Source organism: Ascidiella aspersa, chromosome 3 (genome assembly GCF_963924565.1).
Source record: "Ascidiella aspersa chromosome 3, kaAscAspe10.2, whole genome shotgun sequence".
NCBI lineage: Eukaryota > Metazoa > Chordata > Ascidiacea > Phlebobranchia > Ascidiidae > Ascidiella > Ascidiella aspersa.
Genome location: NC_139449.1, coordinates 25,448,523 through 25,505,326, shown reverse-complemented (window position 1 = coordinate 25,505,326; position 56,804 = coordinate 25,448,523). Strand labels below are relative to the sequence as shown.

Here is a 56,804-nt window from a genome sequence, read left to right as displayed (position 1 = left end):
TTTCTCTGCAAGAGTTGCGCGTTACGAAATTCAAAGACCCCTTCGTTTCCTCACTGTGTTACCCGTCAATCGAAAAAAAAACATTGAATATTAAGTTAAGTCTGCACCAAGTCTTCGAGACAAAGCAAACGCCTTATCGCTGTGCCGATGAACATAAAATGACCTTTAACACATGTTATTGCTTTAACTGAAAAGCGGCTGCTTGGGTTTCATTAAACAATTGACCGAAAAAGGGTAAGGTAAACCTTGCACCTGAATACGTTTAATTTCAAAAACCAAAACGATTTGAAAAAAAAGTTCTCTATTATTGCAGTGTGGCATATTTTTAAGAGGATGTAACATAACATGGTGATTTAAAGCCCTATCTAAAACCGAGCTGCATAATTGCTATCAGCGAGGATCTGGCGTTGTAACACGTTTTTCCTTGTCATATTGTTTACTGTTCTACCGTTGGGCCTTTCGGCTTTCCCATGTGCCAAGAGAGAAACCACCGATCAAGATTATTATTTAATAGTTATAGCTAGTGCTCGTATTAAAGGAATAATCACGTCAATAGCGGCAGGAAATGATGGCACTGCAATGCCAAAACCGCATGTTGCTGTCGTCAAATGTACGACTTTCAAAATGTCGACCTAACTATTTCCGCCAGTTGTTGAAATTTGACTGGCTGGCTGAATCCGGTGCATTTTGTGCTGCAAAGTCAGCTGATCAACGCGTGCCTTTGCCAACGTTTTGCAAAGTTGCCGAGAAGCACATTTTTGCGGGCAACAGTTCTGCGTTGAGTATCTTCACATTGCTTAGTTTATTACCGTGCTTTCAACTAATCTAAAGGAGGTACAATTGAAACCAAGAAGCATTAATTTGAAACGCAATAGCCTTAATCAATTATTCAGGGCTATCAGCAACACTAGCTCTTTTTCGTCGCACCTACTATCTGATAACGTTTTTAGAGGAACGGTAAACAACGTAAAATTAAGGCCCGAGTAGAGCAAACCCTGACTTTTTGACGTATATTTTGCGACTTTTTTGGGGAGTAGTAATAGCCTAGTAATGTTTGGCATAAGGTTTTGATGTTGATTTTGCGTTCTGCTTGGGATTCTAGTTTATCGCAAGTTTTTGTAAATTAAACTGTTCCTTTTGTCAGATTACAAATAATATTTTCTCAAATCATAGGTAGCCCTGCCGAACATTTGTACAAGTACACATTATTACGTCGATATAAGTAAAGAAACTTACCGTGTTAACGCGACGAACTCAATATATAAAGCCAAGCGAAACAAGCGGTCAAAACCTAATTTGTTTTCACACGAATTGATTAGTGTTGGTCTTTATTATTTTTTGTTTTATTATTTGAAGTTTTTTTGTTTTTTCACAGTATTTTTGGTCATTTAAATATGTTTATTAGTTACTTAAAGATTTTTAATGCTAGTATTTCGATTCCAAGATGGCTATTTTGCGGAAAGCTGTGTTGTGAACCCACTACAGATGTAAGACTTTCTTCTGTACCAAGTAGGCTACCAAAGAAATTGGTTCGAAATTCGACCTGTCCTTTAGATATTGCTGAAAACTTGGCTGGCGGAAACCAATTCAGCTCTGCAAAATCAGCCGACCACCGCGTGACTTTCCAAATGCGTTGTAAAGTTGCGGTGAAGCACTTCTCTGCAAAAGTTGCTGCGCGTTCCAAAATGTAAAGACCCCTTTGTTTCCTCACTGTGTTACCCGTTGATCGAAAAAACATTAAATATTAAGTTAAGACTGCACCAAGTTTCCGAGACAAAGCAAACGCCTTATCGCTGTGCCTTGAACAACGACGAACATAAAATTACATTTAACACAAAATATTGCCTCAACTGAAAAGCGGTAGCTTGTCCCCTGTGCGTTTTATTAAACATTTGGTCTTTAAAAGAGTAAGAAAAAACCTTGTATCTGATTACGCTTAGTTTCACCAACGACAACGATTCGAAAAAAACGTTCCATATATGGTGATTAAAATATAATTATTATTGCTTTTTTATATCATCGACAGTCACGGCTAAAACATTTTCTACTGTGGCATATTTTTAAGGGGATGTGACACAGCATGGTGATCCAAAGGCATATCTTAAACCGAGCAGCATAATTGCTATCAGCGAGGATCTGGCGTTGTAGCATGTTTTTCCTTGTCATATTGTTTACTGTTCTATCGTTGAGCACTTCGGCTTTCCCTAGTGCCAAGAGAGAAACCACCTTCAAGGTTATTATTTAATATTTATAGAAAGGAAATGGTGGCACTGCAATGCCAAAACCGCATGTTGCTGTCGTCAAAAGTACGACATTCAAAATATCGACCTAACTATTTCCGCCAGTTGTTAAACACTTGACTGGCCGGCTGAATCCGGTGCATTTTGTGCTGCAAAGTCAGCTGATCAACGCGTGCCTTTGCCAACGTTTTGCAAAGTTGCAGAGAAGCACATTTTTGCGGGCAACAGTTCTGCGTTGAGTATTTCACATTGCTTAGTTTATCACCGTGCTTCCAACTAATCTAAAGGAGTTACAATTGAAACCAAGAAACAAGAATTTAAAACGCAATAGCCTCAATCAACTATACAGCGCTATCAGCAACCGAAAAAAAACATACTTATCGGTTAACGTTTTTCCAGGAACGTTGGTAACCAACGTAAAATAAAGACATGAGTAGAGCAAACTCTAACTTGTTGACGTATATCTGGTGAATATTTTATCTAAGTAGGAATATTATGTTTAGCGCATTGCTTTTGATGCTCATTTTGCGTCCACTTTTATCGCAAGTGATTCTTCGTTGAACAAGCTTGCCCACCCTTGAATTAGACCTGAAAATTTGGAAAATAAACTGTTTCTTTTGTCAGATTTTTAAAAAATCATAGGTTGGGCTGGCGGACATTTGTACAGGTACACATTATTACATCGATATAAAGTAAAGTAACCTAACCTAACCTAACCTAACCGACGGTAAACGTGTTAACGCGACAAACTCAAGATCTAAATCCAATCAAAACAAGCAGTCAATACTTTATTTGTTTTCACACGAATTGATCAGTGTTGGTCTTTATTATTTTTTGTTGTATTATTTAAAGTTTGTTGTTTTTACACTTTATTTTTTGTCATTTTAATATATGTTTATTGGGCTAGTTACCTAATGATTTTTTGACTGATTCACTAAACTGACAGTTATTTTACCGACAGTGTTTTACCTAATAAAAAGAGTTATTTAGAGAAAAGCAAAATGTCACAAGCTGCAACGTTGGTTTCCACGTTTTGAATTTTAAATTTTCGGTAAAAGTTTTACAACTGGCTTATTTTTTACCCAGCGTTACTTGCTTACCAAGGAGTGACCTATTTTCACAAGAACAACATGTTATGCTGACCGCTTGCCCCACTTTGGGACGTTATAGCACTACACAGCTGTTCTCCCATTTATTACCAGGTGTCTCGATGTGCAAAGTGACTCAGTTTCTGTCACGTGACAAATGGCTTACTATCTTTTAAATTAAATGCGTGGGCGTGTTTGTGAATGTAACACTGGTTAAATTTACTTAATTGACTCGACATAAGTCTTTGTGCAAACTAAGTGGATTTTACTGAGATCATTTATGTAGGACACGTAGGTTTAAATGCTCATTTTTTTCGTTTAATAGTGTTTTTGGTTATTTTAAAATATTTCCTCTTAAAGTTCTGCATAAACAGTTATCCTGATATTGTATGTTTAGTTTAGTATGTTTGCTAAAACATTATGTGAAAACTAATGATTGCCAATTTGGATAGCTTAACATCTAAAAAATTTATGCTAATCGATTTTTTGTTTAAAATAGTTTAGTGCTATACAAAAATGTAATATTGAATACCATTCGATAATCCGAAAAACACATTTGGGGTACACTTCGTTGGAGCGCTGCACACGTCACATGCTTTATTTCTAACGAAGCAAAACAAGCCTTTAGATGTAGGACACCTGTTCGCAGACAGGGAGAAACAGTCGGTTTCAGGCGAAACGCTGTTTTCGCTGAGTCGGCAGCGGCAACAAAACTGTGTGACTTTTGTAAGTATGGAGAAGAGTTCTTGTTTGCGTGCTGGTTGCCGCTGCAGCACTCGGTCAACGACCCGAAAACCGACCGCAAAAACACTGTCGGTGCCCGTTCTCATTTTAGGCATATCTGCTTAAGGAAAACAACTTAGGCTATAAAACTGGCGAGTCAGGCACGAAAATTAGGCAGAAGTCAAAAAATTGTCAGCTGAATGACAAACTTTGTTATTTGCGAATGAAAACTTTCTATATGATCAGATAAACGCAGCGTTTGTAGAACAACTATACCAGTTAACAGGCGAATTCTTAAATGAGATATTTTTGGAAATCTTTTAAAAATGTCTAAACCATTGCGACATGTCGTCAAGGTTGTATTTGAAATCTTGTAGTGTTAACCGCAAAAACGTAAACAAGAAGGCGTTTTTACATCCACAGGTGAATTCCCTGAAAAACTCGATAAGCTAACTTGTGTTAAAAATGCGTGTGGCCCTGATCATCCTCCTGGCACTTTGCGTCTTCGTAATCGCCTGCGAATGCGGCTGGGCGCGTAAGCGACACAGGGGTAGGAACCAGCAGCTGGGATGGAAGCCAAAAGGAAGGCGCACCATGGACCGCCAAAGACGCCCAGGTGCCCGTCGGCCTGGCAGGCACCACCGGCGACGCCCGTTTAATCGGTGCTATGAGACGTGCGGTTCGAATTGCAGCGAAGTCGAAACCTGCAAAAACTCTACTTGCCCCGCGATGTGCGACCAAGGTAATGGTAAACTTTAGTTTTTGAGTAAATGCCCGCCTGACAGTTTGCGCATTGGCATTGCAATCGAATCGTCGAAAACAAGCCTAATAAATGGTCGAAATGTATACGAAAACTATATAGGGAAGGACGATAAAAATGATACTGCAACAATCCAAAAACATTAGGTGTGATGCGCGAAAAAATAGAACGCCTTGTTGGTATCATGAAATTGCGCACGAAGCTAATTATATCAAACCATTTCCTTGTAACTAAATGGACACATTTCAGGTCTATTGGCCACCCTTTTGGCTCGAAGGCTATTTTTTCAGGCGCTGCTTGTTTAACGAATCGTACATATTTCCGTCTGTTTAACAATGCTGTTTATCTACAGTGCGCGCACCCGGGATATGCTACACGCATTGCTTCGTGAACGTCTGTGTCACCAGCTCATGCGTGACCTGCTTGAGGGATTGTGTGAGGGGAGACTCACCACCCCGATGCAACATCGACGCATGCGCCAAAGTGTGCCAGGGACCGGCAGCGATCTGGAACCGTTGGAACCCGCGCTGCCGTTCCTGCTTGATAAAGAACTGCCAGACTCCTTCCACCAACGACGAAGATGACGAGGAAAATGGAGAAGAGGACGAGGAAGATTGGCTTCCAGGCCAAGATGGAGAGGATGAGGAAGAAGATGATGAAGACGACGGTTTCGAAAGCGTTTTAGAAAAACTTGTGGAATCCATTCCGTAACTTTTTGAGGTCGCGCTGTTCATATGTCGTACTTTTCGCTGACATTTCCTGATAGGCATAATTTGCTTCCAAGTTTATTTGATTATTAAAGAACGGTTTTAACTAGTTTTTGTTCTCCTATCTTTTTTCACAAAATTGTGAAACGTTTTTCGTTGCATGGACTCTCTTTGTATTCTTAATCGACTCTGTGTACCACTTAATAATGTTTAATTCCTGTAATGCTATACGTTAATAAAACCATTTTCGGCGAAACGCATTGTTGAAGAACATGTTCAGGGCAACATAGGCATGCTATAAACTGTACACAATTGAGCATGAGTGTGTAGCTTTAGAAGTTTTAATAGGGCCATAAAATATTTTAATTTTTTATTCGATTTTATTTTCATTACTGATACACAACAACGTACATTTAGCACATGACAATTATGGAATTCTGTAATTTGTAAAATAAAAAATTAAGAAAATATTTTGCATAGTTACCCACAAGAAAAATGTTATCAGTTCTCATCAATAAAAAAGTAAGCAACAAATCGTAGAATTGTACAATATATGCTAATAATAAAATAACATAAAACAGCCTTGCGATGACTTTATTCCGTTTGGTCGGCAAACTGTGGGCCGCAGAGCCATTTTAGTGGGCCGCGAGTTATTTTGGAATAGTTTAGTGTTGTCATGTAGTTGTGGGCCGCGTGATAGCCGTACAATCATTGCACTTTATTTTAAAGTTGGTGTAACATAGAATTTTTTAATTGGCTCAGCTCGGAAAGGCCCACGTGCCAAAAGTGGTCCTGACAGCCTGTCAAACTATATTTTTTGCCAACTTTAACTATATGTAATTGAAAAATCTTTCGCGCTTCGCGTATATTCTTCGTTCTATACTATATGCTTTACAATTACGTTATGCTATAGCAATGTTTTGGCCATTGAGGCGCAGTGTATTATTTCACTATGAAATCAAATATCCTGAATCCACTACTGGTTTCGTTGTGGTTTTACGTAATAGGTTTTAATAGCTCTGAAACAAAAAAAAAGCGACAAAAAAGTTTACCGACCAATGCTTTAGTCAATGACTAAACTTTGAACAGACTTACTTTTTGGCAAATACTTAACATGGACTTACGTAAGTTTATAAATGACATCAGTGAGACCATTCCAATATGGCTTATTTACAGCACTGATGAATAATATAATACGAAAACAATATTTTTATTTTACACTTTTCTGAAATGATAAACTTTTTTTTCTATATTATAGAAAAAACAATCTGATAACAAGCAGTTTTGCAACATGTGAAGACTTACGTTTTGCAACATGTGAAGACAAACAACCATTAATAACATAACTGTTTCGTCAGTAAACAGGTTTGGGTTATATTAAATTAACATTAGGCCTACATGAGTCTGATGTAAGGACCTTAAGCGGGAGGATCCCGCGAGATTTAAACAATAAAGAAATGGTCTAACTCTACTAAATATAGGTTTAAATTTATGAAAAAGAGTGTGCTAATCGCTGGTCACGAATTTCAACTTTATGAGATGTGAAAAAACAGTCGTACACTACAAAATTTCGAGATGTTTATGACTTATTAGCAAATCTGCTAAAAGAATAATACAATGCTCATAAGAAAAGCATGTTATTGAGAATGTATGCTATGTTGCGAACGGCCAAAACATTCACAAATAAAATTTTTCAACTTTATTTTTTCGCCGAAAATGCATTTCTGGCTTTCATTGCCGAAATAAAGTTTTCTCTGAGATGGTTCTTTTTCCGGGTTAATGACCGACAAACCAAAAGATAGCAAAAAAGCATGGCGTGACTTTCTTCTGGATTGGAAATTTCCGTGCGGCTTCCCTTGCCGCCTTGCTGAACGCAGAGCTCTCTGCTGTATAAAACTAACATGCGTATTCGACATTCTGTCAGTCGCCGAAAATCATCGGTCCATACGACTCGTTGGCAATGAATCGCTGTTCAGGACTAGCACAAGAAGAACGATTTTGCCAGTGGTATTGTTTGTTGTGCGAATTTATGATCAACGATTTTAGGATTTCGTTGCTAAACTTATTGTAACGCACAAAGCTTGACTAATTTTACTACCCGTTTATTCACGTAACGGATTTTTGTTTAAATTGTTGGAAAACTCAGAAAAAAATTAAAACGAGAATTTTACGTTGTTTTTTTGAATTAAACAACTCTAGCATGAACTATTTATCCATATATAAAAGTGTAATCAGATTTATATTTTAACAGAATTAAAAACCACTGCATTTCGCAAAATGAAGTTGTTCATTGCGCTTAGTATCGCACTTCTGTGGTTTGTCGCGACTATAAATGCTACAAACAGACACAATATAATATTTGACAAAATAAAAAAGAAGATTACCCATTGTAAGAAAACCAGTTGCGCAACTGAATGTGGAAATCGAGAGCCTGGACGTGATGAAAACCCGATAGGGTGCATTAAGAGAATATGTCGACATTGCAGATCGGGTAAATATTTGTAAAATGTGTATTTTTGCAATCTTTAAATGTTTTTCGAAGATCATGATCGATTCAGATGTCGTCTGGCTGTATAATCCAATAGCCGTTTTTATTTTGGCACCCAAACTGTAAGCAGGCACATTTTCCGACTGATTATCATTGTATTATAATAACTTATTCAAAGAAGTATTCTTGATGTACATTCTTTCTGTAAGTTTGACGATCTCGTAAATTTGTCATTTATGTAACGAAAAATGCTTGTTTTTTTTTCAGTGGAACGCAGCCGGAAAAGTGAATGCAGGGCAGCATGCAGAGAGGAAGTGGAATTAGAGTGTATAACACCGACTTGTAGGCTATGCTTCTCTCAAAGATGCGGGGCAGGCGTCCGCACATGTGTTGAAAACAATTGCCTGTCTGAATGCCCGAAACAACATTACAAAAGACTTAAAGTACCTAACTGTAAAACTTGCATACTAACTAATTGTAGAGCACAAATTCGACTATTTCTCAAACAAACTTAAATTCAACACACTTGTGTTCACATTACGAACAATATAACTTGTTATAACTTGTTGTATTTGTACAAATGAAAACGTAATCGCGTATCTTTGTTAAAAAATACACCTTGCCGACAATATGTTTCTGTTTGTGGGCCGTTGATGAAATCCGCACTACACCAAAAATTAAAAACAAAGTCAAGTGCAGCGCAAGTGTAGAATGCTTTTTTTAATTAAATCAAATATTGATTTTATGTTCACATGTTTGAGAGACCTGGAAACGAAACTCGGTCACACAAAATTAACAAATTAATAACCCTATACTACGTCTAACGGTGCTTGGTTCATACACAAAAGTAGAACTCTCAAAAAATGTAATTTAACACAATCAGAAATATTTTGCGATGTGATTATTTGGTACAATTCGGGAAACTTGAGTCACATGATGCTTTGTATGCTAAAACGCATAAATATAAAAATATACGGACCTTCTGACAAGCCCATGGGGCCAGCCATGGGGAGACCAACGGTCGTTACTTAGCTTACTTAGTTGACCGCAAAGAGCAGTGGTTACAAAATAATAATATACTAGATAAAATATGAGCGTTGCCCTGGTTAAATAGATTTTTTAACTGATAAACGACTACTGTATAGTTGACCTGCTACCTAAATAAGTAACACCTACAATACCGTACGCTTTACCTAAAATTTGTTTGAATGCTGTTTTACGACATGCAATAGAACTCGTAAGCAGACTGCAGCCTTATTTGAATTCTCACTGACAGTGTGTATAAACTTCGGGGGCTCCGCTCGGTTTAATTGACATGTTGATATTGATATGCATAGTGATTTTTCATATCGCTTTTCACCTCAGTTCATCTTTTAAGGAAACAGGGTACATGAGTTTGTCACAACAACTTTAAGGATTCACCAAACCAAAAAAGGTTGAAGAGCACTGTTCCAGAGTAAGTTTTTTAAAGCGGTAAGCTAGAAAAGCCACCACTAACAAACTAAAACGCAAATTAAATGATAACGGTTTGTAATTCTGCTCTGTTTTAAAAACACTGACCATAAAATTAATTACTCCGCTAAAGTAATGACTTTAATTTGATTTTTACGGTTACCTAAAAGATGCGTCCAACGTCAGGCAAACCCGTAAACCGTTTGAAATATGAATTGCTTACTGTTCAAACTTCGACAATAAACACGGTATTTGCGAATTCTGTCCAAATTTTGCGATTTTAAAAATGCAAAAAAGGTTGGAACTTGGAACGTTGCACTACATGGAGCTCAACGTTCAGTAACACTAACTTTTATAACATGTGATGTTTTTTTTGCGTTTACGTGTAGCCCAGTGGTACTCAAACTTTTTAAAAAAATTACGCAACGGTCTCATAGCAATTTGCTGACGGTCCCCTTCAAAATATACATCCAAGGAAAATGTGAAACTCTAACGAGTTACTTTATTTTGAGTGAAGCAATCACGAACAGTTTCAACACGATGGCCGTACAGGCAGTGGTGGGATTCAAATTTTTTGTCAGCCGGTTCTATCACGAAAGTTATATTTTTTAGCCGGTTGTGCTACAAAAGTCATATTTTTTGCCAATAAACTGAGCATCGAGCATACATTAACACTGTGTCTGTGTCATACAAGGAAATGATAGGAACAACAAAAATAAAAAAGTCAAGTAAATAAAATTAGTATCATCTTCAGTTAGTCCCACCTTTTATAAGTGATGTTTAAAATTGCTTCTCAGTCACATTAACTAAAGATGATACAAGCTCAAATCGAAACGTCTTAATTAATAATCAAGATGATGTCGATCTACTCGACCTTTTTGGCTTTGCAATTCATTATCAAGCTACATCCAGACGGTTGTCTAGAATCCTACCACAGCGTTGAAACAATGATTAAACAACGGACAATATTTTGGTTGGGTTGTCGGTTAGTGTTAGGGTGAGGGTTAGTCAAGTCTTATTATTTACTATATTGCTTAATTTAAGCCAGGGTTTCCCAAACTTTTTTGGACCACGGACCACTATTTGTAAATCTGTTTTTTCGCGGACCGCAATACAAAGCAAAAAATAAATAAAACCAAATTTTATATATTTACAAAACTGACAACATCAATGGGACTAATGGAATTGCTTCCCTCTGCTTAAATCATCAATTCATCATAAATTCAAAGCGCAACAAGTAAGATTTACGATTCTGGATAGCAAAAGTTCGAAATCAATAAGTTGTGAATAACTGCGGCAATTTAATTATCTTTGAAAGAGTACACATACTGTACGACAGGGGTCGGCAACCTTTTTCTAGTCGGGAGGGCTGAAACCAAACTCAGAAAGGTCTCTGCGGGCCGCACAAAATGTTAACTAAGAATTATGTTATTAAAATGTTAGAACAACTGTAAATCAGGCGGGCTTCGGATATGTTTTTGCACTTAAAAACGCGTTTAGTTACTTTTAAGGAGGCAGTAAAGTGTAAAAGTGGGACAAAAAGCGTTTGTTTGGTTTAAAATTCGAGACCACACGTCGTTATTCATATTGAAAAGTGTAATAAAACCACTTTGAGAAAACGCGATAACCCTAATGGTTAATTTAGTTCAGTGTTTGTTAACCTATTTAATTTAGGGCGCACCTGGCGAGCGAGCGAAGCGAGCGCGATTTTTTTGGGGGGAATACCGTCATTTCTTTCACATTTCTTGCAAGTTTTTACTACATTTCAAAAATAAAAATTAAAAATGTATGTCCAATATTTTTGAATACGTTTTCCGTTTGTACGCGACGCACTTTGCAGTCAGGATTCCGCAGCGCAAGAAGCGCTAATCTAGTTCATATGACAGCATAGTAAATAAACCTGATGTATAAAGATCGTTAACGCAAAGCGCGAAAGTTTTTCGCACTTACATAGTTAAAATAGTCAAAAAGTATGAGAAATGGATTCGTGTCTAGTTTGTCGAAGAGGCTGCGGGTGGTCGGATAAATTACATTCTGTAGGTTGTCGACCCCTGCTGTACAACGTATTTGTGTCAATTTTTAATTTCTTGCCATATCGCCACGGACCACCTGTGCAGTCGTCGCGGACCACCAATGGTCCGCGGACCACAGTTTGGGAAACCTTAACCTAACCAAAGCCAAACGCTAACCCGCATCCTAACACAAATGTTGTTTGTTGTGGTAGGATTCTAGACCAGCGCCAATGGTGCGAACCGGCTGAATCCCACCACTGCTAACAGTCACTCTAAAAAGCATCAGTCGTCTCATGACTTGCATTTATGACGCAACAATTAAACTTTCAGACAAACAATCACAAAAGGAAAATTGGACTCCAGCCAAGAGACCGAGATAAGAACAACACCAACGTCAGAATAAAACACAATTCGAAATAAGGCCAAAATCGGACTATAACCTAATGGTATTAGTACCGTCTAAGTCGGAATAAGTCAAAAATCTGTCGGAATTTAACCTAAAAGGTCAGAATCAGGCCTAAACAACACTTTAATTAACCCCAAACCCCTCACTTAAGTACATCACTAACTCCCCTAATAATTTCAACACCAACCCATTTTTCTAACCCCACCAATAACCCCAAACAGGACCAAAAATCCGGTGCCCAAACAGCGGCGCCCTGACGGCGCCGGTCAGATTAGGGCGTCCAAACGTAGTCACCAAAACGGCCGATGTCAGACCGACGATGGCCGCCGATCGTCCCATACCCTTTACCCACAGATTCGAGCGTTATTTTGGCCATTTGGGCCTTATTCCAAAGAATTTTACGATTTATTCTGATGAATTTAGGCTTTATTCCGATGAATTTAGGACTTATTCCGATGAATTTAGGCCTCATTCTGTTGAATTTTGAACTAATTCTGATGAATTTAGGCATTATTCGGATGAATTTAGGTATCGTAATATGACGTCACGTATCGTAATATGACGTCAGGTATCGTAATATGACGTCAGGTATCGGGATCCCCCTGGTTTTGTGGCTTGAGTTTCGTTCCGGTCTAACGATTCACTTCCGCAACTTACTTCCGTGTTTCCTCAAGCAGCGACAGATTTTGATCATATGCTGTACTGGATATTACTGCGTATTTGGCTGTATTATGTGGCAGCGCAGCAGTCTGTAAAGACGTAACCACCGGTCTAACATTTGTCTTTGTGTGGATTTTCCGGCAGTGAACGTGTCCCGTTTGTGACGTCACCATTACACTTTTCAATTATTGAATAAAGTCAAACCATGTCTAATAAAAATAAATGGACGCTCAAACCAGGGTTGCCAGATGGCCTAAAATTCGGCCAAAAACGATAAATTGTCCTAATTTTAACTGCTGTGTACGACGGTTTGTAAATCATTAGGACAGTAAGCTTTCTGGCCAAAATTGGCCGGGCTCACGAGGCCTCCAAAATTGTTCATACCAACTTTACCAACGTAAATTTAAATTGTTTTCGTGCTTTGCGCGATTTTGACGCGTATATTTTTACAATAAAACTGTGCAGCACAAAAGCGTCAGGTGTAGTATAGGGGGCTTTAGTTCCAAATTGAAATTTAGGCCAATTTACTTTAAAATTTATGCTAAGTTTACAATAGGTTACAGGCAAAGTATTTCTTTTTTAGCGGTATCATAACTTTTTACATAGCCTTTTCTAAAAACATCCACAAAATTCCGGTAATAAAATTTTGGTGTTGCAGTTTTGGCAAAAGGAAATATAATGTACAGAAAGCTTTATTATTTTACCACTGTTAACGACTAACCGTTTTGTAAATTTGTAATGAATTTTGGCTGCTCGACAAGAACAGTTACCTCCATTGATTACCTTTATTCTCGCAATAAGTACATGCTAAATATTATTTGACCTAAAATGTCCAAATTTCACATCAACAATGTCATGTTTTAGCCAAATTTTGATACAATCCTAGTCTAGATTTTTCCCTATTTGAATTTTGCAAATTTTAAAATGTGTTTTTTATTTACTCGGGTTTGTGTGTAACACACTATAATTGTGGGGTCGCGCAAGTTATCGAAATCTTAAAAGGGGTCGCGAGAACAAAAAGGATGAGAACCACTGTACTAATCTAATGCGAAACCAAAATCGAACGCAAAACGCCGTTTTTCGTCTTTTGTTTGGTCGACCGTAATCTTAAAATGAGGTATAATAATGACTGTCGTGTGCGTTTCAAAGTCTCCATTTTTATGCATAGATACTATTAGATGTTAAATTATGCCCTTTAAGCATATTCTAAGGTTCTACATAATGATATAGAACTGACCAACGATTAAGGCAGTGGTGAAAGTAAGCCGGGCGGTCCAAAACGGCGTTCCTCTAAAACAACTTTTGCAGCTCAGTCGTACCGAAAACAGGCCATGTTCCTTTGTCACAATGTATTTAACCTAAGATTTCAGTTCCATATTTGTGCACTATATCAAACGATACCCTTAGTTTTCCCAATATTTAAATATTTAATATACCGGCTGTCTGCAGTTAGCCACAGAGGATTGTACTGCAAGATCTAAAAGCTAAAAAAATCTAGCATGCAGTAAGGTTTGAACTTATGCCATTTCGAGACTGTCGCTCTTCCGACTGAGATATCCCAAATGGGACCTCAATAGACCAACGGATTTGGGCTAAAGCCTTTCCGGCAGCACCTCGTATATTGTTTTGTGTATAGGTACTTTAACTTAATCGTTGGTCGGTGCTACTTTAGCACATCTAAATCACATGTGATTTCATTTAAAAACCTTATATGTTTTTTGCAAATAAAGGTTTAGTCGGAAACACCTTATCAAGTTGCATAAGCAGGGTGTATGGACGAAGGGTACGTACTTTGTGTGTCAAGTCAAGGAAACTTCCAATTTATCAAACTTGGTGTCGCTAAAATAGTCATGATGTTACTAACATTCTACAAAAGTAGATCAGGTTTATCAAGCAAATGGTATAAAATTTATAAACGGACAATTTAGATTGCTCCTAAACGTCCAAAATCTGTAGCTTAAATAAGCTTTTTTCGAATCACTAGTAAAGCTTACAATGTTTTTAATCTTTTTTTTCTATTTTTCCCACTTGCTCGGCGACTTGCTTAAGAGGGAGCAAAATGAGCCACGGTTGCTCTGTCTCTCTCCCTAAAATGAGCCACGTTGCTCCGTCTGTGTCTCCCTAAAATGCGAACATGCAGCCGACTGCCGACTGCCGACTGACTCGCAAACTTTCCATTTTATTATGTTTAGATATACAACTTAGCGACAAGTTATAAAACAATAAGAGGATGGCTTTTCTAAAGCGGCATTAAACCCCATATTAAACTATACACCGTATAACAATTTGTCGGAAAACAAATAACAAGTTGTCACCAAATAAATGTTTGCGCTAAAGAAACCTCTTTTTAACCACTGCAGGGGTTGCCAACCAGCGGCTCGCGGCCCGCCTATGCAGCCATTTTTATGCGAACCTTAGGTTAATTTTATTTTTTATTTTCTCAAGTCGGCATTGCTGCTTTGGAATGCTAAAGTTATTGATTATGACCAGTTTCGATTTAGAATCTATTTCTATTTATAAAATCAAGAAACCAAGTGTTGTTCATTTCTTTCCATTTATGAGGTGCGGCTTTTGGCGTTTACAGTAGCAACTGCGGTTCTTGGTCTCTTACCTGTTGGTTATCTCTACCCCTACTGACGTACATCGGCGAGGTTTTGTTAGGCGCGATTGTGCTGTTTATCAGGTCAGTGACCGCGAAGCCAAGAAAACGAAAAACGAGATGGCGTGACTTCTGCAGGCTGAACGAACTCTGTACGTCATCGCTCGCCGAGCGCTGACTAAACAGATTTTCTTGCGGTATAAAACTGTCGAGCTCGTTCGCTACCCTGTCAATCGCCGAACAAACGCTGTTCAGGACACTAAGAACGATGTTTAGTCGGTGTTGATTTTTAACGTATTGTGCGCATATGATCGACTTTTTAATAATTTCCTATTTTTTTATAAAGACTAATGGAAGGACTGGCGTTTTTTTAAAGGCCATAGACTTTTTAAAGGTTGCGTTTTGTTCTTTGTTTTCAAACTCGCCTTAGGTAAAATGGTATATCAAATAAAAATGAAAGTAATATGAATTAAAAGCGAACATTTTGTCAAAACTGATCAAGAATTGTTTTTGTGTTGGCCAATACAAAATTATAATCAGCTTTTAATTTTAACAGAAATAAATGAACACTGAACTATGAAGTTGTTTCTTACAATTTTTGTCGCACTCCTGTTTCTTGGCGCGACTACAGATGCAAGAAAATCAAAAAAACAAAAACTAAAAACAATTGCAAAAAATATAAAGAAAGAAGTAGTGACTTGTGTTAAGGCCACTTGCCTAACAAAATGTGATTCAGATGATTTTAGCTGCTTTGCCGATCATTGTAAACGTTGCAAAACAGGTAAATATTTAGAATACCTATATGTTTTTATTTTTCGTCTGTTAACGCCATCAGCAATTTCGCTTCTTTTCATTATTAGAGTAATGGCGAGCTATACCTGTTAATGTTCATATATAAAGACTTACATGAGCCTAGATATCTAACGGCTTGTAGTATTGTATCAAAATAAATTGCCCTAAGATTATATATTAGTTTCGTTAACATTTTGTGATGGTAAACTAGTGGCAACATTTATTTATTTAAGTTCTATCAAAGTTGTTATTTAAAAAAAATACATTCGCCTCTTTTTAGTGCCAAGACGCCAGAAATCAGCATGTCTCAAACGGTGCGCGGCTAGTGCACGAGAAGACTGTGAGGTGAAAGCAAGGTGCAAGACTTGCGTTCGAACGTGCAGGAGCGCGATCCACGTTTGTGTTGAGGCCAATTGCTCAGACGAATGCCCGGCTGTTACGGGGCGTGTATTTGGAGGAATTAGAACCAAAGCCTGCATAACTTGTGTGCTTGATTCCTGCCGAAGTGAAATCAGGAAATATCTGCCTTGAATAATTACAAATAACCACAATTGCATTAGCAGTAAGACGGTGTTTGTTTTTCAATCAAGAGGCATTTTTGTATAGTTGTAATCGCAATTGCGTTTTGTTCGTCATATGATATCATGTATCTCTTTTGAGCCGTTCATTTAAAGTCATAGTTATTAACGACAAGACAGTCAACATTCAGTAAACTTGGGTTTAACAGAGGAGTTTTTTTGGTATTGCACATTTAATAAAGACCATGAATTTAGGAACGTATTATTCCTTCTACATACCCGCGGACAATATCCAGTAATATTAAAAAATATTAAACACCACTCCAAACAAAGGAAGTTTCTAATTGTGAAAACGACTTTTTGACTGACTCATATTTTGCTGTATAGAGAAATCAGGTGGCACTGTATAAAGACAAATTGTATTTGATTCTCGACAAGCTTTCGCACAACCGTGCTTCATCAGGTCAAAGTATAAATGAAAACAATTAAAATGCACGTAAAAGCACAGGCGCAAGTAAAAGGCGATAAGAATGGTGACGTCTAACATATCCACAGGCACATGCTCGCAAAAGCGTGTTACTGACGCAAAAACAATTATGCTACGATGCCTGCGCTTCAAGGCACGATGGGTGTAGTACAGCCTGCTATGAGGTGTAGTGTGACATAAAGCCCAAAACGCTTGGGTGCCGTTACTTACTTTTTTGATCACCGAAACTCTAAGGTCTTTTACACTGTGTGATCCTTGGTTAAAATGTTCGCCGACCGGTTTCTCCATATGTCCATGCCTTATGTCACTTTTATGTCCATTCATGCGCTTTCTGATTGTTTGTCCAGTTTCTCCAATGTATATGGTTCGGGGACATTTTACGCATGTGATTGCGTAAACCGCATTGGTGGTATCGCAGTTGTAATTGCCGCCGACTTCAACGCTGCTGCCGTTCGGTCCTTCAATGATGTGACTTCTATTGATATGTGACCACAGTTCACAATGACTTTTCCCGCAGGGCAGGGTACCAAAGTTTTGCTTTTCGTCTTTAAATTTGCTGGAGACGACTATGAAGTTTTTTCTATAATTCCAATTCTCAAACGTCAATGCAAGCTTTTTTAGTTGTGCTGCTCTGTCTTTGGTAGCATAATTGTTTTTGCGTCAGTAACACGCTTTTGCGAGCATGTGCCTGTGGATATGTTAGACGTCACCATTCTTATCGCCTTTTACTTGCGCCTGTGCTTTTACGTGCATTTTAATTGTTTTCATTTATACTTTGACCTGATGAAGCACGGTTGTGCGAAAGCTTGTCGAGAATCAAATACAATTTGTCTTTATACAGTGCCACCTGATTTCTCTATTTAGAATTAGGACAAATACGGCCATATACACATATTTTGCTATGTTTTTCTGAAATAATTAGCTAAGATTTTCACTGATATTTGGAGAATTGTCGTTTACTGTTGCATTTTTTGCTATATTGTACTAATAGGTTACCAGAAAAAATGATCTGATGCTTGAAAGCGCACGCTTAGACAGCTTTTTTGTCATTCGCGGCCGCTGAAGTTCCGTTCACAGTATTTTACTTGAATAAAACATTAATGTTTTAATGTTCATAATTTCGCTTAGATTTGTTCAAAAATCTAAACGGGTAAAACTTTGCGTTACTACAATCAACAAGGTGTTTTGCTATTTTTGTAATTTTAAACCTTACATTCCATTTTATATTTGTTTATTTTATATTTAAAATTACCTAATTAAGTTTGCGTTTATTCACATTACAGTTAAACAACGGTAGTGCCTTCTTGAATGCAATACTATGAATTTAAATGTATTGCATAACACAGCTAAGAAATACATCGGGCGCAGATTCAGGTAAGGGCAGTGTTTCTTAACCTATAACGGTCGCGACTAAAAATTGGGTCGCCACTTGATTTAGTGGATCGCCCATTGAAGTTGTTCACATGAATAATAATTTTTTGCGATGGTTCTGAGCAAGATTTCTCCAGTAAACCTTCCTGAGAAATTGATTAAAGCATTATCAAGACATGATCGCATTAATTAAATTTTACCTCATTTTTACCAATGTCATGTGTTTTGTAGCACAATGGTTAGACAGGGGTTCTTAACCTTTTTTGCATGTTTCACCCAACAAAAATAAATATCAAATTTACCCCCAATATATAGAGTGGTCCTAATTTATTAAAAAACGAAAGTAACAAATTACACTATATTCAGTTCGACGGCTGCCCGTTATTTTGGCAACGAGTTATTCAATGTCTGCTAAAGTAGTAGATTATACACAACGAATACCAGATTCCACATGTTAGGTGGGTTTTGTTCGTTAGATTTGATAGTAGGCTAAGCCAGGGTTTCCCAAACTTTTTTGAACCACGGACCACTATTTGTAATTCTGTTTTTTCTCGGACCGCAATACAATTAAATTTAAGTCACTGAACTTAACAACTAAGTCAATGGCAGTATAACCACACAACTAAATTATCCTATTACTTTACTTCGTTTCTCATCTTAGCCTTACAACAAACTTTTTACTCACTTATAACTTAAAACTTTTGCGTAGACAAACGTTTGGAATGATCTCAACAAAACCGCAAATTTCGAATGGCGATTAGAATATATTATTACGTCATAGACAAAAAATACTAAAAACAACTTTTTGACTACAACGAAGGCGTAACAAGTAACATTTACGATACTGGATAGCAAAAGCTTTTTAAATCATTAAGTTGTGAATAACTGCGGCAATTATCTCTGAAAGGGCACGTGCTGTATTACGTATGTGTGTGACTTTCTAATTTGTTGTCATATCACCACGGACCACCTGTGCAGTCGTCCACAAACCACAGTTTGGGAAACCCTGGGCTAAGGAATGTAGAGAAGCCGTTTCGCATTGGTTAGTTAAAGAAAACGGAACCAGAATATTCAGAACTTGAATACATACCCTTGGATTTACCCCCTAAAACGAGGAAATTTACCCCCTGGGGTAAATTTACCCCAGGTTAAGAAATTCTGGGTTAGAGGTTGACCCAATTCTCAGGAGATGGACTCGACAGGGTCAGGTAATTTGGCTGTAGGCGGACTCATGACTCGGTGTTCTATTCTCGATCGAAGTCCAACTCGGTATAGTATTACTCTTTACCAATAGAAATAAAACCAGGTATTCAACCACACCCCTTACAACATCCACTCTATTGCACAACGGTAAACTTGTTGATAAGTGTGTTTAAAGAAATATACCTAGCTCTTTAATTTAACATTGAAATAGAAGCATTTTAAGAACGCACGAGAGCGGTGTCTTTTTTGCGTCGACAGTTGTAACAAAAAATGCATACGACACACTAGTCACTTTATCTGAACTGGAACCTTTTATTATATACACGAGGGATGTCCGATACTTATTGCATTTTAATCCGATTCAAGCCCCCATATTACGGACAAAAAATATTGCCATTACAATGCTTAAACAAGAAAAATAGATGGCATCGAAACGTTCAAAGGCAATATTTTCTGATTTATGAGGCCAAAATTTGCATTAGTAAGAAAAGCAGTAAGAGTGTTAACAATTTATTAATTGTGAAATAATTTATTATTTAAAGCAAAATATCTGCATGCATCGCAAATCGTGGCTAAAATTACTATATTAATTTGGTATTGGTCACTGATGATGGCATTAGAAATTGCCGAAACGTTTGAAAATAAAGCATGTCGCTTTTAACGTCTATTTGGGCCGTTATTTTCACCATTCAATTTGGTATCGGATTGTTATTTTAATTTAGCATTGGGTCGGTTATGTGACAACCCTAAGCTTCGATTTCTGTATATGCAGCCTATTTTAGTTACATGGATGAGTTGAATACAGGGATGGGGAGTCGGAGATGGAATCGGGACTTGGCAGATTCAATTAACTTTCCCTGGAGTCAGACTCGAGATTTTATGGGAGTCGGACTATTGTTGTTTTATTTCGATTCCGCAGTCCATACCTTCAATTGACCTTAACACCAGCGTTGTAAACAATTCATTTTGAAATGATCTTTTGCCGAAATAACAAGTTAAGTCCAAGTCCAAGTCATCAGTTAAGTTACCAAGTGCAAAATGTGTCTTTTAGACTTCTTGACTTATATAGGCTCGACTTGCTTGCACGAAAATCTTTTGGCCGGATGATTTCAGGAAGTCACTCGGTTATTATACAAAGGGGCTACATAATAGATATCCACCCTTGTATATTAAAGAGTTTAGTTGCTTGATCGGGCTGACGATCTCTTAAATGAAATTGTAAGTACGGACGGGATTCAGTGAAGTTTGTGGACCAACTTCCACTGAGCCTGCAAGGGTCACTCGGTCGGAGCGACAATACTGGTAGGGCCTGTATGGAGATCGCAGGAGACAATCCAGACAGGCCGCTGGACAATAGCCGACATAGATCATACATAGTTCAGGGGTGAAAGCCCTATTCCCCCAATTAGAAATCAACTTAAACCTATAAAATTTTAGAGCATTAAACTGGCTGTTATAAGATCATGTTATTGTAAAACTAAGCTTTTAAGTTATTTTGGGTGATTCAAGCAGTCCATATCAGTGCTCTTCAACCGATGTGCACGGTGTACCCTATAGGGTGCACCAAAATATGCATGAGGTGTGTACCAGTTCGAAAAGGTATACAAGGGTACATCACAAACTTTTAATAAATCATTAATATTTGACATTTTTAATGACAAAACAGTCATTAAATAGTCTCTTTTCTATTTTCTCCTCAAGTTTGTTTGAATGCTGTTTTATGACATGCAATAGTACTCGCAAGCAGCCATTAATTATTTTAAAACTCTCACCGACAGTGTGTAAAACTTCGGCAGCTCCGCTCGGTTTAATTGACATGATTGTATTGATATGCATAATGATTTTTCCTATCGCTTTTTTTAACATCAGTTTAACTTTCAATTAAACAGGGTGCATGACTTCTTTAGAACAACTTTAAGGGTTCACCAAACCAAAAAAGGTTGAAGAGCACTGCCCTACACCATTTACGTCTAATTTACATTAGTTGTTTATTTGTAAACATTGAATGTGCATGAACGACTGGCACGAAGATAAACGAAACAATCTGACAAATTGGGTTCGGTGCGTTGTTATTTACGGACCCGTGTTCAAGAACTTTGTCGAGGACAAGTGCAACGAACATTTTCCGCACGGCCGACCAATGAACCTGTCCACCCTGGGATACCTAACGCATATGTGCGGCAGCATTCCTATGCTATGGATGCTTGATTTTGCTCGCGTTTGGTGAGCCTAAAATGACTTATGGCAACGAACAGTCTTTATATGCCTGTAGGCTATTAACAACTGTAGGCTATTAACATTGTGTGAAGTTAATGCTGTTAATGCTGCTTTCTCCTTAATACTGTTAATGCTGCTTTCTCCTGAAAGAGCATCCTTCTGTAAGGCTTGCCCTTCCTCCAGTTGGTTGACATAAAACAGTTGAACATCCGACACACAATACCACAGTGTGCGCGTGACTAAACACGGTTGTGATTTTGTAACAACCTGGACATTTCACGTCCATAAAATATGAGTTTGGTGGTTGAACCAAGCGCTTCTTTTTGTGCCTTCTGTGTTCTTCATCTGCTGAAGGGTGAAGTAAATCTTTGGCCAACGGCATATTACCTTGATAAATGTATTGCACACACTGTAAGAATGAACGAGATAAAGCCAATCTTTGTCAATTTTGTGTTTTGTTCAAACGTGTAAGCATGTCACCCGAGTGTCATTAAAACCTGCAACAGGATGGAGTAAGCGATAAACAGCCAGTCAGTGCCGAACTGCGCATAGCTTTTGCAGAATTAAATGGCCACTGCAACGATCGTTCATACTCGACTTTTTTTGTCAAACCGTGGGCAATCGCCTTTTGGCCATCGGTGCGTATTTAAATTTATTACTCTAAAACGAGCTTGCTTGACCGAGCGATGGCTTCCGGTAGCGTCGCGTGACAACTACAAGAGCGTTTCTAAAGCAAAACGATTCGCCTATCTACTGCAGGCAAACGCAGCTGCAAATTTTCTGCACTTATATATTGTAGCATTGAAGATGTGAGACGTTGAAGAGTTAAATTTGTTATAATAAATATTTTTTTATTACACAATTTGAAAAGCTTTGTTTAGATAGTTTTGTAAGCGTAGCTTATCGTTTGATTTCAGCATTGCAGTTTCATTTTCTAGAATGTATAAATTTTATCATTCGCATAAATAAAGCTCTGGAAAGAATGAAGATATTTTTGGTTGTTATCATAATGCTTTCCGCGGTTGCCATGTCGTACGGAAAAAAGCAACATCCTAGACCGGAGGATATCGAGGAGCTTGACCAATGCGGCAAAAGTTGCTACACCTTGGAAAATTGTGGGAACATGGTGAATTGTCTGCGCACATGTTTATTTTCTACAGGTAGGGTAAGACTACTATTGAAGTGGAGTTGTATCGACAACCTATTGACATGAGTTTAAATATACAATATAAACGAATTATTTAGACTCACACAGGGTAACTACAACATTAGCTATTTATTTGTTTATATAAATATACCGCGCATAACATTCTGAGATGAAATCCAGCAGTTTAGACTCTCTGGTGTTTTTTATTGATGAGAGATATTTATCGTTATAGGAGGGGGGTCCCACTTTGGAGAACATTTGGAATTGATATTCATCTATTTAAGCCTTGTGGTAATTGTTTATCGTGATTGTTTGCGATAATTGTGCAAAAATCGTTACGACCCTTATTTATAAACTTTGAAATGTAGAAATCGCTGCTTACTATGCTATGACGTCTACACCTTAATATCGCTCAATTGTCGGTAGATCGACCTGGCACACATGATATGCATCCCTTTGTTATTATCTGACATCCTGAATATATTATTGCAACCTATGGTAGGTTTTTTAAGGTACGCATTTTGTTTCTGCAGATAAAATTAGTAGAGCGACCTGTCTTATCAATTGCCTGCACCAACCTGCATACCTGGCCGAGCAATGCAGCTCGTGTGTATCGCGCTGCCAACCTGTCATTGCCGAATGCATTGATAAAAAATGCTCAAATCCCTGTGCATTGAAAGGCAGCCGATTTAGTCTCAACTCCCTCCGATCAAACCATTTTTGTGCAAAGTGCGCTTTCAAAAAATGTTTCACCGTCATATTTCGCGCGATGGGCGGGGCAGTTTTACGGGGTGGTTAATGCTGTCACAAAACATAATTCGTTGTATTATTATCCATATGCGATATATCTTTACCATAAAACGTCTTAATTTCAATACGCTATACAGAAGGGCAGCCTAATTTGGTATTGCATATACAATGTGTCTATCATCTGTTCCTTTTATCTAACATGTTATGAAATTTTCGGCATATACGCAAGTCTGATGGTTAAATTTGTTGTTTTACTCTCATGTTTTGACTGGAACGTATTTTACCCAAGTTTCAGTCAAACTCCTTCACGCCATTATGTGAAAAAGACACCGTAATGTCATGTTTAATAAATCTATGTTGTACGTTCGTATGTTTTCAAAGAAATAAATCACACATTTACCCTTGACCTCCTTTAGGGAAGTTTTGATTGGACTATACGCTGTCGTTTCGTGACTAGCCGATCATTTAAAACGCTCATAGAAACAAATACTCTGATATAAACCCTTGGTGCCAGCACCGAATTAACCTAAACACATAACTGTTCGGCCACTTTAATGCTCAGTGTTGTATCCCGAAGACTATGGTTCGACGAACTTAACTGTTAACAGTTTCTTTCGCATGCTAACCTTTAAAGACATGTGTACAGTTATAACTTTGAACGCAACTAAGTTTGATCTAATAGATTAAGTGTTAATGTAGGCACCTAACAGTAGTATAGGCTGATTCCAAATCAAAGTGTTTTTCAATTAAAGTTGCATGTGGTTTTATCACCCCATGCATTCAACAACAAACGTTGGATGGAGAAGTACAAGGATTAAAGTACAAAGTTTAATAATTTTATTTCGTATTATTAAGTAAAATATATATGATTAGATTGTTAAAGTAACTATGATTAGCAGAAATTCAAGATTGTCACCTTAAATTAGATGTTGTGCGAATCTCCATAATAAAGTAATTTTATCTTGCTTTACAAGTAAAATGTATAGAATAAAACTTTAAATTCAATCGGTATCTTTTAATAGGTCAAGTGTAGTGCAGGCGTTAAATATTAGTAACAACAAACACCTGAGGCTGGATCTCCACGTGAGGTCTGGGTCTACGCAAGATAATACCATATGCCCCCGTAAGCAATGTACATCGACGATATTTTTTCTTACAAGATTACGATTTTTTTTCGTTGTACCTAAAACTGTCCACTAAACCTGAGTTAAAACGAAGTTGAATGTTAATTTTGAAAGCTTAACCAAAAATAGCCGAAACATGTATTTTGCTTTACAGTTGAATGCAATTTTAAAAGGTTTAAAAAAGCTATTGGAAGAACTAGGATGTAGCCCGAAAACGAATGCTAAAGCCAAATAGGTTAAATAGAGAGACATCACTTAAATAAAGATCGTTTGACCCGCAATTGTATCAACATCAGTTAATGTTTCATCAGTTGTTTTATCATATACTTCTGGTGATAATACAGGTTCGTATCGAACTGTATTTACAGGGATAATGTCGTTTTATTAAAGCTATTTGGCATTAACAGGCATTTTCAAGTTGAATTACTTTAAAAAATGAAATATTCTGATCCCTGCATTTCTTAATGTGCAGAGTCGTACATCGTGCGCTCGCAAATGGAAGTCTGCGAACAATGCATAATACCCAAGAGAAGGGCGAACCGCTGCGCAATGGAGCATTGCCACGTCCAGTGCGACCGAGGCATATCAAACGAAATTTATCATGGAAGCCATGCATATGTAAAACCTGACTGTTTTGCCTAAGCGTGTACAACAGTCAGCAGTGTTTGTGTGTAACTATCTGTCTGCACAGACTTGCAATAGACGACGGCAAGTAAAACTAACAAATAGGATTAGATAAACGATGTAACGTTTTCGTAGTATTTTTCTATTATTCGTCTTTCATTCGCATATCTCATCCAATCGAAGTTAACATATCAGTTATCAATAACATATTTGGAACATTTAAATAATAACTCGTAACCTATGTAATTCCATTACCGTTATTAAAAACCCAATAAAATGTATTTTATTTAACACTTACGATTATTTCTATAACCGAACTAAACATTACCGATAGGAATAGATAGATAGATTTTATTTTTTGGGGAAACGAAACAACTAAAACTCAGTACGAAGTAACAAAGAAAAAATACAGTTGTTTGTTCCAGGATGCAGTGAAAGACCGTAAGGTACATCGAGTCAACTCCCAGTCGGAAATTTTTCCCCGTTTATCCCCGGGCCATCACGGAAAATATTTATATCCGGCTAAAGGTATATAACCCTGACAATAATCGGTGATATATGACGTATTTTTCTGGGTTATTTCTGTCGAAGCTTCATAATCATCGGCGCTTCCCAGAATTTTGGTGATAAATGTGGTTTTCGTAACTTATTCGGCGATTACCATATTTTCTGGGAAAAATCGAACCTAACCACAAAGTTGTTTTTTTTTTACTTTGTAGACTCGCCTATTTTAACAGTTTCTTTGCTAAACCAAAATTTTAACCTATATCATACACATATGTAATAATGTTTTGGGGGTTACTATTTTTACTTGGGTATAAGTTAGCTGTTATAATATTTATAGTTTTCTTGTTTAGGCAACATATTTAGCAAAGTTAAGAAGGTATATTTAGATATGCTGAAAAAAAAGATGTTAATTGATAAAATTTATTACATTAGTAAAGGTTAAGTTGCCTGAACACAAATCTTTTGGAAAAGTACTATTCGTACCAACGCTATACACATGGTTTCCTACTGAAGGCAACAATACTGGCTAGGTTACCCGCTGATTCAACTTCGCGCCGCCTTTCCCCGCTCTGTGCTTGCAATTTATTATATTGCGTTTTTTTTTTATTTACAAACGGCGCGCATATTTTTGAACTCCAGACGTCCGATTGGCCGATATACGGATGACATCACAATCGAGTTTGAACGTTTATTGTTAAGACAATTGAAATCACAAATCAGTTGAAAGCTATAGGGCAGCTGAGTGTTAGACTTTTTCGTCAGTTGTTGTTTTCTTTTTTTACCTGCCCTAAAATTTTTACCTTAGCCCTAAAGATCAGGTTAGCTATCAAATATATGTTTAGGATAGTGTAGGCTAAGCTATATTTGAAGTTTTATATCAGAATAAAAAAATAAATTCATTGAATAAAATAACTTTTAGCAAGAACTAAATTTGTATCTAAACAAAGTAGGAAACAAGCTCCATTTTTACATCTGTTGACAAGTTTATTTCTGTGGCAGGTGCACATCCCAGATTTTTTACGCAATCTAAAGTCACATCTAAATATTTGTATTAAGTGAGCATAAAATCCTGACTAAATACCTGGAAATCTTAAAAAAACTAAAGATATCGACATAAAGTGCCAATAAATGCCAACACCAACATGGCCTCTGGGATTAAAAGCTGATAGATGTTAAAGATTTTCCTAATTGGGGCGGCTGCTTATCAAAATTTGCAGGTAAGTTAGTTAAATATCATACTGTATAAGGTGCATGTGATTTTTATTTATTATTTCATATGTTGGGCTCTAATGTTTTGCCAATAGTTTTTTTTTTAATTGTGTAAACAAATTATGAGTATTTTTGACTGATTTTAACTTGAAATAATTTTGCTTGTCAACAAATAATAATCGTCCTACTTATTAGTTACAAGCTAATTTTTTAGGCGTTCTCCTGTTCATAGGTCACAAAGACCAAACTGCATCTGTTATCGACTACAAGGTGCAATAGACTGGGATGGTGGCAGAGGTGCAAGAAGACAAGCCAATTCCATTGCTTATAAAGAAAGCACAAAACCTGTGATGACCACTCCCTGCGAATCACAAGTCCGATATAGCTGAACCTGTGTTGACTGACTCATTTTCAGAATCTATATTTCTGACAGTGAATAAATCATACAAATGGAACCTTCAGACAATTATTGATGTCTTTTTAAACTGCAGTTTGTTATTGCCTTGTACAGTTTCTATTTCTGTGTTTCTTTTTGTTTCTTTCCATATTTTTAACGTGCATGAATAAAAGCTCAATGTAAATTTACCCATGGTGTTTTGCAGATTTATAGTCGTAATTTGACAGGATGCCCAACCATATTTATACCTTATGGCCATGACTGGGCCATGTACCTGCCGGTGTTGAATTTCCGTGCTTACATAACCGATTTATCACTGAACATATGTAGTTGGCCCTTGCAAGGCGAGGGGATAAAACAGGCATGGCACATGGATAATTTTCCGACTGGGCTGCACCCTGTTTGTACAAATGTTCATTAAAAAAACAAAACATATAACGAACACACATGTAAGTGATACATTGGAAACACAAGAAATATAAGATAACAAACGAAAAGTCAAAAACGACAACGCAAGTTTACTGCCGGAAATAACATGATACATATTTACAGCCTAAATAAAAATATTACAATTACTACATTGTATATCATTTTACTGATCTCAAGTTTTCTAAAGCAAAGCGAGCGTTAAGTATGATTGAAAGCTGTTGGCCAGGCTGTGAATCTATGCGATAAGTAGCAGGCTTCTAATGTATTAAAACGATGCCGCCTTTGTAAGTCGACTACCAAGCCAATACTTACAAATCCAGAAAACATATGAACAGTAGAATGACGGGCTTGGAAGAACATCGTTTTATCACAATGTGTCGTGGATGTAGATCGTCTTGTTTGTCGTCTTTGGGCATAGCTACAAAACCTTCGACATTAGCCCTAGGAGAAACATTTCGACCGAAGGCTTTCTCCTGTCGCCAACGCATAGGGATCATGTTTGCTTTTCGTCAATATTTACGACCGACTCTCGCAAAAGCCAAAACAGCATCGCGTGGGGTCATTCGGCGATCGAGAACGCGCAAGCGGCTCCTATAAACATCTTGTGATTGGTGAAACGTGCTGAGTCGACATAAAAAAGCAACGCGTTTAAATCAGTTGCGGCGACAGCGCTAGCTGCAGATCAGATAGCAAGGTTCCAGACCTTCAGACGCAGCTGCCTCACGGGTCGACCCATTAATGGTTTTTATTACGTTTAGATTGCGGATACGACGAAGGACAAACAAGAGACTTGCGCCTTTCGTTAGACCGTTTCCTTTTTTGTTTTACATCTATGCAATAAAAGGTTCAGAAATGTTGAAATTGGACAGCAGAGTTGAATGTTGCGTTCGTTGCTTGATATTTTCGTTGCCAGAAAATAGCTAGAAATACGATTTCATTATATTTGGTTATACCAATAAAAGTTGATCCAAAACTATTTTAAAACTGTAGAAGCCATTGAAGTGTTGTGCTATCAAATAAAAAAATATTAGCGCTTGGTTAAAGAATCGCGAAATTTTATACCTTGTTGTAAATTTTCATAAGTTAAACTGAAACTAATCCGGTTGTTTTTAACGTTTAAAATAATTTAATACCACAATGACAAAATTCACCTGTTAGAAACTGGGTCAGCCACTCTTGTCTCGACGGCCAGTTTCCCATTTTTAGCAAAACGAGACGGCAACGAAACCCGACGCCGAATCGAGCGTGTAAAAGCGATCTCGTGATATCACAAAAGCGCTTAGGTTTTGTTGTAGTGTGTGTTTAGAACGTAACTGAGTCACCAATCCTTCTGTTTATCAGAATATTGTGCCTGTCTGCTTTAGCTGTTAAGGTTTTGTTACGTTTAAACGATAATGTTCATCAACGAACTGTATGATGTATGATAAAACTTAATCTGACCACTGTCTTTTGCAGATATTACCTTAGTCTCCTACTTTTGAAAAACCTATTTGTCGAAAATGGCCAAGTTTTTAATAGCTGTGCTTTGCTGCGTACTGCTGGTGGCCGCTTTGGGAGAGGGACACAAACACAAAAAGCATAAGGCCAGCAAGATGGAACGCGTCGAGGACAGAATGGCCCGGAAGGAGGCCAAGACCCGTTTGGCGCCTTTGAAGTGTACGACAGTATGTCCAGCATGCGAAGCTCAACTCACATGCAGACAAAACTGCAAATGCCGATCAAGTAAGTGATTTTGTTACTTCCGTAGTATAGTTTTCCTCCGGTGTTTAATATGGCAAATCTTTAAAATAAACACAATTCTTAAAACTAACTTAAATCTTGAAAGCCCAATGTATTCCTTGGCTTGTGTTAGCCTGCAGGCATGGGTAATTGTTTCCCAGTTTAAACCAAAAGCTTCACTTTTTTTGTTCGGTTTACAATCGTTAAGTAAAACATTGTACTTGATATACTTGAAAAACAATGAACGTACTCTGTTAATTGTCACACTGCACCTATATACTTTAACAGAGGCCAACCGAAAGTTATGCAAAAAGGATTGCAAAGTGAACCAATGCCGAAACGACGATTGTCAGACTTGCAAGGAAACCTGTCGGGGAAAAAAGTTGGCCTGCATGAATACCCACTGCAGTTCCTTCTGTCCATCGGAGCTTCGAAGAAAGGCCCTTAAAGTTCCCGCATGTGCAACTTGCATGCTTGAGCACTGCCGTCCTGTCGCATCTGGGGGCAACTAAAAGGTTCCAATTTCAGGCTACCACAGTCGGCGAGCCACTCTTGTGTATATCAAAACGATCATTGTAATTATGTGTTTTACGTATGCTTGATAAAAATGCGTTTCGGCGATGGTTCTCTTGTCTAATGTTTGCTGCATGTAGACATTTTGTTTTAGCATTGCTTTTATCGATTTTTATTGATTTTATTCTTTAGAAGTCCGAGACGTTGTAATACTACTGTAATGAACAGTTAAACGCTTTCGGTAAAAATTTACACGGGTTCCATTTGAGTTGTACTAACACCCCAGTTCACCAGTAGAGCTGGTTTTGACGAACACTGAACCTGAAACCCGAAAAATTGTTTGGTTTGCCTTAATCAAAATCGCTCGTAAAGCCATCTAATTCTTGTTTATAACAGTGATTGTTTGACTGTCGTTGGGAATTTATTTTTATGCTTTAAAAAAATAGTGTCAGTGTGTATATTTTGCGTAGTTCTTTATCGTGTGTCGTACAGTTCTAAAATGGCAAAAGTGAATTAAAATAATCCATTCCATTTTGTCGCCTTATTTTTTTATGTAGTAAAATGCCTCATTTGATACGGGAAATCTTTTATGCATAATGTCATTTTTAATTATACCATTGTACCACCGAAGACCCGTTTTGCGACATTCATTAATATCTGTATGTAACAACATTTCTACTCAATGCACTTCTCTGTACTAAATTGCCCTACTTTATTTCTGGGAAAAAAACGTTGAGGAAAACAACAAGATAATAAAACATACATAAATACTGTTATAAAAACCTTCTTAATCTATTAGGATCGCTAAAGTGTTACTTTAAAATAATATACGGGGCAAATAAGTTCGTATTGTTTTGTTCAAGTTACTTACATTGCAATAAAACACAGTTCGGAATAAGACCTAAACAACCCAACCCCACCACTAACGTCATTGTTAACTCCACTAATACTAAATTATGTGTAATGAACCAAAACTTTTGTAGGGCGAGGGTCGCGATAATAAATTTTGGAGTTTAGAAAACTTGAAAGGGGGTGTTGATAACAAAAAGGTTGGAAACCACGGATTTAAAGTAAGGATTCTCGACACTTTTAGCTTCCAAAGAGCTAATAAAATAAAAAAAAGTCTTGCGGCAAACCAATGAACAACAATATCATAACTTGGCCCTTAATACACGGAAAGCGATAGAGATAAATAGTGTGTTTCAAGTCTTACGTACTGGTAAGTATGTCATTTTGCAATATTATAGGTTGTTTTCCAGAAATTGACGTTTAGCGGAGAACTACTGGCTAAAAGTTTAGACGACAACAACGTGGTAGCCAACCTTTTTCTTGCCGCAGGTCAAACCCAAACTGAGAACAATCTCCGCCGAGCAGTACAAACTGACAATTTGTTGTTAAAACGTCCAGTTTTTTATACATTTATAATTAAAAGGGCTGTTATTGAGGATGAGGCCTAGGATAGGCATCATCATGATAAAGGTGTAATACAATTACTTAAACGCGAAATCGTTCATCTAGTTTCTATAGAGCAGGGGTTCTTAAACTTTTTTTATCGCGGACCCCTAAAATTTTTTTTTGCTTTGCATGGACCCCGGTAGACAAGAAATGCTCAAAAATGACGTCATAAATTGACGTCACAATACAAATAGACTTCATGACTCTGTTATTTCGGTCCGAAAAATGTGAAAGTTAAATGGAGTCTAACTATACATTCACTGCAAAACCATTTAATTTTGAATTAAAGTGTTTTCTTTCAAAAATTCATTACTTTAAGTATACACTAGTTTTTTAATTAGGCCTTCGTGGACCCCCTAATATCAGTTCACGGACCCCCAAGGGGTCCATGGACCCCAGTTTAAGAACCCCTGCTATAGAGTATTTATATCCTATCGGACCGTTTACCATTCGATGTGGTGTCTAAATTTAATGCGAAGCGCAATAAAATGAATTCAGACACACAAATATTTTTTCATTGGTGATAGTTTCAGGAAACACACAAATATAATACATAAAGAAAACAGATTAGCGTGCAGCCGCCCCTTAAAGTTGCATTAACTCTGGTAAAACAATCAAAATATATAGGCGTCCTCATGCTGCGTGTGGAAAAGAGGCGGCGGGACAGATGATTCACATTGGCGGGACAGATCCGGCCCGCGGGCGGTGAACCCATGAGACGGTACCAGTAAATACATGTATTTTATACATATTGGCCGCATATTTTCTATGACACAACCTATGACTTAAACTACGGCAAAAAAGTAAGTTTTTTTTATACTTTGCCTAAAGAGGAAAATTTTTAAAAGGGACGTTGAGGCAACGTTTCGTTATTGTAAAAGGAGTGGTAGGATCATCCTAGATCAGCGCCGATTTTTTTTTTCAATTTCTTGGAGCATGTTTCAATTTATTGGAGATTTTTAAAACTGATCACGTGCTAACAATAAATAAATAAATAATAAGCATTAAGATTGAACCCGGGTCAATCAGTCTCGCATCGTTAAATTGATAACACCTAATACTTAGGATCGTTGGTAAAATGTTTTGTCTATTGTCGTTTTTACTGCTATAATGTGCAACATGAATTGTGTATTTTTCCGTTTTTGTCATTATGCGTGCACATAATGTTGTCTATACCCTTTTATGCGGTTTAAATCAGACCCTTTTTGTAATTTTTAATAGAATTACAACTAAGGGTCGCAGCTGACTCGACGTACCTAACGGTCTTGCGCTGCTCCCGGGAACTACGAAGCCCAATTATCAGCAGTTTGTTTGTTTCTTTTTTTTTTGAATTTTGCGTTCGATGTTTAAAGTCAACATGTAGAAAATCTTCCTAAAATATCACTCAGTTGGTCGTTATTATAAAACTTTGGTAACCGATAAAATAATCCCGAACACAATATGTTTCAACTTGGTTTACTGATTCTGCGATAACTTCACCTTGAAGTGGTCGACTGTTATACCTTAATTAAGAAAGCATTAAGGATAGAACGAACGGTATAAGAGGTTGGCGATATTACTTACAATTGTCTGAAAAAATGAGGGGGAACAAATGTTGGACTGTAGGATTATGGAAGTTATAAAATTGGCATTGAAATAACGAATTGAAAATGGTTACTTCTTATACACGAAACACAATGCATCAAAACGTTGTAAGGCATTGGGCGAAACGAGTAGACGTCTATAACTAGGTATGTACACAATACACACACATGGGGTAAATTGTGGATGAGTTGTTATTAATGCGCACACAGTGTCGCTAACAATAAACAAGATACTCAGATTTTGACCATATCTAACACAAAATAACTTACATTCGTGTCTACGAAATGCCGATGGTCTGTTATACAATTACCGGGGTTTGACAAATTCAAAAGTTCAATAGCTCGTGATCAAAGTTGGACAGCGCTGTGGCAAAAGTTACGCTTAAAAAAATCACACGTTGGGTTACTCTCTAATCAAAGCCAGTATTTGTCGTACCAGGAATAAATGAAAGAACAACAACACATTAATGCGGAAACGCACAAAGGGGTCGCACTGTTATAACAAGTTAACCTACGCACAATAGGTCTTGCTCCCGCTTCGAAACTCAGCATACTTGCATTTCCTGAGTTATTACACAAAAATGACTCGTTAGGTTATCAGTTTAGGACGGGCTCAACGACCGATGGTAGCTTGAACTTTGCATAAACGTAAAATAGCTGCCAAGCAACGTTCACCGTATACTGGAACTATACACGTTTGTTCATAACCGGAATATAAAGATTTAGGAAAAGTTTATCAATGAGCAATAAATACGTCTGAAGAAGAAATAAAAGTCGGGTTAAAAGTAATATGAAAGGTATAATAATTTCCACGCTGACCAGTTTATGAACGTGCTTATACGCCATATACTATTTTGATGTTATCATGGTCTGCGAACAACAAAACACAACTATGCGAATATAAACACAATACTGTCAAACTTGCAAAATTCTTTATAATACCACATATTAGGAAAACAAACGTTGGAACTTGAAACAAATACGAGGAGTTTCGCTCAACAAAAATTAGAAAAATACCAAGTATAGAACACTACCCTATATCTGACGTCATAAGTGGTAGTCACAAAACACCGTGTCAACGTCACCAAACTTCTGCCACGCGCCGTGACGTCATGCGTTTACGTACATCGCTTTCATTGGGTCATGGTACGTCATATGGCGAGCCTAGGACCGGTGCGCATCGTTTTACTCTGTCGATTAGAGTGGGAAAGGATAGGACTTTGCTGGCGTAATGCTCAAATGGAGACACGCATTCAAGCAACAGGAAAGAGAGAAAACCATTATTGTCTATCACCGTATCGAGGCTGTTATGCGATTATATATCATTAAGAGCCCAACACGGAATAAAAACGGTTTATAATTTTTGGATAGAATTTTAAGCCAAACTTAATCAAGAGAACGCGCGAAAAAGGATTACAAAGTTGCATAAAAAGCCTTCAAAGGCTACCATTGTGCGGTGACGCTAGACTTTAGCTTCTTCTATCGCCTCCTCTTCCTCAGGGTCTTCTTTTGGCGGTAGGTTCCCGGTCTCTTCTGCGTTTTCATCCAGATGCAGATCCTGCACAGACTGGGATGCAGTTTCAAGCCACAGTTGGATGCGATCCTGACCCGACTCCTCGGTAATGGTTTCGAACAAGGAGGAGGGACCTTCTGGAGCCGGATCCTTTAAAGGGGGATGGGATTTATCGGAGGACCTTGGTGGAGTGGCGTCGGAGCGGGCGGAAACAAGAGGCCCGACGACGGTGCTGCAATTGGAGAAAGATTTATCCAGAACCCCGGGGGTCGTGGAAACATCCAGGTTGGTGGAGGAAATGTCGGAAGAGAGATCATGCGCGGAAAAGTTTCCGTCCTCCTCTTCTTCCAGAGGCTCGTGCCTAATGTCCCTCGCTACTTGCTCCTTGACTTCCACCACTGTGCTCCCCGAATCCTTCCTGCTTAGATCCTCGTGGCTTCCGGCCGCTCCCTGTCCTCCTACTCCTCCCCCAGTGTTGTATTTAGCTGGTTCCGGCTCCTCGTCGTCGGCGGAGGACTCTACCTCCGGAGGAGGCGAGAGAGGTGGTTGTTCCTCTCCGGCGTCCATCATGGCTCTCCAGTTGCTTCCTGAAGAGCAAGTGGGAAGATACAGCGTTATGAAATGTCGATGTTCTTAACTTTACGAGACACTTGGTGACCAGAAGAAGCCAAGTGTACACTTTCAATTTTTCGATTGTGTGCTAAGCGCAGTACCTTTGCCACTTAGGTTATAGTGGTAAATACATCCTAATAGCGTTTGGATAAACATTTGAAGAATAAAGATAGTTGCCTATTTCGTGAAACAACTCATATTGACGTCACGAGCATGGTAGTTAGGTAAATAATAGCTAGACTCGAAGGCCAAACTAATTAGGAAAACGCTGATCAGATCTTTTTATTTGTTCTGTTGCCGGGTAGTGTACTAGGTTTTAAACGTTGCTCAGGCAACAGGCGCAAATTATCCCCGAGCAAACATGGCACAACACGATTTAATGCCGTCATATGAGTTAGCAAATTTAATAATGTAACATTTTAAGTAGTCCTGCATGACGTTAACCCATCTGACAGATAAAAAGTTGAATATCCCTGCAGATAAACATGATTTGTCCTGCAGATAGTCAACCAATACGACTTTAATTAAGAGCGGACCCATACCGGCGTTTAGTATTACCTTCGTTCATTTCCGATATGGGTTCCGATATGAAGCTGGCGAAGGAAACACAGCTGGCCGCCGAAGGGTTCCGGGAGTGGCCCATGTGGGCAAATCTCTTGGTCGAGCCTGCTGGAGCCGCTGCAGGCTGGGGCTGGAAATATAACGGCGGATATTGGTGTTTGCCAGGATGGTTATGGCATGACTTTGATGCACTAAAGCAGCGTTTCAACCGGTGCAACGCGGCACACTGGTGCGCCATGGAATGTTGCAAGGGCGCCCCAGACAAATAGAATAATTTACACAAAAAAAATCGGTAATAGTTTTCGATTTAGCTGGTACTTCATTTTGCTAGCTAGTTTAATTTATTAAATGCTGTAAAATTTTGTAAAATTCACCTTTGTTTGTGATTGGTGTTTTCGAAACTTGAAATTATTACAATAATAAAGGTTTTTCTTGCTTTTTTAGGATATTTTATTAAGCATAGAGCTCTTTAAAGATAATACAACTGTCATATGGAAAGAAAATATAAGCATTTCAAAATAAATATGGGCGTATCAAACAAAAATCGCGTTTGCTTATTTCGTCAGGTGTGAAGATTAGGAAACACTGCACTAAGGTATTTCAAATAACCGACTTGCCGAAAACAAGTTTGGTGAAATTGGCCTTTGGTGTATTTAACAAACAATATAGCCTTAAAAAACGATTCTTAATGTTTTACGATTTAAAAATGCGTGCTGGGGTAGTTTAAATTGTTTTTTCACGTCGAAGAAATAAAAACAACTAAACGAAACTCACTGTGTTTGAGGTGGTGGCGTCAATAACCTCTTGCTGGTAAATTGAAACCATCTCCTGGTATTTGTTTTGTGCCTCCACCACCAGTTCGCACATCTTCTTGTAGTGGTCCTGCGTATGAAGTAAAGTAAGGTGTTCTAACTAGCAATTAAACATATTGAAATATAAACTGTTGCTACCAGGCACAGCAATATTACTCGATTTGTATTCCTATGTGTGTTTTTCTTTTGCTTTCGGTGTCATTCACCCTGAAGAAGGCGACTTATATAGGGTGCCGAAACGTGATCAATTAGCAGATGGACTGTTTTTGATTTAATATTGACCTATAATCACACACATGGTATTGTTTATTGTCTATATGTCAGTGGTTACCAACGGGGTATCACGGTACGCCAGCGAAGTATTTTGGGCGCCCAAAAAATTTATAAGGGTTTTTATTTTTGCTCTATTACTAAAACCCCTTGGTACATTTTTTCGTATCTGTTAGACTTTTTAGAGTATATTAAATCACAAAACATGTTTATTTGTGGTGTAGAGTTAATGTACGAAAAAGTTAAATGTTAAAAATGACAAGCAGGCCTCTCTATACTTCATATTACCGTTCTACGAGTAATCACTTCGTTGTATAGCATACATTAACGTTTATCGCAATATCTATCACTAAGGAATCACGACCACCACTAATATGTTCTAGAAAATAATGTCTGGCATAGACTTTATTTTTGAAAAAGACGCACAATTTAGAAAAAAATCTAACTGAAATTATTTTGTAGAGTACCCATTTATGACGGTCGCTTGTATATTTTAAATTTTCCACTTTTTTGTTAGAAGCGAACTTCGGTTTAACTCTTTATTCCGATGTTCACCCACATACCTCAGCGCCGCTGTAGTCGAATATGCCGACGATGCTGACCGGGACCAGCTTGGACACCGCCCTGCCCATGGCCCGTCGGCCCAGGGCGAACACGTACGTCACGTTCTGCGTCTCGCACATGTTCAGAATCTGCTGGAGGGCGTCGTCGAGTCCGCCTACAAAGAGTCGATGAAGATTAAGTAAACGCCTGTCTTCGATTCCTCTACCCCTCAAAAAGTACCTTTAACTTATGCGTGGGCGCCATATTATAAAGGTGACAGTAGTGCCGTGAAAAGAACAACATTTAAACTTTACTTTACAAAAGTAATTTTGTGGCTAGAGTTCCTATAGTAGCGGTTACCAACATTGTTCTATAAAGATGGACGCCGTATGACATATATATTATTCTCCATTATGTGTGTTTTTCAAATTGCGTAGTAAGGGTTACAGTAAAACATTGATTACAAGTTTAACTTTCGAAATACTTATCCTAACTTCAATGTATATTGGAATTTGGCAGAGGTTTTAACATTATAAAAGTTCGATTAGTTTCCCGCGTCTCGTACCTCAGAAGACGAAATTAGTAATGCCATAAATGCCGCATGCGCACGCGTTGAACAGAATGTAAGTTTACAAGTTGAAACCGCATACAATAAGCGTTTTAAGTATAGTCTCGCTTATGCCTACGGTTTAACTACATCGGTAAGCACCTGTGCAACAATCACTGCAGCAATCGTGAGTTTAAAAATGATTTAATATAGGGGTGATTATTATGAAAGGCAAGTACGCAAAGCAAAAAATATCCACTCGAGTCAGCGGGGAGGCCGATGTTGTTCTAATGTCTAATTAGGTCAGGGGTTCTTAAACATTTTTTACCGCGAATCCCTAATTTTTTTTGGTTTGGCATGGACCACAGTAGGCAAGAAAATAAAAAAAAAGTAAATTGACGTCACATTACAAATAGACTCCATAAATCCTTGATTTCGGTCCAAAAAATGTGAAAGTGAAATGAGTCAAAATGCAGTCAGTGCAAAACCGTTTTATTTTTAATTAAACTGTTTGCTTTGAAAACGTAATACCTTCTTAAATATGCACCACTATTTAAATTAGGCCTTCATGAACCCTCTAAAAACAGTTTATGGACCCCCAGGGGGTCCATGGACCCCAGTTTAAGAACCCCTGATCTAGGTTTATTGAACAAACACACAAAATCTAGGTCAAGCTTTGGATTTTTAATAAAGCACTAACCCTTCGACTGTATCTTCTCGAGGTTGGGCGACACGATGACGCACTTGAGACGCTTGAGTTTAAGATGCTTGGTGACCTCGCGTATTCCCATGACCAGGCGACGCTTCATCTTGGCCTTGATAGGGTCCTTTACGTACATCCTGAAAAAAAAAACAGGTCATACCGCTTTAACGTTAGGGCTTCAATAGCTGATCTTAGTATATTACAGTTTAAGAAGCAGTCTTTTAACACAAAGCTGATCGTCAGTCGTTTACGTGGGGCATGAAAACGTTAAAATCATTGGTTCGCCACAAAATACGTAAAAAATATAAGAAGTATTTGCGCCTTTTGCATAACACAATGAAAAACAATATGTTGTTGCCGAAGAAGTGTAAAATATGATCCCTTGCTATTGTATTAAATATTTGACAGTCCCGAATTTGTTAATTGTCCACAAAAAGCCCAATGTCTTGATTGATCCAGCATATAACTATGAAAAACTTTGGTCGCTTTATGTCAACCGCACATCGGTAAAGGCATACCTGTCCTGGAACTGCACAAGCTTTTGGAGAATGGTCGTGCAAATTTCATCTATGCTCTTGTCGAGCACTTGCGAGCAGTACCTGCGCACAGAAACACAAAGGTCGAATTGCAGTCTTCAGTTTATAGGCGTGTAATTCGAGAAATGGGCACCCACGCGCAAGTATATAGATCCCGATAAAGCGTTGGTTGAGTGAGTAGGTGGACTGACTTAACGAGGGGGTGATGGAAACGTCAGGTACACACAACAACCGCCAAACAGTGGTCAACTTATTACGTTTCGAAAAAAAAACAGTTTTATAGTTTTTTTACAGATGCCCAATTTTTTGGCAGAAGTCGCTTGATGCGACTTCTATTGTACAAGACCAAAGAGCAAATATCAGAAAACAGCATTGAAAAATTCATATTTGGGTCAGCTGGATTAGGGACGCGCATTACTAATTATGGCAAGTGAGTCACGTTTTTAGGTTTATTTAAATCCGACAAAAAGCTTGATAAAACCCAACACATAATTCAAAATAGGTATAACAAAGACAAAGTGATATAATGTAAAAGTTATAAAGAAATAAAATTACTAAGTTTATGTAAGTTCGACGCGGATAATAAAATTGGGTCGTTTCTAAGTGTTAATAATATTTTTTTAGTTAGACCAATTAGAACCGAGAACTTTTAGACAGACCCAACAATATGATCCGAAATGCAAAAAAACGAAATATAAAAAAAAACAGCGTGATGTCGTCAAGCAAGAGAGGTAGCCAGTCAGGTTTACGTCAACAATCGGAGGACAAGCGACTTACTCCCTGTATCGGCGGCTGTGGATCTGAGGAACGCTGGGCGGGATGCTTTCCATCAGAGACGAAGCGTCGAACTCCTCTTCTTCGGTTTTTGCTGCAACAAGAAGAAATAATCAAGGATTTTGTAGTTGGTATATTCGCATTTTAAAATAAAAAACAATCAAAAAATCGCTACATATACTCGAACGTTAGCGAATTTCTAACAATTTTGACGTTATGTGCAGCGTAAAAGAAATGACGATTATTAAATTGTGGATAAGTTACGGTTATAAAGCTTTCAAAGAACTATCGTTTTGGGCAAACGAACAATCAGTTAAGAAAACAAGAGGTGTTTATGCTTGTGTGACGAGATAAATTGGACGATGAGAAGCGGCGCGGCGTGTCTTTACATAACCGTTTACAGGCTTTGTTGTCGTTTAAATCAAAACAAGGATCGTGGCTGAGAGGTTGATAAAACGCGCTAATTAAACGCTCGTCCACACGAGGCTTTCGGCTTGTCCAGGCATATTCGCACAGAAACGCAAAACGAGATTCTCGCGAGCCGGCTGAACAGAAACAAGAGGGGCTTGAAACAAAAGAGAGATCAACAGCGCCCAACAATTCAAGAGTTTACTTGTTTGTGAGACAACCCGCGCAATAAGAAGGAATGATTCCTTTGTGGAGACTACTCAATTTCGCTGACTGATGCCAATTGACCAGTTAATCTAACGAATACTCTGGTAAGGGTCCTTGTTTCTTCGTTGAAAGCCTGTAAATCCTTACTTAGAACCTGCCCCAACAATTAAGCTTTAGCAATGTATAGTGTATATGGCAATGGTTCCCAACCTTTTTGTTCTCGCGATTGACTTTTAGTCTTGGAAAACTTACGCGACCCCATAAGCCAGAGTAAATCAGAATATGTTTCAAGTTAATGGTTTAAGCTTCCATTCGCGCCATGGCGAATTTTGACTCAAACAATTAGAAATTGACATCATGTACGCCCAAGTATAACTGGGACGAAACAATAGGGGAACGCGCATCTAGGTTGGGATCAAAAGTTGTGATGTCATATAGCATGTGACTTCGAAAGGCCAAACTGCGACAAACTATTCCCAGTGAATAGGCCGTATTAGATTACACATATCGCAAACAATTCACACTGCTTGAAACGAAATGGTGCGTCGCAAGAGACATTCGTTTATCAAGTACAGCGGTTATTTATGGATCAGATGATCCTAAATTTAACTAAACTAAAATCCGAGTGGCCACACCCAGGGGATTCGCCTACAAGTTCATTCGAGCGTCACCCCGCGTCGTTTGGGGGCAACATAAGGATCGACCAGTTTTGAGCACAGTAAAGTTTCCAATTACCAAGGGTTAGATCACACTGTGATTGTACGTGGAAGCACTTCGCCTTTAGATTCCGCCTCCCTGTTTCGGTTTCGCCCGAGGTAAAAATCTTCCCTCGAAAACGTTTTTTAATAAATCACTTATTATAATCAGCTTGTAAAATGACTTTTATACACACACATGAAAAATTAAGTCTATTAGACCATTGTCGAAGGCTAACGTTTAACAAAGAATAAACGCACATTGTAAAAGTTTCTAATCAATGCAGAAATAAGTAACATCACAATAAGGTTTGATTTGATTTGATTTAATAGTTTAAACATTGTTATCTGCAGCAACTTTTTACGGCGGATATTAGTTTGAGACCTCACTAGGACGAAAAATGATTTATTTGGCAACACATAGCCTGCTGTGTTTGTGCCTCAAAATGTAGTTCAATACAAACATAACACCTATGGTTCATAATATCACCACCAGTGAATACGCATTAGATAAGTGAAAGTGACAAAGCCTTTGTTAGCAATTAATGTGCTAGTGTTTGCTTTTTATAACAAGAAAATAATAGTGACCGGTATTAAAGTTCATTGGTGAATAGCGGAACTGCAATAGGTTAGACAAGTGGTTCCCAAACTTTTTTGACTCGCGGCACACTAAAAAAATGTTAACTATTTCGCGGCACATTTTTCACAGAACAACAATAGAGTCATTTTGTAATCGTCCATAACACACGACAAACTATATGTAAATGTCTCAATATTATTAATTTGTAATAAATAGTGTGTATTTAAATCTAAAATGTTTGCGTGTATACCTATTGGTAGAAGAAATTCTCTCTTTTTCCAAATTACAAAAAGTTTCGCTGCACACTTGACAATCTCTCGAGACACACTAGTTTGCCGCGGCACACAGTTTGGGAATCACTGGGTTAGACTTTGCTTTTTGTTGGATGACAGACAACAACTTGTCAAAACAAGGAAGCTATTCACGTTGTTTTTCTTGTTGTAAAACGAAAGTTAAGCGACCGGCTTTAAAACGACTATGGCGAATGGCAATGTTTGTTTTTGTTAGTTTCGTAAGTCAGATAATAATAACAACACGACAAAGTGTATGTGTGAATGGGTCATTTTTTGTTTGCCGATGTTCGCGGATCGCGTTTTTCAGCAGATTAATTATGTGCTAACGTTTTTTTTTTGTACAAATACATGGCAATCAGTATTAGTTTGGCATAGGGGTTTGAACTGGGTACGTTTTTGTTAGTTCGTGGTGACAAAGTCCAACAACCGAAAAATATGTTGGCATTCAACTAGTTGTGCTTCGTTTTTGTACACGAAAGCACAGCAACGCATCCGGTAATAAACCTGTCTTGGTGAATGACAGGGTTGCAACGAGATACCTCGCTTTGGTACGTTTACTATGACAATACGACAAAACATAGCAACAGCCCACGGTAGTATCTGTTTCGCCGTATCCTTTCGCGGGAGCAAAGGTTGAAAGATCTTTTAGGCTTTTGCATGACGTAATAACATTATTTTTAGCGATCAAAATGACTAGGCAGTTTTGCACTCGTTTATTCAGACAACCACGCCGTAAAAAACTTATTTCACAAATGGCGGCAAAGTAATGCTTATGTTTTTATATTAATGCTGACAACATTTCCAGACAAAATACTAATTATTATAAATTTTACCAAACTTTAATTCAAACGGCCTGATGCAATTTATATCGCAGGTAAACATTAGGAGAGCTTAATACGTTGTAAAATGGAGCTAATTTTAACTGTCCACGATCAGTTTTATCCCTAAAAAAGGGCCAGTTCTTCATAGCGCATTTATTAGGTTTTGTCAAAGGAAAAACAAAAACTTACACTTCAGTGTGTCGAGCAAAGCGGGCGGATATGGTGGCACGTCGGTGTCTGGCAGATCACACGAGGTTAACTGGTTCAAACGGTGTTCTTTCTTTTCTTCGCGTTCTTTTAGGATAACCTGCAGATTGCAAACGAGCCCACAGAATATTATTAAGAGAATTCGGCACTTCAAAACGCAGGGCACATGCGTTATTTGGGTTTGTGTCACATCACGTTGTCACTTCCAAAGCGACAGTTTTATTATTTATATATCGTTTTAATAAATTTGCCTGGTATGAATTAAGAGAGTGCTTTGGCGAGAAAAGGCATTATGCAAACATATAGTGTTTATGCTGGCGGCTTAAAATTGTTTTAAAAACTATATTTGGTAACACAAATACTGCTTTGCTACATTAAAAACACACTTAATTATGTGTAAAATCCAATTTCGCAGTGAACACTTCAAAACGCGATCATTTCACTGGCAAACAAATTTTGCTTACAAGGGTTACAATATTTTAATGGCGTATTCCAAGTGGGCCAAATTCTTTGTTTGCGATAGGGTCCAAGAACAAACGAACCCATCCCTAACACATAAGCGGTTCGCGTTTTTATTTGCATTTATGCAGTCAACAAACGCACGTCAGGTACCTTTTTGAGCGCACTGGGCTTCTTTAGTTTGGGTACTTCCCTTTCTTTTCCCCTTTTTACCATCGGGGCTGTGGAATCCAGTGGGTTGACTAGGATGCCCGTGCCTGGACGTGCCCTGCGTAATAAATAATATATAAGTACAAGTGGTATCGTATTAAAATCTCTGTATAGCAGACAACATGTTTTTTTAATGTTGACGTGCTTTCGTACAATCGTGCTTCATTAGGTCAGAGTAAGAATAAAAACGTTTAAATCGTTTGCGCCCTTTTTCTTGCTCTGACCTGATAAAGTAGGGCTTTGCGAAAGCTCGTTAATTTTAAAATACGCTTTGTCAGAAGTGCCACTTGTTTTCAGTTTTAGAACAAAACAAATACGGCGATCAACCAAGATTGATGTTTTTTATATTACTTTCGCAACACAACACTCGGGAAATAACAATTCCTGTGAAAAGGGCCAGTCTGCCGCAAAATAGCCGGAAACCATCGATGTTAAACAGCAAATTTAAGAAGGCGAATCACAAGGGGTGTGTAAGATATCAACGCACGCGAACTGGGAATTTCCACTGAGTTATTTTGCACCAAGAGTGATTGTGAAACAGTTGACATTTGACAGCCTTGTATCAGACAGCACGATTGAACAAACCATCGACAGAGTGAAAAGCAATTCAAAGCAACACTAAGACAAAGCGCCTTCAAGAAAAATTTAATTTTAGTCATTGAAATATGTTGTCAACACACAGACACATATGTTGTTAACACACAGGCACTCCTTTATATTTGTCATTTAAGTTAGTTTATTGACGCTCGTGTAACCACGTAGTTTTTCGACGACTTTTAACAGCATTAAAGTGAAATTCCCTTTACCTGCCACTCGGTAAAGGGGTTGACTGGCCGGCGCCATAGTCCGCTTTCTTGTGGGTACTTTTTCCAGGTGGGTTGGATTCCTTTTCCGGCGCCAACTCGAGTCGACTGACGATCTCTCCCAGATCGAGCACCGCAGTCTTGCTGCGATTGCGATTGGCGGCGGTCTTCTTCAACGCTTTCTAAACGTGTTTGAAACAACGCGAGGTAATTCCACGGGTGAAACTGTTCAAAGAGTTAACCCTATATACAGGGTTGCCATACCTTGCTTATTTCTAAGATTTGAGCTTATTTTTGGGTGCAGTGTCTTAGAAAACACAAATGTGCTTATTTCTAAGAAACGTGCTTATTTTAGAGTTGTGTGCTTAGTTTGTCTTATTTTAGTTGTTAAAAGTTTGTCTTATTTTAGCTGCATTAATACGTGAGGACTGACATTTTTATGTCAGTACACACAAAATGGTATTGAGGGAATGAGTCAGCATAAGCACGTTTTTTGTGATAAACATGAAAAAGTATTTTATAATGTCAAACCAAGTCGAAACGAAAAAAGCTATGAGCATTGCTGTTATTGTGATTATGAAATCAGCCCAGCAGAGGATATGGAAACACAATGTGACTACAAAAAAAATTGCTAGAAGCATTACAGTAAATCATTCAATTAATAATTTCTTTTCGCTTATGCATTCCGTCTTTTATGGTAAAGGAATTTTTTTACGGCCCGTCGAGAACTTTCTTTGTTTGGTTTGGCCCGCGACAGGTGCGCTCTGACGCAAAAAAGTTGACAAAGCTTGCATTAAATTAGGGTGGTAACTTGTCAACCAAATAAAGGCATATTTTCGCGCATACAAAAATAGCTTTTTTTGAAGTTTTTATTATATTTTATAACGTTATTCCTGAAAGCTTGGATTTTACTACCGGAATCCTGGATCTGCCCCTGGTCTTTAGTAGCGTGCTTATTTTTTGGTCTGAGCAGATGGTAACCCTGCCTATATATCTTAAGGTTAACCTTGTATCTACGAGTTAACTCTATATATCTCAAAGTTAACCCTGCATCTGAGAGTTTAGAAAAAAAAATACACGGTTCGCTGTTAGCGTTAGAATCGCAATTTTAAATTGAGCACAACATAAGTGGGTTATATTGCTTACTTTACACGTATGGCGTATTAAGGTCTGTAAGAGAATCCAAATTGATAACAAAGGAACAAAATTTTCACCAGTTTTCATAAGTCTGATTCGGCGTTTCACAGGATTTTAAACTTTGAGTTTTATTGTTGATATCCACGTCAGCGGAGCAGTGACCGAAAATAAATCTGCTGCCAATGGTTTCAAATTCCAAAAAGATACTCCCTTTTTAAAGCGATAATACTATTTTACATGTTTCAAAAATTCAAATGTAAAACTTGTTTCTGAAACGAATCAAGTCATAAACCACCCGGATTTGAATAGCTATTTTGCAAACGGAATCAAAAGAATTGCTTTTCGACAACGCCCAGCCAGAACTGCCACGGCAAAATGTCAAAATGGTGTTTTTGTCATCAACCTTTCATAACGGTTTTCCAATTGCGGGTCTGACCTTTATGTCTTCCTGTTCCTTGCTGATTTCGGCATATTCCTCGTCGGCCGCCTTCGAGGCGCGCTCTGCCTTCTTTTGCCGCTTGCGATTCTTCTGTGCAATCGCCTTTTCGTGCAAAGCTTGTGCTTCGGTCTGCGCCTAACGCGTCACAGTTTGAATAGTTAGCGAAAATCAAAAACAATATTTTTAAAAAACTTCAAGCGACTTTACTTGTTTTTCACCGAAAATTTTGCTTGCAATTTAACAGTATAGACGCTGAATTGTACATTTTGCATTGTTTGTCAATTTAAATATCGCTAAAAATAGGAAGATCTCACCGAGTTTTATTAATTTACCGTTTTAATTTAAAACAAGTTACTTGACTTGCTGTGACAATGACATAGACAAGGCATAGACTTGCTATTTTTCGCAAATCACCTTTTTTGCAAGTGATTTTTTTTTGCAACGGGCATCGAGCAATATCTTAAAACATTTCTTACATTTGTTTTCCCGAGCACTGCGTCGCTGTAGGAAAACGCAGCGTTTGCAATTACAGACTGGTTGCTATCCGATGGACCACCAAGACCCGGGAACTCCTGAGAGTCCTGTTAGGAACGATATAATTTACTATAAAAGTGTACAACGCCTTAAATGGGTTTGCAATAAAATTGTTTTATGTGGTTCGGTATGCAGTTTTGAGTTTATTAGGTGTTAAAAATAACATTCCACATAGATACATTTAATTACATCAATAATGTAAGTATCAGCTTTGTTTTCAACCATTTAAAAATAACGCCAATACATTAACCGCTTTGAACGGAAGAAGTTTAAATATTATTCTTTTAAGCATTGTTATCCTAAACCTAAACAATACATTTCCTCCACAATCTAAGTACAACGTGACCTATTTTGTAACAACAGAAATGACAGCGTGAAAAGACAGTAAGCTACAAAAGTGTCTTTCTGACCCAGCTCCAATTAGATTAAAGAAACAGAGCTTTTTCAATGAAGCAGTTCCACTTTACTCGGTTATAAAAAAAAAAAAATCATCTTAAAGCTCTCATTCCGTTTGGCAGTTTAAATATAACTTCAAAAATGACTCTTGAATTGTAGAAACATGAATATTTGAATTTTTTGTACTTTTTAAACAGAGCTTGTTTGCCAAATGAAACGAAACAAAAATTAGTTAATCGTTCTTAATTTTTTTGCAGGACAGGCATCCACACAATGTTAACGAAAACTAAGCAAACTTTATTTTCATCGAACAAAACAACACTTACAGACAGGAAAAGGGGCATTTCTTGCAGAGGAACCCCGTTTTTTATTGCTGCAACTCTCTCCTGGTCAAGGATGTCTTTATAAGGACTTTTCCTCTTGTCCTGCTTCCTCTTATCAAATGGTCGCATTTCATAGGATGAATTGCCCGGGGATGACTGTGGACTATGTCCCTGTCGTCTGTACCTTTGGCTTGCCAACTGGTGCCGCGTGCGTTGTTGGTTTGGGTAACCAATGGGCTGGTTATGTGGATGAAAGTGGGGATTTGGCCCGGGCAGTCTCTGATTGGGATTGAAGCCAGAAAACTGGGGCCTAACATTCCACAGCAAAGCTCCAGGAAACTGCACCTGAAACGAAGATAGTATTTATCTAAGCCAGGGGCTTCAAAACTTTTTACGATCCCATACCATGTGTACGCCCAGTACTGCCATGCGTACCACTTCTTGCAGAACAACTACTTTCATCGAATTATATATTATTCAGAAGAAAAATATTGGCCTACTAAAATAACACTAAAGCACCACAAATATTCAACGCTATTTGTAGCTTAAGCTATAAAACAGTAGATATCTACCAAGAGCAATCATATGACATAATTAACGCTCTCTGTCCCACAGCGTTGTACGGCTTTTCAGAGCAACTGTGCTCCTTGTCAACAATTGACATGACTTGTATTTTAAACGTCGTAATGATACGAACAACACGAATAGTTACGTCACAATAAGAATGCGTTACGGGGATTTTTTTAAACAAAGCTAGATAAACAAAATATAAAGTTGTGAATCCAGGCGTTTGTGAAAAAACGGAAGGTATTCGCGTAGCACCTGAAAAACATTGCGTACCACAGGTTGGGATCCCTGATCTACGCTGTCTAATAAACGAAACAATACTTGTTTTTATCTATGTTATAATCTAAATAAAAGTCCCTTTTTAGTAAAATCAGTTGATGAACAACCAAGTTTTATTTCAAATAAACTACTAAAACTCTAAAACTGCTGCTAACCTGGGGTTTATAAAAGTTGGGCGGAGGCGGGAATCCAGGTGGCGGCCGACCTCGATGAACAGACGTTTGATCTGAAACAAAAACATGTCCCATCTTACAATACTGCTATGCACAATACTTTACAACAGGGCTACTCAACTATTTTTAGCAAAGGTCCAGTTACTAAAGTTTAAAATTTGCTTAGGTCTGTTATAACTTTCATGAAATAATTAACAGTCATACAAATAGTAATACGGTTACATATGTCCTTCGCTTCAACTAAGAATTCTGTAATGTCCGTTACTAGAAAGGGGTTTTCAATAAACAGCAGCAATGGTTTGCCAAGAGAAAACTCATAAATTGGTTAGTAAATACTGCGACAGATAAGGTACGGATTCAACACTGAAAAGGTTTACATTCGGACCGCGATTCGCCTGTTAAGTAGCCCTGCTTTACAAGATTAACAGATAAAATCATTTAAAGAAAATGAACAGCTGGTATACTGTTAAGCCAAAAAAAGGCACAAATTACCTAGTATTGGGGTGGGAGGCGGGGTCACCAACATAGGGGGAGGTGGGGTCGGATGGGGTGAGAGTACGCTGGGCATAACTGCGTGACCGACGTGCTGCTGGACTTGATAGAGCGTCGGTGATGGGGTAAGGTAGACCAATCTCGGGATCGGAGGCTGTTCATTGCTCCGCTGTTTTGTTGGAATAGAAATTTGGATTGTAGTTATGAAATGTATGGCATTTTTAATGCAGTATTGAAACCCCTTTTTTACTAAATAAAACGAGATTATGTTCAATTATACAGTTCAAACAAAATATTTTGACAAATGTTTTGGAAAAATAAAATTCATTTAGGAAAAATTATTATTTTTATTAGCCAATGGCATTTACAATTATCTTTAAAAAAAGTTGTAGAAAATTGTTCACTCCAAGTAGTAGTCATGCTTAACCCATGGTGTAATATTTTTAAGTTAAAACCTGGTGTCTAGAAGATCCATGTCCACTTGTCAGTTCAGTTGTGCTTGTGCCCCCATTCCGTTTATGAACACGGTGCTTCGGACTGTTAAAAAAACCTCAAATTATGCAAAGAAAGAATCCCTTGTTAAAATTACATTGACCTCATTTAAGTAGTTTGGTGGATAAACAATTGTTGTAAAAACTAGATACAATCAAGAATTTAAATTTATTTTGCTTTCGGGAAAAAATTTTTACTTGAATGCACTATATTCTGTTAATGCTCACAAGCAGTTCACATATGTTTTGCTTTTCCCAGCAACATTCAGCTAGACATTTTTAGCATTACGAGTTCTCCCACCACAATTTCCATTGTTGTTAACCGCAGACAGAATGCCATTGTGCAGTATAGTGCAACCGATTGAAAATATTAACAACGTAAATGCTCACAAACAATTCACATATGTTTTGTATTTCCTAGCAACATTCAGCTGGACATTTTAAGCACTAAAAATACTCCAAACACAAACTTCCATTGTTGTTAAAACGCAGACAGAAGACAATGCCAACCGATTGTAAATTATACCACCATTCGCTAAACGGCTTTGTTGTGTGACACGACTAATGGAAAAAGCTTCCTGCCTGTAATATCCAGAGTCGCTGTCCACATCTGCGTCGGCATGATCACTCGATGAGTATGGATCATCCTCGTTGACCATGACATGACGTCTGTTGCGTGATGACTTCTTAAGCGGACTTGGACGGTCTGTGAGTGACTTACTGGCAATGCTCAGGGGAAAATCTAAATAAGATTAATGTGAGGATTTAGCGAAACATACCATTCGAATGATAAACATGGAATTTTCCACTTTAGGCTCCAAGCTTTATTTAAAAGCCCATCACCAAAAATAAGTTGTCTACGTTAATTAAAAATTGTTAACTTTAATTACAATTTTCAACACCTATGCAAATTTAAACAAATCAAATTGGCTGGAAATTTTTTCTCCGGAAACATGACATTTCAAAGAAAGTTAAATGACTTTACAACCTAAAGGTCATACGCTTTATTCAACAGCAGAGCCCAAAATAAAGGACTATGGCCACATCAGTTGAAAGCAAAAAAGTAAAATGTACCTGTTTGTTGACAACTGTCCACCATCCGTACTGGGTGTTCAGTGTTGTTTGTTGTGTTGCTAGTCGCCTCCTTTTGTATGCCCACATTTTTGTACATTACCTTTCTGCCAGATTGCTGCAAATAAATCAAACAAGGTATTATAGACAATATAAAAAGTTACAAAATATGGCTGGAATATATTAATACAATTTGGGATTGGGTTGGCAAAACAAACCAGCACAGAATTACGAATCAAGAATCATATGCTTGAAATTTAACCTGTTCAATTTTTTTACTATTCTACAATTATATTTGAGTTTATTTACTCAGGATTGTTTTTTGCAAAAAAGAAAACATTTAAGTATTTATACTGACCCTATGCCTTTGAACATTTGTGACAGGTGGATAGTTTCCACCTCTTTGATGGAAAAGGCCATCGTACACCATTGAAGCGCTTACTGAAGGACCTGTAAACAACCTAGTGTCTAATGACATGTCATTTACAGGGGTGACTAAGTTGTGTAATGAAGGCTATTATTCACCAATAGCAATCAAAGTAACAATTAAATATCCAACCATGTAAAGACATAATTTACTAACAAGTTTGAACAACATAGTGAAACATCTTTAAATGTTTTTTTTTTGCTATGGCTTTAAAAGCAATTAACTCTTTAAAGGCACAAATTGAATTGGTTTGTATGACATCAAGTGTCGTAAATAATAGCGGAGGTAAAAAGTTATCACTTACAGATATTAAAGGAAGTTATTAAATATATAAAGCATTTGCTAAATAACCACATGTAGTTGCTTAAAAACTAATCGCAATATCTTTTTTATTACATACAAGTTATTATTTTGGTATTTGTAGGAGTTTTTAAAAATGTCCTTACTAAATAAGTAAACTTTTAGTAAAACTCTACTCCAAAGAATTTGTTTGTTAGTGTTAAGAAACTAAAATTACAGAAACTAAATGTAAAACAAACAATACTAAATTTTATAAAGGCCTAAAACTGTGACTAAGTTTTTGCAACACTAATTATGACATCGGCACATAGACAATTAGGTTAAGTTTCATATTTTGCCATACAATGTGGGAATAAGAAAGTATGTATCAAATTCATATTATCACACAATTGTAAAAGTTTTTCCCCAAAGTTAAAGTTATGGTTACTACATGGTTTAGTCTATGTGACTAGTTAAATTGTGCTTTTGTTTGTACAGGGACAGCCACTAGGACTTATACTAAGGTAAAGAAAACCTGTTTAACCATCTGGAAAAAGTAAACAAAGGCACAATAGGGCACTTCGCACAACACAGTCATTTACCATAGCAACAAAAAACAAGCAAAGTATGTGTTTAGTTTTGATGCTTAACATATTACAGAACCACTGTAAAACTTAGTAAAAATATAGGTATAAATAAATGACGCTTTACAACCAAATTATAAAATACAATTTTGCAAAATATTAGAAGAAATATTTTAGTTAGGAAAACTTAATTTAGCACACAGTCTTATTTTTTAATTATTAAAAAACATATTAAAGGCAAAACAAAAGAAAAACATATATAATCCGTTAAATGGGTCTGTTTGACTCAACAAAGTTAAAGTTTAGTTTACCAGTTTCACATTAAAAGAAATTTTAACTTATATTAATTAGGATCTAACTGTATTTGAAGACATTCAAAGACTTTTCAAAGACAACTTATAGCCTTTTAAAGATCAAAAATTGGATCACTTCACTATACAGTTTTTAAATATATTTTCGGCACTTTTTTAAAACACATAACCTAAGCTGGACATAAGCTAAATTATACGACTAAATATTCAATGAATTTTAGAAAAACAAAAACAAGCTTTTTAATACATATCATTTTAAAGACCTATGATCACTTTAATCAAAGACTTTGTGACAACCCTGAATTTGTAATACGAAAGGTTTTTTAGACTGCAGGATAGAATTATGTTTTTATTTCTATACTACACAAGTATATATACATACTTTCTGATATGTAACTATCTACCAGGCAGTTTTATAAGTTGTTGGAATAAAGCAGGGGTGAGCAACGTGTGGCCCACAGGCCGCATGCAGCCTTTTTTCATTTTTTGTGTGGCCCTTCACCTTCTTCCAGCTATTTTTTCCCTAAATAAGGCTAAGAGTGTGCACCATGCTGGGACTTTTGCTCTATCAGTTTCCTGTTTGAAGGGCGGTGTAACCCACATGCTACACCGCTACACTAATGCAGTTGAACTTGAATCTTCATTCATAAAGTTTTACTTGTGTCACGTTGTGAAGACAAAGAATTGTGTTGCAACAATTAAACTTGTCTGGTACAATCAAGGTGTAACAGACTTTTGCCATGCATATTGACTGAGATGTTATGTTTAACAGCTGGATTTGAATTAAGGCTGTTAATTAAATTGTACTGAGCCCATCCGTACGAGAAAGGCGTCATTGAAATAGTAGGAAAAGTTATTTCTGAATCCACAACTAGACAGCACTGACAAAACTGCCGTAGTTGCAACCTAGTAGCTCAGTAGGTTTTCTAGTAAAAGCTCAAAATATGAATTAGTGTTTATTTAATGTGCGGCCCTCTACTAAGCATTACATTTCCTGACTGGCCCTTGTGTTAAAAAGGTTGCCCACACTTGGATTAAAGGAACCAACCAATAAATGTATTGGTTAAACATATTTTCCCTGCACAACGTATCATGGAGAAATATACCCAAACAAATATGGTGGTTAACTTACCTACAAATCCAGCACTTGGTGGCATCATTCCTAATATAAACTGGCGATGAGGTGTAACTGCTGCCGGAGGACCAGTGAAATTGGCAGGATTTACGTGGCTATTGTTGGAAGTTTGCATTGAAATCCTGTTGCAATAAAATCACATTAGAATACAATTCTAAATTTATTTAAGCTGAATTAATAGAAGGGCATTTTAAACAATCCATTTAGGTACCAATAATTCTAATTTTTAGAGATTATGGGCTGCATATAAAATTTGTATTCACCTTATTTGACTAAATTATTATAAAACAAAGAAAAATAAATAAAATTTTAATCAAAATTTTTACTAAGATAAAGTTTAGTTTAAAATTTCAACACAATTTAGTTCAGTTTTGCAAGAGACAAACGTTTTGCCCAATAAGTATTAATAACACAATTTTAGGTTATTTTGTGAAATATGCCACTGGTTCAAAAAAAATAAACCAGCAGGCCAGATTTGGCCCTGATCTAAACAAGGGGTCAAATTTTTGTGTAAAGATTGAGGCCGAATATCAGATTTTGTGACAAACTGTATTGACATGATTATCACTAAACTAAGGAAACATAATTATTATATATTTTAAAATGTAGTGTTAGCTTTGTAAAACATGTTTTATAGTTTAAAATTCTATCAAAATTTAGCTTACTTTAGCGTATGACAAACATTTCCGTTAGTTAACCTTTAATAAACTTCAGGAAATGTGCTATTGTCGGCCAGATTTTGCTAATGGGCCATAATTAGGTGAACCCTGATCTGCCAAAGGTGGGCAACAACACAAAGCTCCGCTTAAGAGGCATACAGCTTTTTGTCTGCATTTCGACTTTCATAATTGAAATAGCGAACCCATGAAAAAACAAAGTGTGAATAAATAGCAATGTTTAGAACAGGGGTCGCCAACCTAGGGCCCGCGGGCCGGATCCCGCCCACCGATGTAATTCATCCGGCCCGCCGCCTCTTTGACAAATTAGACACGAGTCAATTCCACATACTTTTTGTCTATTTGAACTACGTAATTCTGAAAAATATTCATTATATGCCCGGTTTGTTTACGTTTCATGCGGCCTTTTCAACTAGATCAGCGATTCTTAACCATTGCGCTGTGGAAGGCTGCCAAGTGCGTAGCCCAAAATGAGAAAAAGTAATAAAAAATATTGGCTATAATGTTTTTAGCATTTTTCTTTTTTCGGCAACGTTAAAAACTTGCAAAGAATTTAAAAGCAATACCAGTATATCAAAAAAAAATCGCGCTCGCTTCGCTCGCTAGCTGTGTCTTCACTTCAAACAGTTAACAAAAACTCAACTAGATTAACTTAAAATGTTATCGCGTTTCCTCAAAGTAATTTTATTAAACTTTTCATTCGCTTTGTGTTAACACTTTGATGCCTCTGTAAATGTAATTAAACACAAGCATTTTTAAGTGCAAAAATATATCCGAGGCCTGCCTGATTCACAGTTATTTTAACATTTAAATATCACAATTCTTAGTTATCATTTTGTGCGGCCCGCAGAGACCTTTTCAAGTTTTGTTTTGGCCCGCGACTAGAAAAAGGTTGCCGACCCCTGGTTTAGAACCTAAATAATTTTTACGATTGCAAGTATATTTTATTCTACATAAAACGTGCAAGACCAACCACAACTACACCTTTTAAACCCTAACTAGGTGTTACCAACGCTTTTAAACACTTAGTGTTAATATGATATATACCCTGACTGGAGGTCGTGAGTTGGAACCTCACTGCAGACTAGATGTTTTTCTAGCCTGCTCTGCTTGCATCATTGATCGACAGATTCCGTGAGTCTGCAATGGCTTTCAGTGTACTAATGATATGTAAGCCGTAATCGTTGGTTAAAAAGCAGCTTCAGAAGGGCTAGATCTTGTTAACACACATATGTGTGTACATATGTTTTATTAAACTTTCCTACACCTGATTCTTACCCAATAACAGGCAATGCAATTAGGTGATATATACCAGGATCAACAACATTATTTTTCATTATTGAGTAAATTACCTTCCATCCTGCTGTTCTTGGACAAATGGATAGCAGGTGGTCAGATATCTTGGAAGAGGGGGTTGCTCTGGATAGTCAGCTTCATTTTGAAACTCCCTCCGGGGAACAAAAGGAGCCACATCGGCACTGAGGTTGGTTTGCTATTAAAAAATGTATGTTAGGACATACAGTCAGTTATATATACTTCACACTATGACTGATAATGATTAGAATTTGTTGGATAATACAAACTGGACCAGGAATGGTCTATGAAGGAATGTATGCCTGTGCAATTGCACTCTCAGTTGTGGTTGTAGCCACGTGTTAAGTGAACAATCACCAAAAAATGTTCAGCCTCCGAAAATCAACCAAACATGCGAAACTTCATTCGCGCTTACTTTTTTAAACATTTTTATATTGCTAACATTTGGTTAGGATGAGTAAAGCATTAATAATATATTTATTCTTCCATATTATTTCTATCTTGTGATTTATATTTTGACAACTCATTTCGTTAAGTACTGTAAACTAAAAAGGTGGTAGGATTCAAGACCAGCGCCCCTTTTTGTTATAACATTTAAAACAAAGTGTTTTTATTTGGTATAAACTCTAAAACAACAACTAGAAAAACAACTTACATCTGAATTAATAGGAAGCATTGTCCGAATATGACGGCCAGGGGCCAGCTACTGAATGATTACGCCGTCCATTTCTAAACCACTTAAAGATAACGGCAGCACAAAGGAAACTAGTATATTATTATTTACACGACGGTCTAGTCTGGCAAAATCATAAACCTTAAACTGATAAAAAATTAAAGTATAAATAACAACTAAGTACACTACTGAAGTTTTGAGTAATTGTACTCCTTTCAACAGTTTGTTAAGAAGTCACCCTTCAATAGATTTCAACTATGTCACGCTTAGATAGTTTTTCTTTAACTTCAGCAGCTGGAACGTCAACATCCATTTTAAATGACAAGTAGGGCTATTAATACTGTAATAGGAAATGTAGCACACAACACAGACAAAAATGATTTTACTGAATTTACAATTATTTAAGTTTTAATAAACAATTTTAAGTAAAATTACCACGCAACGTAAGGGCCGTGAAAGAGAGTTTAGGGGATATTGCACAGTTTTTTATACACATACTGTGCATCGTATAGACGAGGTTGTATTAAAGAGAAACAATTATGTTTTTGTGCAATAACTTGCTCGAACGCTCAAACTAAACGGCAATAATAACAAGCAATGCCTAATTCCTACACAAAATCAAACGCTATGGTTCACTGCACATTTCTAGAACCTAAAAGTGCGTACTTCATATAAAAGTTAGAGTAAGACAAAACAAGTGTAAACAAAATGAATTAGGGTATCACTAATCTCTGGGACCATAAAATTCAATCGAACCCTGCTTTATAA

General features: G+C 37.4%; 4 protein-coding genes and 2 long non-coding RNA genes across 6 annotated transcripts; 4 read left to right on the top strand and 2 right to left on the bottom strand.

Moving 5' to 3' along the window:
* Positions 1-4,232: 4,232 nt before the first annotated feature.
* On the top strand, positions 4,233-5,774 carry LOC146161123 (uncharacterized). The gene is made up of 2 exons (XM_083384675.1): positions 4,233-4,793; positions 5,164-5,774. Exons 1-2 carry the CDS (start codon positions 4,517-4,519, stop codon positions 5,520-5,522), a joined length of 636 nt encoding a protein of 211 aa, XP_083240801.1. The 5' UTR covers positions 4,233-4,516; the 3' UTR covers positions 5,523-5,774.
* Positions 5,775-7,453: 1,679 nt separating this feature from the next.
* On the top strand, positions 7,454-8,637 carry LOC146161122 (uncharacterized). The gene is made up of 2 exons (XR_014494656.1): positions 7,454-8,009; positions 8,274-8,637. It is a non-coding gene; the product is annotated as an uncharacterized LOC146161122 (long non-coding RNA).
* Positions 8,638-15,379: 6,742 nt separating this feature from the next.
* LOC146161121 (uncharacterized) lies at positions 15,380-16,658 on the top strand. Its single transcript, XR_014494727.1, has 2 exons — positions 15,380-15,916; positions 16,208-16,658. It is a non-coding gene; the product is annotated as an uncharacterized LOC146161121 (long non-coding RNA).
* A 5,192-nt stretch (positions 16,659-21,850) lies between these two features.
* Positions 21,851-22,105, bottom strand: LOC146161120 (small ribosomal subunit protein eS27). Its single transcript, XM_083385898.1, has one exon. The coding sequence runs from the start codon at positions 22,103-22,105 to the stop codon at positions 21,851-21,853; it is 255 nt and encodes an 84-aa protein (XP_083242024.1).
* Positions 22,106-28,632: 6,527 nt separating this feature from the next.
* LOC146161119 (uncharacterized) lies at positions 28,633-30,673 on the top strand. Its single transcript, XM_083384379.1, has 2 exons — positions 28,633-29,632; positions 29,918-30,673. Exons 1-2 carry the CDS (start codon positions 29,410-29,412, stop codon positions 30,139-30,141), a joined length of 447 nt encoding a protein of 148 aa, XP_083240505.1. The 5' UTR covers positions 28,633-29,409; the 3' UTR covers positions 30,142-30,673.
* Positions 30,674-33,042: 2,369 nt separating this feature from the next.
* On the bottom strand, positions 33,043-56,211 carry LOC146161118 (selenocysteine insertion sequence-binding protein 2-like). Its single transcript, XM_083384517.1, has 22 exons — positions 56,019-56,211; positions 55,402-55,541; positions 53,370-53,494; positions 50,995-51,086; positions 50,640-50,754; positions 50,148-50,307; positions 49,530-49,611; positions 49,075-49,243; positions 48,565-48,635; positions 47,567-47,908; positions 46,787-46,891; positions 46,308-46,445; positions 44,738-44,916; positions 43,875-43,989; positions 43,245-43,362; positions 40,055-40,145; positions 39,260-39,340; positions 38,739-38,878; positions 37,512-37,666; positions 36,641-36,748; positions 35,864-35,996; positions 33,043-35,280 (listed from the first exon to the last, which is right to left on the bottom strand). Exons 1-22 carry the CDS (start codon positions 56,037-56,039, stop codon positions 34,643-34,645), a joined length of 3,318 nt encoding a protein of 1,105 aa, XP_083240643.1. The 5' UTR covers positions 56,040-56,211; the 3' UTR covers positions 33,043-34,642.
* Between the last annotated feature and the right edge of the window lie 593 nt (positions 56,212-56,804).

Excerpts from the sequence above, each read along its gene's own strand:
- LOC146161123 (XM_083384675.1), top strand. The coding sequence starts at position 4,517 with ATGCGTGTGGCCCTGATCATCCTCCTGGCACTTTGCGTCTTCGTAATC. Across the intron at positions 4,794-5,163 it reads CCCCGCGATGTGCGACCAAG|TGCGCGCACCCGGGATATGC; the intron begins GTAATGGTAAAC and ends GTTTATCTACAG.
- LOC146161119 (XM_083384379.1), top strand. The coding sequence starts at position 29,410 with ATGGCCAAGTTTTTAATAGCTGTGCTTTGCTGCGTACTGCTGGTGGCC. Across the intron at positions 29,633-29,917 it reads AAACTGCAAATGCCGATCAA|AGGCCAACCGAAAGTTATGC; the intron begins GTAAGTGATTTT and ends ATACTTTAACAG.
- LOC146161120 (XM_083385898.1), bottom strand. The coding sequence starts at position 22,105 with ATGCCGTTGGCCAAAGATTTACTTCACCCTTCAGCAGATGAAGAACAC.
- LOC146161118 (XM_083384517.1), bottom strand. The coding sequence starts at position 56,039 with ATGCTTCCTATTAATTCAGAT. Across the intron at positions 39,341-40,054 it reads CACAGCCGCCGATACAGGGA|GTACTGCTCGCAAGTGCTCG; the intron begins GTAAGTCGCTTG and ends TTCTGTGCGCAG. Across the intron at positions 36,749-37,511 it reads TCGACTACAGCGGCGCTGAG|GACCACTACAAGAAGATGTG; the intron begins GTATGTGGGTGA and ends CTTCATACGCAG.